General features: G+C 39.0%; 1 protein-coding gene across 1 annotated transcript; it reads right to left on the reverse strand.

The window, feature by feature from the left end:
• Positions 1-1869: 1869 nt before the first annotated feature.
• On the reverse strand, positions 1870-37723 carry LOC132828194 (leiomodin-1-like). Its single transcript, XM_060845135.1, has 3 exons — positions 37282-37723; positions 9181-10587; positions 1870-3198 (listed from the first exon to the last, which is right to left on the reverse strand). The coding sequence occupies exons 1-3, from the start codon at positions 37546-37548 to the stop codon at positions 3172-3174; spliced, it is 1701 nt and encodes a 566-aa protein (XP_060701118.1). The 5' UTR covers positions 37549-37723; the 3' UTR covers positions 1870-3171.
• Between the last annotated feature and the right edge of the window lie 34366 nt (positions 37724-72089).

Consider the following 72089-nt stretch of genomic DNA (forward strand, 5'->3'; position numbering starts at 1 on the left):
ATTCATCCTTGATCTAATGACAAAGGAAATATGTCGATGATTCAGCTAATGATAGTTGGACCTAAGTCTGTCAAGAAGAATACCTGCAGCAATATCCTTGGGCTGAGCTGATTAGCCACCAATGTGTACAGCCACCTTCCATTGTACAGATATGATTCTAGTATGATTCTAGTTTTCCCTCTTATTGCTACTGACTGGAGTTTTACTAGTGTCCTTTGGTGTTCAGTCAAATGCTGTCTTGAAGTCAAGGGCAGTCAATCTCACCAAACATTGCTTTGCTTGGACTAAGCCTGTATTGAAATTTGGAGCTGATGGGACATGGGAGAGTCAAAATAAGTAATTGTTCATAATACTTAATGTATGCCTTTTAGATAAGTAAGTGGTAAGTTGCAGGATCTTGTTGACTTGGATGTTGAATTCAAAAAGGGATGCTTTCACTGTTAGAACTGAAGGATGAAGTAGTTTTAAAGCAAAAATGCAATCTGTTGAAAACTACCATAATTTCATCATGTTTAATCAGCAAAACAAAACAGGATTTTGTTACCTATTGTGGGTTTGTTGTGCTGTACAGACTGTACCACTCAAACAATTTGACTGTCACATTAGCCCATTAACTGATTCTATACGTACCAGTCTTATTTTCTGTTCCTGCATTCTGGGGCTTTGGTAACATAGAGACATATTTTTGGATAGCATTGTCTTTATGATTGTATTTCAAGTGATGAAGAAAAACTGTTCAAGCTTCTAGAAAAATAAGATCCTAGGTGAGACATATTACCAGGAATAGCTATATAAAAAATAACCTTATCCAAAAGATTACACGAAAGTGCTTTGCAATGAAGTACTCTGTATTGTGTGCCACTGGGAACTGTGAACTATCAAATCTACTCACCACTGAGTCATATCCCTTTTAGGGAAGGTAAATATTTTTCTGCTCTCTGGGGAGAAGGATTGCAATGATACAAGGCTAAAACATTTTCAGTGAGCAAAGTAAATTGAGAAGTGTGGATCACCATACGCAGTTTATTAAAGTAGGCTTTCTGACCTATTAAATGTCATTGCTAAAAGACGCTGGGCCTGCCTGCAACAACCTAATGAAATACAGCAGTAAATCACTGTCAGATCGCACTTCATCTTTGCAAAAATAATTCAAATGCTCTCAGGACCTCCCAAGTGGCTCACAGCTAACTGATTATTTTTGAAGTGCAATGACTGCTGTTGTACAGGAAATTGGATAAAAATTGGTATTTATATAGAGCTCTACGTATCCTCAGACCATTCCAAAGGACTTCACAACCTAACTGTTCCATGGATGAATAGGCAAAATGTGATAGTAGTAATGAATACTCACTGCATTGAGCACCTCTCTCTGCATGTTCTGTAAATCCCAGAGTCAAATAGATTTACTGCTTCTAAATCTACACTCTGTGCTGCCTGTTTGCAACAAGGCAGTTAATGATGGAGCTTTACTAACAAAATAATTTTCTAACAAAATAATTTAAAATGTAAGCAATGGCATGCGAATTGTTATTGTATATCAAGAAATGGAGATTTCTGTTTAAAACATTGAAAATCTCTGCACATGCATATAAACAACAACTTCATGGAACACTGGAATCTGATAGAGAACTTGCATGTCTGCTATGACAACAATATGTTATTGTTGAAAATGTTTAAAGCAACTACTTAGGAGATCTTTAATTCTATACAGTTTGCATTCTGTAATGTTAATATGTGTAATATTACAAATGACAGACCTGATATGTAGGCAATAGTTATTCTGTGTGTATTTTGTAAAATGCAGAACTTACTAACCACAGATTATGCTTTTTTTTTCTCATAAATGATTTTTATTTAAATTTGGCATCATTCACAATGAGAAACATAATTATTACCTGAAAACTTGCTTTCGTATCACTATGATTGTTTATACATTTTTACTGTGTGTCAAAAGGAAATGTTCATGTCAAGACAATTCTGCAATTGAGTTAAGCTCATTTTTTGAATTAACATATTTGTTTCCTATATTGATATGCATTTTACACATGAAATGAAATATGGTTTTATATTTACAAAAATAATCAAAAGATAAAAGAATATTACATGTTCCACATTAGCACAGATATAGCTTTTACTGACAGACAAGAGACAGTAAACCAAATGTACTTGACATACAAGGAAAAAAATGCTTTTAGTCAGAAGAATCAACAGCTTTTTTATTGTGCTGTTTACTGTATTTTGTATTATTTCTATAAATGGTACATTAGGCATAGAATGGAAGTTACATGATTCCTGCTTGTGTATCTCTTGTGTGCAGAAAGCATACATTTACAAATGTTCTCATATTACATATTAAAATATTACATAGAAAACCAAACCAGCCAAATATTTACAATTCCTTTAGGGTTAAGACATTGCTCGTTTTTTCCACTGAAAATAGTCATTGCAAATAGAACTAGATAAGATATAAGGGAAACAGGTAATAAGAATTTTAAGTTGTAATACCTATTTCTAAGAAGACTGTTAAAGCTTTTTAACCATCATTATATGTCCTTACCTCTGATCATGGAAGGTCAGCTTGAGGATTACACTGTGTATCTAGAATTACAAGGCATCAGCCAAGCTACTGTCCCAGAGGGGAAGGAAGGTTAATAAATGCATGTAAAAATTAGGAGAGATGACCAAGTGGCATATCAGTCTGATGGTGTCATTGTTTCATGAAAGGAGCAAGGTTAAAAAGGTCATATGATCGTTATTTTAGCAAAGAAGAGAATGTGTATCAAAAATGCAATGTTCAGGTAAGATAGACGTTTCACAAATATGTCAATTAAAGTAACGATAAAATTGAGGTAAAGAATTGAGGTGGGAACATCAGGAAATTACAACCAATGGAAAGCTGTTGTAGCAGAAAACCAAACTATAGGCAAGTTACAAGATTTATTAAAAGTGTAAAAGCCACAGTGGAAAAATAGTAAGATCAAGCAATACAATTTGAGGAAGTTCTTCAAAATGTTTTCATCTTTTCACATGGCCTCAAACAAGGCTGTAACAATAAGTCGTTCAAATGATCAGAATGAGAACATTGTATCAATGAAGCTTTAGCTAAATGGTGAATTTGACTTATATAAGGATTAATGGAGCATCTCCAACAGCAGATAATGGCACATCTTCTTACTGTAGCAACTTTGGAACTTCAACCTAAAACCAGTAAAAAAAATTATTAGAAAAGTATTTCAAACAATTGTAACAAATCGAATTGAACATTATAGGTAATCAAATAGTTTGTTTTTAAAAAACATGAAATATTTATCAGTCAGGTTGCAATATAAGGCAATGGACAGTAGTAGAAACTGGGCTGATGTATATTTCCGCAGCCTGATTAGAAAGCTCAAGATAATGGTAGATTTCACAGGAGATGGGGGTGGATGGGATCCTTGAGATCTATGTTGGAAGAGTTCCCCAGTGGAGTCCTGCCCCTGGGCTGCTTAACTGACAACAGCAATTTCAGGGACATACAAAATAGATGCAGAAGTAAGGCTTTCAGCCCCTCAAGCCTGTTCCGTCATTCAATAAGATCAGTTAGTTGGCAATTTTAATTTAGGCAACGAGGTCCGAGAACTTTCCATTGGTGGACGCCATCACATTAGGAAGCGCCATGGTTCCATGTTCAGATAACCAGAAGCAAAAACTACCCCTGCATTGATGCCCAAATGCTCACATGTCCATTTTGAAAAAAACCTTCAATCAGAAAGACTAAGTGAATGATCTATCTTGGCATCCTCCAGAAATTTGGCATCACAGATGTCAGTTTTCATTTTGTTAATTCATTCTATGTGGATACACTGGATATTCAAAAGGCTATGGGCCCAGCCAACTTTCAAACAACACTTCAGAAGACTTGAGCTTCAAAACATGTCAAGTGCCTAGCTAAGCTGTTCCAGTACAGCTACAACACTGGCATCTATCTGATGGTCTGCAATTGCCCAGATATGTATTGTACACAAAAAAAAAGAGGTACAAATCCAACCCAGCTAATTACTGTTCCCTGACTAGTATTCCCTCTAAAATGTGCAGGTACTGGGATGTCCAAAACTATTGGTCAGCACGATGACATATTAACATTTACTTTCAGAAACCATTGCCACCCACTGACCTTAGAGGTCTCTGCTGCAAGGAAAAGAAATTAGAGGGACTGTTGCCCATTGACATCAAGGTCACATTTGACTTATTGTGGCATCAAAAAGCCCTAACCAAAATGAAGTTGCTAGAAATCTGAGGAAACATTGTCCATCACCAACTCTCAGAATCAACAAAGCGTCGCATCTATTAGATGCACTGCAGAAATTAACCAAAGGTCCTTAGAGAGCACCTTCCAAATCCATCTGGAAGGACAGGGTCAGAAGGTACAGGGGAAAACCACCTATAAGTTCCCATCTAAACCATTCATCATTCAGACTTGGAAACATATCCTTCAGTAATGCTGGTCAATATGCTGGAACTCTCCCCTACAGTATTGTGGGTTTACTTATACTAAATGGACTGCAGCTGTTCAAGAAGGCAACCTTCTCAAGGGCAACAAGGGATGGGCAATAAATGCTGGCCAAACCAGCAATGCCCATATCATATGAATAAAGAATTCTGTTAACAAATGTGTTTATTTGTGAGTATTTGAGTTCAACCTAGCATTTATAATAAAGTCATCTAGCAAAATGATCTCTGGTCATTTGTTCATCCTGCTTCTGTTGATACAGTTCATTTCCAAATCCTTTGTGTGGAAAAATAGCCATGTGACAGTTGCCAATCAATAGTAATGCAACATATTTTACAACTACTAGGACACCTGAGATTACAAATGCATAAGATTAGGCTGTCCCCAAACTTCTTCCTGTAGAAAAATACATCCTGAGCTTTCTATTGTAAGTAAGCATTTCTCGATACTAGAATATTGCAATCTGAACTTTGATCTATGTAACGAGGTGTGACTTCGAGCTAAGGGTGTCCACACAATTTACTGTTTTTCTGGTGTCTTCACATAATACATGATATATCAGGAATATCAGAATAGCACAGTTGGGGCAGACCCAAGCTGTTCTATCTAAAAGGTTTTCTGAGAAACAGGACATGAAGTTTTGAGTTACTATTTTCCTATGATAATCAATTGAACATTCAGTTGCTATACAACGTTAGCACAAAGAGGCATCTTTTCCAAATGCAGGAAACTTTGAGTAGAAAGGGGTAAGTAAGGACCCAGGAGAATGAAATCAGGATTCAAATCCTAGTCTTCATAGCCACCTCACATTTTCAGTTCAACATTCCAAGCCAAGGAATTCTACTGTATCCATTAAACAGGAAAGAATGATATTAAAATGTGCAATATTGGACCTGATTGTATAAAACATGATAATCATTGAATCCCTACAGTGTGGAAACAGGCCATTTTGGCGGAACAAGTCCACACCAATCTTCTGAAGAGTAACCCACCCAGACCTATTCCCTTACACTTACCCCTGACAAATGCACCTAACCTACACATCCCTGAACACTACAGGCAATTTAGTATAGCCAATTCACCTAACCTGCACATTTTTGGATTGTAAGACGAAACCAGAGTATCCAGAGGGAACCCATGCAGACACGGGCAGAACGTGCAAGCTCCACACAGGCAGTCACCCGAGGTGGGAATCAAATCTGGGACCCCACTGAACCACTGTGCCACCAAAATCATACAACAGCAAATCACAACTGAGCAATCAAACATGTAACAACAACAATTAGCCTTATATTGATTTATAAGCAGTTGTGAATTTACAGACAAACTCTCCTCTGCAGTTAAAATTAGAGCTCATAATGGCCCAGTTTCGAGCACATCCCCGAAATGAATATATTTTCTGGCTTAAAGCACAAAAGCCATCTTTCAGAAAGCAGTTTCCTTTAGAAAATTTCTTTCACTCAATAGGAAAAGGATACCAAGACACATGAATTCCATTATATTTCAACAATTTCTTGCATGTATATTGTAACTCTTATCATAAAGTAGCACATTTTCCAATTTCACTCTTTGTGATCTGACATTTATTGGAATGACCTGAACATTCCTTAACATTTTTAGAAGTAAAATTTTGAAATTTGAACTCAAAATTACTCAATTCTTCAAGTAAATGGTTGGTTTATAACTAAAATAATAACTCTTTTCTGTTGCTCAGTTCAATAGTAATGCTCTTACTTGGTTCCCTGCTGACTAAGCAATATTTGCTAGAGCATCTGGTTGCTCCTCCTGCACTCATGGTGTCAGCTCAGTTGTTGCATAGACCTAACTTTCCTTGTTGCCTGCTTCTTTGTTATTTGCATCCTGCTGTTTAGCAATAATGGGGAATTAGCATTGTTGGACTAGGATGGACAAAGTTGAAAATCACACAAAACCAGTTATAGATTAGAATGCTGCTGGAAAAGCGTAGCAGGTCAGGCAGCATCTGAGGAGCAGGAAAATTGACATTTTGGGCAGGAGCCCATCGTCAGAAATGTGCTCATTCCTGATGTAGGTTCCTGCCCAGAACATCGATTTCCTGCTCATTCGATGCTGCCTGACCTGCTGTGGTTTTCCAGCACCACTCTAATCTTGACTCTGATCTCCAGAGTCCTCACGTTCACCAAAACGAGTCATAGTCCAACATGTTTATTTGGAAGTACATGCTTTCAGTAGCTCGCTACTTGACGAAGGAGCAGCACTCCAAAAGCTTGTATTTCCAAATAAACCTGTTGTTGTTTTAACTCTGTTTAGCAATGTTATTCAAAGACAAGCGATCAGTTGCATTGTGTACACTGTTAATACCCAGCTCAACTTCTCCACCATTTCTGACTTCAGTCTTACACCCTTTCAGTTGTAAAACTATTTATCCAACTTCAAATCTTAAAAAAAAATCTCTACTTAATCTTTGAGAAAGTCAAAGCTATCAATTTTAGCCGCAGTCATAAATTCCATTCTTTATCACTATCTTAGGTTGAGCCAGATTCCTCACATTCTCAGCATTCTATTTGAGTCTGAGATGAACTTCGGATCCATCACAAAGATAATCTACTTATTCCTCCATATCATTACTCTCTTTTACCTCTGCTTCTACAGTTCTTTTACTGTAATTCTGTTCCATGTTTTTGCCAACTCTGATTTAACTAATGTAATGCTTCCCTGGCTAAGCTACATTGGCTTACCATTCCCCCAACACCACCCATCGTACTTTTTTTAGGTTATAACCACTATTGGTTAACTCTGTATTTCTCTGATTCTCATGCCTTGTGATTCCCAGACCTTTCATTCCCACCATTAGAGACCATGCCTTCAATCATCTGGTCCCTCTTCTCAGCAACTTGTCTACAAATCTTTCTATCTCCTCATCTCCCTCTGATTCTTTAGCACTGACCTTAAACTATATTTTAATCAAAGCTTTTGATCATCCCCCTTAATATCTTATTCATTGACTTGTGGCCATTGTTTTATGATTACACTTTTGTGAAGTATCATCAGAAGACTTCCGACATTAAAGCTACATAACAGGACATTTTAAAATTATTTTTATTTTATAAAATAATTGACAAAGCTATTATTGCAAAAGTTTGAAGTACTCTAATGATTCTTTATTTATGATTGTGTTCATTATCATTTGGAGTAAAATCTCTTTTAAAACACTTCAAAGTATATTGATAGTCATTGCCTATATAGTTAATGACAAATGTGAAGTTTCTTGCTTAAAAAAGAACAAAATGTATTGGAAATTTTTAAACTTGAAGAAATATTCAAAGAAACTCAGATCAAATCATAAGCCAACATGAAAGGTTATTTATATGTAGAAACTTAAAGAATAACTATGTTTTTGTAATACTCTTATATAGATACCAAACAATCATCAATAGATTCACTTCTTTGTTAATTAGAACTGTGTGAATGTAGGTTCTTGCCCCTAATTTCTTACCTGCTATCAAGGTTTGGATGACTCATACTGATTTCCATCAAAATGCCAGTTAAACTAGACTATCCTGTTTTGTTCCTGTCAACATCTCCAAGTCTCTGTCCTTAATTTTCTTGCTGCTATTTCAAGCTCATTTAATGTAAATTATTAACATCCTATTTCATCTCAAGTTCAACCGCCTGTTCCATTTCTGATCATTTAACAAAGCCTTTACGTAAGTAATTCATTTGTGCATAAACAGTGGTGCAATGCTGTTTCTGTGCTGTGCTGTATAACTAATTCTACAGAAAACCACTTTTCCCCCAATTTTTGTTGTCTGTTTCTGCCCCCAGCTGTTCGTTTTTCTCACCAAAACTGTGTCTAATCATTGTTTTCATCACTCCAATGTTTGACTTCTTCTGTGTCTTTCCAGCTCTCTTCCCTTGTAACCATCATTCACTAACCTTAATGCTGCAGACCATAACTCCATAAAGATCCAGACTCCAAACTCTACTCGCCCTCTGTCCACCCCAGTTTGCCAACTTTAAAACTTTCACTTTCCTTTACAAACCTTTTCATGGCTTTATTGCAAACTATATTTTTTAGGTCTTTACAGGAATATTCCATTTCCTAACTTTACTTTGCCTCATTTCCACTTATTGCACATATAATGGATGCTCAATCAATTATTATACTCTTATCCTCTGCAATTCACTATCCAGTTCCTCGTTGTTGAAACATCCTTGTCTGGTTTAAAACCATTTTCCTCACTAATCCTTCTCTTTCTAGTCCCCTTATTTATATACTCAGTGCCTGAGGGTCCAATGTTTTGTATTATGGAGTGTTATAAATATGCCATTATTGTTTTCTTCACAAAATCATACATGATATAAATGTCTTGAATTAGGTTTTAGAGACTTTATGAGCTCCACCAAAATTTGGCTTTAAATTTGTATTGCAATCTTGTTCTTCAACGTGGTTTACAAATACTTCACTTCTACAAAATAACATTTCACATTACATTTGCTTTCTGAGAAGCTGTTTTATAGGGTAAAACATTGCATTTACCTCTTAGTTCATAGAATTTCAACTTACTGCACTTTGATGGATGAAAAATTGACCTTTCAGCTTCCATGTTTGTATGCATTCTCCAGAGAATGTATTTATCATTTCTCACTGCTTTCAAGAAATGCCAATGCAAGATCTCCCAATAGAAAATATAGAAAAATTAGTCATGTACCTTCCTTAAGTTTTTCTTATTGCTCCCTCGAATGGCAGCCAGAAGCTGATCTCTTGAATTCTGTTCTTGAGCTGGTGGCCTGTCTTCCAACTTTCTTTCAGATACAGGCGTCAAGGAATTTCTTAGCTTCTTGGTCTCCTCATGTTCCTCTCCAGTCCTCTTGCTTTGTAATTTGTGGTTCTGAGTCACAGAGTTGGCTTTTTCTGGCAGGACTGGGGGAGGAGGAGGAGGAGGAGGAGCTGGTGGTGGTGCATGTCTAGCAGCCTTCTTTGGGGTTGGTTTAGGGGATGACCAAGGTGAACTTCTGGGGGAAGATTGTGGAGAAGGTTTAGGTGATTTTTGCATGCCAGGTGTCTTTGGGACTTCAAGTGCTTGTTTTTTGTCCCCTGCTTGCCCCTGTCTTTGCTCCTGTAAACGTTTTTGCCTTTGTTTATCCATGTTCCTACTTAATAAGTTTGTCACAGTCATACGTGGCCCTGCCAACTCAAAATGGTAGCCCAGCTTAAGAAGGGTGGTATTTTCTTTTAAAAGTTTGGCAATATCCATCTCGACCTGCCCTCCAAATATGTGACGCTGATTGTGGAATCTGAACTCTGTCAGTACATTATTCTGCTGCAAAGCTCTCATGATAGCAATGACGCCTTTGCCAGAAATGTAGTTGGATTCCAGGTTGAGGTTTGTTATGCTTTTGTTTGTCCTTAACACACCAGCAACAGCAAAAGCAACATGGTCATCCGCATGAGTATTGGCAAAGCTAAAGGTTTTCACAATAGTGTTTTCTTTCAATGCATCAGCAAAACGTATTAAAATGTCATTGTTTATTCTCTCTGCATTATTTAAATTCACTTCAATTATGTTTGGATCATTGTTCCTTACTTTTTCTATTGACTCATCATAAATGGTCGGAGTTGTTTGTGTTTCTGAAGCTTTTGGCTGTTTTTTCTCCTCAATGTTTTGTGCACTGGATGAATCTTTACATTGTGTTGAACAGCACTTACTAGAGTTTGTCACAGAAGGGCTGGAGCAGTTTTCATCGTGCTTAAAGTCTTTTGAGTCACTCCTTGTCTTAGAGTATCTTTCCTCTTTGATGATTTCCTTTGATGTTTTTTCTTTGGATTTAGTCAATTTTTCTTCTTTTCCCCTTGCTTGCAACTCACTGCTCTTCTCTTTCTCCTCTTTGTTTTTCCCCTTTATCTCTTTGCTCTTCAGTCTTTCTTCTTTTTCTTTACCCTTGATGTCTTTTGTCTTAGCACTATCCTCATCTTTTTCATTTCTTTCATGCCTTCCTTTTGTTTTAGTAGCTTCCTCACTTTTTTTTGTATTTTCATTGTCTATCTCTTTAACTGCTTTATTTTCCATTTCATGTGATGTGGATTGATTACATAATTCATCTGGGGTTTGCCCATCCTAAAAGAAAGGAAATGGATATATGAAAGATTATGGAATTAATGAATATTGTTCTTAAATTTCTACTGTTTTCTAAAGCTTTATACACTTTAAAAATACAAGACAAGTAATTCATAAAATTTAGAAATATTTTGTTATAGTAATTATGATCAAATAGGCTATCAATATTTAATTTTCATCATTTGACATTTATACCTATGACTTTCATGGACAAGTTGCTGACCTAATATTGGAGGTGGAAGTTTACTTATGGAGTGTTCAGTTTAGAAAAGACAATGGAGCTAGACTTGAAATATACAAAAAAAGCATATTTCAGTATTCTTCTTTGAGCAACAAAGGGGGAAGAAACAACATTAACTGATTACAGCAAAGAGTATGGCAAACTACTCTCTCCTTTTGTCTCCCCGAATCTCAACAAAACACTGGTGATGAATAAACTTGGGAAAACAGTTGACTGGAAATCAAAGGTATCTGCAAGCTTCATCTCTCTCTCTCTCTCTCTCTCTCTCTCGAGAAAACAGGACAACAGTTGGGATCCATGTTTCACTGTCATCACTTGAAGGTTGTAAAAAACTAACCTGTTATCATCCTATTGCACTAAGTACCCCTTAGTCCCCACATTCTATGTAAGCTAATTTCCTTTATTTTGTATGTGTGGTTGTAGTGCATTTTATTATTATATCACTTGGAAATGGCTCTTGTTTACTTTCTAACTGGGGGTTAAGTAAGTTAATTGCAACTCTGTACTAAATAGGAAAATAAAAATAAAACTTGGTGAGACTATCCCAGAAGTAGGTTATGGAAAAGGTGAGCTTGTATATTTATCAGGTTAAAATCATGATTGACTGAAATTTCCCTGATTTAGTCAGCCTGATTTTAATTAGTAAGGCAAAAGTGAGGACTGCTGATTTTATTTAGTGCTCATTCAAATGTCAGCTTGCCTCTTTTGCTTTCATCTTTTCTTGAAATTTATCAACGAAATACTTGGGCAATTGACAAGACCATGTAAAGGTGGGGAATCTGAACGTTGAATGAGCAAGCTTGGCAAAGCTTTTTAACTGAGCCATGACATTGGTGCCTCAGGCAATGTGGGTAAGGTTGCATGATGGATCTGTCAAACGAAAGAGTTCTAATTAAAGGAACTGGTACTCACTTGCATATGGATGTTTGAGTTTGCAGCAACCAGAAGAATGGAGAGAAACCCCAGGAATCTGCTTCATAGGTCTCTCACTTTTAACTGGAGGTGCTGCAATGGGATGTTATGGATTACAATGAGGTGAGCATTCCAGCTCAGACAATATTGAGAGAGAGTTGGCCTCTGTTGTGCCTGCCTCTGAAATAGAAGGCACTAATATCTTCCAGGTTAATCATATGCAAAACTACCCCGGGAGGTTTGGTAACTTATTGGATAACTGCTGTCACTGGTGATACAACAATAAATTATTTAGATAATTCCACACCACGGCAAATGAACTATTCAAAACACTGCAGTGTAAAGCCAAACTCTGCAAACTGTTCAGCAACTAGACTTGCATATTCATCAGTTATAAACATTGCAGAATGCAACTCAGCTCATCTTCAGTGTACCAAATTTGACACCCAGATCTTGACATCCAAATTAACTTGTAAACTACTTGACAATACCACCGGTATAAAGCAGCCCGACTTACATTAGCTGTTTCCTCAACACCACTGTCATCATTTTTATACATTCCTTTGGAACAGAAAAAATGGAAGATAAAGTAGTTTAATGTTAAAATAATTATAATTGTTTTTTAGTGTTTGATCGCTGTTTTATATTTCAAATATAATGTTTATACCTATGGTTTTCCCACTTCACATACATTTGCTTTCACATTCTAACATCGTCCTAAAATGATGACATTACTAAAAGTAGAAATGACTTGGTTTGACATATTTCAGACTTGAATGATTACACTGTATCCAATGAATCTCATCTTTTTCTTCCTCTTTTCACTGCTCAAGTCCAGTGGCGTAAGAGGTAGACAAGGATGTGGTTAGTTTTCCATGGGACAGATCGCTAGTCTTTAATATCTTAAATTCAATATCTTCACTATTGTATAGAAAGCTTTGAGTTTGTTTTCAACAGAAGGATTGATCCATCCATTCCCAATTCCTTTCTTTACCCATTCCAGTCTCCTCTGTCATAAACGAATAACTTAATGCTACTCTTGTCACATAAATGCCTAAGGATGTAATATTTGTCTATTTGTTAACTGTAATAAATTTCTGTTGGATTCTTTAATATTGTGATATCCGTGACCAGTTTCTTATGTTACAGGAAATAACATAATTGTTGTAGCAGTAGGTAAAATACGTTTGGATGCAATCTCTGAACAATCCAGAAAGTAACATTGATAAATTAGCATTGGTACTCAAATGTATGTCAGATGTATGTGACATGGGGAGTCCCTCTGACAGATGAAGAAACATCTCTATACTCCCCTTGACAATTATATGTGTGTTTTAATCTACCTGGTGAGAAAAAAAGCAAGCAATTATGTTTATGAACAATTTCACATTTCATGTTATCACACTATCAACTAGGCCATCAGATCACTGTTTCACAATCAATAATGAGTTTCTGTTTCTGAATTATTATGCACTTCTTCACTTGGGATAAGGTTCCAGGGGTAGGCTTACCAGCGGTCTTGCCACAGCCTGATTGATTAGTGGTGCAGTGTGTCTTCTCTGGAAGAGATTGTGCCGATCTTGCATTGGCTTAGCAGCCAATTGTTGAGACCTCTGACCTCTCAAACAGATTCCTCCATTATCATATTACACTCTCATACGGTCTCCAGTATTACTCTCCCTTGTGGAAATAGCCTCACTAATGGGGTCCTACTTAACAAACTTTATGTAATTTAAGTAATGTACTGCTGTATTGCAGCATTAATAAATAATCATAAAACTAGGAGCAAGAGTAGGCATTTGGCTCTTTCAGCATGCTCTGCCATTTAATATAATCATAGCTGGTCCTTTACCTCAATGTCATATTCCTACTTTCTCTTCTTATACCTTAATACATTTAATATCTAAAAATTAATCCAAACACACTCAGTGACCTAGTCTCTGCAGCCTTCTCTGGTAGTAAATTCCACAGACTAGCCACCCTCTAAGTGAAAAATTATTTTCTCACCTCATTCATAAATGGTGTACCCCATATTCTGAGGCTATAAAGCCTGGCTCTGGACTTTAAACCAGGGAAACATACTCCTATCACCTAACCCTTTCAGCTTTTTATAAATGTCCAATTAAGAAAGAAATAGAAGGACATTTAATAATGCTAGACACAATCAAACATAGTCAACATGGTTTTGTGAATGGAAAATTAGGTTTGACAAATTTTCTTGAGTTCATTGAGGGACAAAAAGCAAAATTGATAAAGACGAGTCAGTAGATGTAGTGCATTTGGATTTTCAGAAGGGATAAAATAAAGTGTCACATGATGTCTATTTCACAAGATAGGAGCTCAAGGTTGTGGGATAATGTGTCATCCTGGATTGAGGATTAGTTAACAAATAGAAGACAGATAGTCAGGATGAATGGATCTTTTTCAGGTTGAAAAGATATAATTAATGGAATACCATAAGGATCTATCCTACAGCCTAAATTTTTAACTACCTATATTAATGAGTTCAAGTTCTGCCCCTTCCTTTAAACAGTTAAAAACAGTATAATATACCCAAATTTTATGATGATGCAAAAATAGGTGGGAGGGCATGCTGTGATGAGGATATAAGGAATCTGATTGGACATATAGGAAATAAAATAAGCTTTTTGGCATTAGATAAAATGCCGTATTATGGCTAAACTCTGAACAATACATTAAAGTAATAAATTAACATTTGTACTCACAGATGGCCAATGAATGTAATAAGGGGATTCCCTCTGCCAAATGAAAAAATAAATCGTGTATACCCTGTTGAAAACTGATTAGTATGCAAGGCTGATTGCTGGAAATGGACAAAAACCTGGCAGGTAAAGTTTAATGTAGGAAAGTGTAAGACCATGCATTTGGTCAGAAGAATCAAAAAGTAAAGTATTATTTAAGTAGAGTGGGACTCCAAAAATGTGCAGCACAAAGGGATCTGGGTGTACTTGTTCCTGAAACACACAAAGTTAACATGGAAGTGCAGTAAGTAATTCAGAAGGTAAATTAGTCATTAATCACCATACATTAGTGATCTGGACAAAGGAACTGAAGGAACCGTTGTTAAGTTTGCAGATGAAACAAAGATAGTTGGAGGAACAGCTAGTGTGGAGGAAATGAAAAGATTGCAGAAGAACCTGGACAAATTAGGAGAGTGGGCAAAGAACTGGCAGATAGAATATAATGTGGGACAAAATGTGATCATGCACTTTGGTAGGAAGAATAAAGGCTTAGATTATTTTCTAAAGTGGAAAAGGCTTCAGAAAGCTCAGGTAAAAAGGGACTTAGGACTCCTACTTCAAGATTCTCTACGGGTTAATTTGCAGGTTCAATGACGATTAGGAAAGCAAATGCAATGTTAGCATTCATTTCAAGAGGAGAAAGTGAGGACTGCAGATGCTGGAGATCAGAGCTTAAAAATGTGTTGCTGGAAAAGCGCAACAGGTCAGGCAGTATCAAAGGAACAGGAGAATCCTCATTCCTGGAGAAGGGTTTATGCCCGAAACGTCGATTCTCCTGTTCCTTTGATGATGCCTAACCTGCTGTGGATTTCCAGCAACACATTTTTAAGCTTCATTTCAAGAGGGCTAGAATAGAAGAAGTGAGAATGTGCTGCTGAGGCCATATAAGGATATTGTGAGACAGCATTTGGAATATTGTGAGCAGTTTTGGGCCCCATACCTAAGGAAGGATGTGCTGGCATTGAAGGGTGCCCAGAGAAAGTTTACAAGAATGACCCTGGGGAAGAAGACTTGTCATATGAAGAGAAGTTGAGGACTCTGGATCTGTCCTCAATGGCGTTTAGAAGAATATGGGGAGATCTAATTGAAATTTACAGAATACTGAGACAGCTAGATAGAGTAGATGTGGAGAAGATGTTTCCACCAGTAGAAGAGAGTAGGACCTAGGGTGCAGTCCCAGAGTAAGGGATGACCCTATAGAACTGAGATGACAAAGAATTTCTTCAGTCAGATTGGTTAATCAGTAGAACTCATTGCCACAGACGGCTGTGGAGGTCAAGTCATTGAGTGTATTTAAGATATAGATGGGTTCTTGATTGGTAAGGGGACCAAGAATTATGGGGAGAAGGCAGAAGAATAGGGATCACATGGTGGGGCAGACTCGATGGGCTGAATGGCCTAATTATGCTCCTATATTTATGGTCTAGAATGACTGCATTAAAATAAGCAGAGACCTTTCCAGCCAAAGTTGTCCCAAGTATTTAGAATATCAATATAGTATATTTTCTAGCCTTCATTAGTTACACCTTATGCATCTTATATTACAAAACATGCCCTGGTGTAAACCCACTAAAAAGTGAATGCAACAACTGAGACTTAGCAAAATCCACATGTATGATTGAAAGTTTTCGAATGATGCAATCCAATATCAAATTAATGTCAAAATGGGACTCAAGAAGGAACTTCTCATGTCTTCAAATTTACAAACACAAAACATCCAAGGCAGCTATTCAAAGCATGAGTCCCCGGATTTGAAATAGTATGGTTATAAGAATAAGAGAAAGGTAAGGGCATATGAAGAAAGGTCTTTTAGCTCATTACTGAGTTCCCTGACCCGCCATCCAATTGTATCTTGAGCAAACTGAAATTTACCAAAAATCAAGCAAGTGTCAATTTTGTGGAGTTTCACAGGTTTATCTTACTAAGTGCTAGCAAGGCATCTCACGTAATTCTTCACTGCACACCTCATTAAATATGCACCAACTTCTGTGGTTCTCACATTATCTTGCAGTCATCATCAGCAGCAGTACTCACCACTGCCAGGATTTCTGCTGCTAGTGCCTTTATTAAAGTTACTATTATTATTGTTCACTCGCTGCTAGCTATGAATGGCCCTTGACAGTATATGTAATGGGAGGGAAATGAGAAACAGCTTCTGAGGGCATGCAGGTGACACTAGTAACATTTCATTGGAAATAGAAGCTCACATTCATAAATATTTTGCTACTTTAAATCATCACAGCAGGTTAGGCAGCATACAAGGAACAGGAAATTCGACGTTTCGGGCCATTCCTGATGAAGGGCTCTGGTCCAAAACGTCGAAAAATGGCATTCCTGATGAAGGGCTCTGGCCCGAAACGTCGAAAAAACTCATTCCTGATGAAGGGCTCTGGCCCGAAACGTCGAAATCATTCCTGATGAAGGGCTCTGGCCCGAAACGTCGAATTTCCTGTTCCTTGGATGCTGCCTAATCTGCTGTGCTTTAACCAGCAACACATTTTCAGCTCTGATCTCCAGCATCTGCAGATCTCACTTTTTACGTTAAATCATCACCTGACTGATCAACTGTCATAGAAAATGCAACCACAAGAACCAAGCTGTATAGTCTTCTCGTCCTTTACACTATCACATGTTGGAACCCTATCCAAGGGATTTCTACTCTTTCCTAACATCCAGCATTGCATCTTATCATTGTTCTTGTCTAAAATGGCCCAGTTTCTGCCTGACTTGGTAGGACAGCACAAACTGATAATGCAATGAGAAAAGCAGGTTACAGTAAACAGTAATGCTTGGAAATGGACATGCTGGAGTTCTAATTTGAAGTTTGTAAGTCAAATCAGACCAAAATGTATAATTTGCAAATTTTACTTGTATTCTTCTGGGGTCTGACCAGACACCAGCCTGATCTCTGTGCATCTCCTGATTGCTTTAGTATTAATCTCCTAACTGGTTATGTTGGCTTTGCGGTACTGGCTGTGCCCCACTCTCTGGAGCATAATGGGCACTGATCCCGACTGTCCTACCAATTGACTGACTGACAAAGTCTGCCTGACTTTGTGTCTGCACTAAGAGGCAAAGCAAACAGAATACAGTGTGCCTCTAAGTTCTGAATGACATGGTAATTCACAAAAAAGCAAGGCAAGAAAGAAGTGCTGCTGGCATTCAAATGGGTACAGAGTTTTGACAGAGTTTGTACTAGGACAGCTAACTAAAAGCCATGAGATTCACATATTTCATGCATGAGATAAATACCTGTCCCTATGTACCAAGAGGCCTGGCAGCAGCATTGCAATGTAAGGTACTGATGCTCTCTAAAACACAGCATTTAAGTGATAAACTGTATTTTAAGGTCATCCAAAATGTGCCAGTGATGATGGTGAATGTCTGATGCCAACACCCGTGGATGGAGGGTGGAGATAGTTGCTGCCCTGGACCATACTGAAATGTGAGGGCTGTTGGATAAGATGTAGATCATAGGCTTAAGCAGCAAGTGGAGCTTCCAGGTACCCATTCTTATTTTCACACTGAGAATTGTTGCCATTTAGTCTTTCTCTGCTGCAAAGGAAAACAGGCAATTGCCTGTAAATGTGATGAATTTAGGTACTAATGAAACATGAATGCATGCAAGTAGGGTGCTGACTGCTCACTAGCAAGATACTTATCTCACCAATCAAACTTCAAGTGAAAAATTGGATGTTTTTGATATCAAGAATCTCATTTTTCTGATCTTGACGAATTTCTCAGATTGATTTGCCATTAGTCACAACATTCATGTACTCGGAAAAATCAAATGAAAATTCTATGACTTCCCAGCCTGGGAGACAATCATAATTATTTATCACTCTAAGAGTAAAGGAATTCTTGATGATATCCATTTTAAATTTATGTTTATCTCACTTCCATTTATTTTCTCTAGCCTTAACTTTTATGGCTTATGCTGCCTTTATCTTCATTATCTTCTGTGTACAATTTAATATTTATGTATGTTGATTAATTTTCCCTAAACATTTTTTTCTTTCTATACTCTACAGGTTGAACTTCTCTAAATTCTCCCTGCGGTTTGGCCCCTTTTCATTTGATTCTTATTCATATTAATTGTACCTTTTCCAATGCAAATATACCTTTCAAATCTTAACATTAAATATAACAGTGTTTGACAATAGATTGGCAATATTTTATATTGAAAAACCAAATAGTGTGGTAATATAAGTAACACTCAAAAATGATTGCATCATTTTAGAGTAACATTAAAACATAAAGCAAATTGTCTACTTTGACCTTTCTCACTCCTTACTGTATTAAGTTTTCTAAATAGCATTACATGTGTGTTGGCCCTTATTAACTGATGCTAATCAATAATAACGTGAATAATCACTGAAGTAACATACCCAAAATGCAATTAAATTTACCAGTGAGATTGATATTTATAGCTGTATATATTTAACATTCAACTTGCTTTTGCATCATTCTTACTGAACATTTTGTGAAAGGCTTCATATAATCCCTTCTGTTTTAGATGCACTAAAGTTCACACAGAGTGAATACAGCCAAGGATAGGACGGACGTAAAAATAGGTTATTGACATCTTCAAACCTAAAGATAGATTGGCAGATGTCCATGAAGAAAGTAACTGTCAATAGTAAGTTGCTTAGCAACAACAACTCTTGCTGCAAATCCACCGATCATATATTTTGCACTGACAGGCAAGCTCACTTATGTATTTTAAGCAAGATGGAGACAACAAGATGCAGATATTCCAAAATATAGTGCAATTTTGTTTCTGATTGGAGCTCCTGATTACCTAAAGGTCTGTCATGTTGAATAACCCAGAACTAGGATGGTCTAGCATGCCAACAGACTATCTGATAGAGAGACAAGACAAAACTTTACATCCCTCATTCTACATTTTTGCCTGAAACAGAAATGAAAATCTTAAAGCAAGTCAACTCAAGATGTTCAATATTATAATGCTGATATATGGTTAATCTATCATCAGTTCCTAGTCTAAGCATGAACAGTCTAGACCTGAGGATCAAAGCTATATACTGTATCTAAGAATCTTCAAATGGAGAGTGGTGCACATACAGTCACAAGTTCATTTTTAAAGATAAAAGCAAGAAATACTGGAATGCTAACTTAGAGACAAGTAGAGGTCTGGAAACATACAGAACATATAATTCACATATTTCCCTGGATTTTACTTGGTACTTACAGACCAACTTAAACAGTCATTAATACTGAGTAATAATTCAGCTAGGATGTTTTGGAGGGTGAGTAACAATTTGGATTGAATCCTTAAAGTGAAAGTAGTAAACATTTGCTTTCTGTTCTGACAGCCAATTTCCCCAACTCATTTTAAGGAGATGTGAGCAAACATATTTTACAAGTTCCAGTAAAGTAGTATCTAAAGTCTGCTGAATTGGATTGGCATTGGTTATCACAAAAGACCACTTGCAGTTTAAGTACTCTTATACAGTAGTACTAATATTAGAGTTCTCAATGTCTGATAGACCACTATGTACAATCTCTTCAATATAATTCAATAACATTGAATATAGGTTTCAGTTACTGTAACACAGTTAACTATGAGTAGAAATTCTTTATAATGATTATTTAGGGAAGATAAAAGATGAAAGAAATGTAAAGCCAAAATCTGCTCATCCAGGTACTGGTAAGCTTATTGTGTTTGATCCTGGTATGTTTACTAGCTTCTGACAATCATTTTTTGCCATTGTCTTCTGCCACCTAAGAAGTGCCCGATCAAAAAATATTTGATTACACAATGCACAGCAACCATTTTGACAAACTGGTATCATAGATCCTTTATTGACGTTAACTGAAAGCTTCATTGTCACTAGAAACATTATTGAATTGACTCTGTATCTATAAAATAGTTATCTTGAAGTGTAATGTCTCCCAGTTGCTTAACCAGGATTACAATGAAACTGCTGGTTCCCCTTTCTATGAAAGCACAAATGGAATGGCAAATCTTCAATTTCCTTGCATTAATTACTTAGTGATGAGGTGAAATTAACAATATCTTTTATAGATTAATAGTAATTATGCTTTGTTTCTGTAATTAAATCCTTCTTATTGTGCTCATTTTGTACTGTTAATATAAGTATTCAGTGAATTAGGGAACAAATGTCTTCCAAAATGCATTAATTACATTCAATTCTGTTTTAAAAACAGAAATGGGGCTTGGTGCAATGACTTCAATAGGTCACTCAAAACATTTCAGGAGCCAATGCAGAGTAGCTCAAAGATCACACTTACTTTGTGTTAGAAGACACAGAATAATAGAGGCAGACTTTATGCAGAAAAGACCAGTTTAGCTGGATGCCAAGAAGGCTACTGAACTACACTGATTCCTTGCAATCTAGGGCTCAGTTAGAATTCAAGAGCAGTTGGCTAACTTCATACAGTCAAACCTCAGGATGAGTTGTGGAAGTCAGAGTTGGGGCTCAGAATGAGCCGTATGTCACTATTTGTTCAGTGCGGCAGGAAATGAGTGTTGACCTTGCAAAATAAATTGATGCAGCTGAGCAAGCTTAGAACTCAGGAATAAATCCAGGACAGTACTAGCTTTGGGAAGATCACTGACTGCAAAAAAGTTGAAGCTGTGACTGAGTGTAGCTGCTGGAATGTATTTTCAAGAATCCAGGGGCAAATAGTCCCAGGAAAGGAGGGTGAACAGAAGCAGTTGTTAAGATTGACATGGCAAATGGCTTTTGAGAGTAATCGAAAGCTAGGTCTTTGAAAGAGAAGAAACTAGAATTCCTTGTAAAGTCTTAAGGTTTCTCAACTCACATTGTGATTGGCTCTATCCTCACTGCATTTGCTATTTAATGTGCATTTGGCCACAGATTGCCTCTTATCCACATGATTTCAGGTTAATTCTAGATGTTATAATATAAGGTGTATATACATTACACTGTAAAGACTACCCTGTTTGTCGAAACTATGGAATCCTTTTTAATAAGTTCCTGGATCTCACACTGTGCCTACTTTAAATATAAAAGTTACCAGTTCCTAGCCAGGCTATAACATACATTTGGATATCTAATTTGGGGTCATAGCTCATTCAGATGTTGTATGTCAGATATCCTGTGATTTCAATGTGGGAAATATGGAGATCTACTTTTCCATGTCATGTGTATGATTACTAAACTTTTCTCTTTTTAGAAGTTTCACTAACATATACAGCTGATACTTCATCTTCGACATTATCTTTCTCATTGTGTGATTTAACATTAACGGTGACACTAGTCATAGAGCCATAGAGATGTACAGCACGGAAACAGACCCTTCGGTCCAACTCGTCCATGCCGACCAGATATCCTAACCTAACCTAATCCTATTTGCTAGCACTTGGCCCCATATCCCTCTAAACACTGCATATTCATATACTCATCCAGATGCCTTTTAAATGTTGTAATTGTACCAGCCTCCACCACTTCCTCTGGCAGCTCATTCCATACGCGCACTATCCTCTGCATGAAAAAGTTGCCCCTTAGGTCCCTTCTAAATTTTTCTGCTCTCACCCTAAACCTAGGCCCTCTAGTTCTGGATTCCCCCAACCACAGAGAAAAGACCTTGTCTATTTACCTCATCCATGCCCCTCATGATTTTATAAACCTCTATAAGGTCATACCTCAGTTTCTGATGTTCCAGGAAAAACAGCCCCAGCCTATTCAGCCTCTCCCTGTAGCTCAATCCAAGATGAAGGAAAGGGAAAAATTGTGACTGTAAGAGCTGCTCCTTTTTTGAGGTATTTTATTTTTAGTCATCAAATCCTTTGCTGTTCCTGATGATAGGAAATTAAAGTAACATGCTCGTGGTAGTTTGCAAGCTGAATGTGTGTTACAACACTGACATGACAATGATAGATTGCGCTATGCTATTCTTTGATGCTTTAAATTGATGCTTTTCCTTAAATGAAACAATATCCTTGAAAAGAGCAGACAGACTTTTATCTATCATTGACTAATGTCTAAAGATTTGTTTCAGCTGTTGCACTGAATTTTCCAGCTGCTGTACTTGATCAGAAATCTTTTCAATGCACTCAACTGATTTTTTACAGATTGCTCATTTGATATCGACATGGGGAGCTTTTATAAATGTATGGAACTAAATACTATCGTTTTTTTACAGTAAGGAACATGAAATAATTTTTCAGGATCTTTACTCCAATTCAAGCTCAAATTGATTTTCTTGTCTTTAATGATTCAGATTGAAGTAATAATGCTTGTTTTATTTTCAATAAATTCAAATTTGTCTACCAATTCCCTTAATTTGTTGCAATGATTTCTACTCACATTTCCATCTCTTTGTGCTATGCTTTACTTAAATATTACCATGATTAAATCCTCCAAACGATTTAGGTAGGAAGCCCAGGATACAATTTAGTGTCTGCATTGGTTTCATGAGGAGTCCTACACATGGGCTCAATGCTTTGGGTCAGAAAGAAGAGAATTGACCAACTTGCTGATGACAGCCCAGCAGTACCTGCTGTAAGTTTAATTGTGTGACCATCAGGTGGAAATAGAGTTATTCTCAGTCATGCACTGAAACAGCCTGCATTTGGATACTTAATGTCTAGTTGAACAAAGTTACCAGAGATACTCCATCATTTCATAAACGCATAGCTAAAAATTGACATTTTAAGGAGAGATGGGGAAAATCACTCAAATGAGTTCCTGGGTCATGTAGCAATTAATAAACAACAATATGAAGTAACAATATAATTGCATAAATCTCATGTAATTGAACCACATGTGAACTTTCGTCAAAAAGCTAAACATTTAATTTATCACAAGATTAACAATGTACTGTATAATAGTGCAATATATATTCTTGAGGGTAATTTTATCTGAACTGTTTCCATGGTTTCAGTGTGAATCTTAAGCTCTATGACTTCCTTCCTCAAATGTGAGAAGCGTACAAATTATAATGTATATTCATCAAAATCCTCCTGACACACTTTATAACTAAACAAATCCAAGTCTAGCCCTTATCAGATCTCAATCTATTTCTACAAGCTATAATCCTATACTTGACATACCCTGGGTCACCAATGATCATTGTCTCAGAAAACTTACTATTTAACTATTGAACTCACTTTTGTCTTCAATTTTACCATTCAAAGTCGAGTCTTGCTTCTTTGGATTTTTTTTTATTCAGACCCCTTTGTCCTGAATCCAGTACCAGTTAATTGGTGTTATCAGTCTGAATTAAAATAACTCAAAACTTCAATGGCAAAATGCCCTGGAAGAATTTACAATCTGCATTTTTAACCACACAGCAGTTTCACATGAATGATTGTCTTCAACATATATGGCAATATCACATTTTATAATGTACCTCGACCGCTGACAATCATGGGAATGATGGAATGAGGAGGCAGAGAATGAAAATAGAACAGATATTTGCTTGAGAATTGGAGTGAGGATGAACTACAAAATGGGAATAAGATTTGTTTTTGTGAAATCTTCAGTTAAAAGTGTGATCATTGTTGTTTGGAGTGAAGGCAGTCAATCTGTAAACAGCACATTGTAACTAACAATGATTGAAAGAATAGCTAGAAGCTCTGACGCTGATTTAGCTTGTTTTACTGAATGTTCTACAGAAGTCAAGTCTTTGCTTAATAGTGCCATGGGATCGTTTATGTCCACTTGAGCTGGAAAAACCAATCTTATTCAATATCTCATTCAAAAGATAACATCTTCACTCACACATCATATCCTCAGCGCTGCTCTGAAATATAGCCTGAATTATGTGCTTTCAGCAGATTTACTGCTGTTTTTATTCTCACTAACATCCAATGTAGATTTTTGAAATGGAGTAAGTCACGGGCTATTTGACAGACTGTAAGAAGGATTTTGGTTTGCAGTTGAGGCATCTACACTGGCTATTATAAACAATATCCCATCCAACAAAATTTGGCTGCATTCCATCAGAGGATTTGTTTAAATCAGTGGCCTGAAGCTTTTCCTAATTAGGATGGCAGGTTCATGACAGAGTGAGTTTCATGAACTCTACAATGTACTTCATCCAGCTGTACTTCAGCTTGAGACTGTCGATCTTTATGGAGTATGCAAACTCCATATGATTTGTTTGAATGGATCTTGGGATTGTCGAGATTACTTCTGTAAACCAAAAGCAAGTGTTTTCTTTATTCAATTATGTTTTTTTCTGTTAGTCATTACAGACAGTTAGCTCTTCTAACCTTGACCAATGAATATGTTTTCCCAAGTGTTCATAAGAAGCTCTGTACTAATTCAATTACAGTTGAGAGTGTTGTACTGGAATAGCACAGCAGGTCAGGCAGCATCTGAGGAGCAGGAAAATCGATGTTTCAGGCATAAGCCCTTCATCAGGAATGAGGCTGGTGAGCCAATGAAGGGCGTATGCCCATAACGTTGATTCTCCTGCTCCTCAGATGTTGCCTGACCTGCTGTGCTTTTCCAGCACCACACTCTTGACTCTGATACTCCAGCATCTACAGTCCTCACTTTCTCCTAATCCAATTATTGACATAACTTAAAGAAAAAATGCATGATGATTCGAGCTCAATCCCTGACACCTCCGAGCATTTTGAGTTGAAATGAGCTGCCACAATGTTTTGACCCACGCCAACCTGCCAGAGATGAGGAATAAATGTTTCAGAACAATGGTTAGATATTTAACAAAATGGCAACCATTATTGGATTGCTATTCCTAAGTTTCTGAATCACAACTGAGCTCCACATTGATGGTCTGGTCTTCTGTAGCCAGATCCTTCAGAAATATGGAGCAGACATTCAATAAAATTGTTTTCTTGTAGCACTGGATTATTTGAGGAAAAGGGGGAGTGTGGGAAATATGCTTTACTTGTGCTGTGGTTCCAGCTCCTGTATTCTGGAGAGTCATAGAGTTATACAGTATAGAAGCAGACCCATTTGTCCAACTCATCCATGCTGACCAGATATCCTAAGTTGATCTAGTTCCATTTACCAGCATTTGGCCTATTTCTCTCTAGTCTCTTCCTGTTCATGTATCCATCCAGATACCTTTTAAATGTTGTAATTTTACCAAAAAGTTGCTTCAAAAAGTTGCGCCTCAGGTGCCTTTTAAAACCTTCTCCTCTCACCTTAAAACTATGCCCTCTAGTTTTGGATTCCCTTATCCTGGAGAAATAGACCTTGGCTATTCACCCTAAGCATGCTCCTTGTGATTTTATAAACATCTATAAGGTCTCCCCTCAGCATCTGACACTCCAGGGAAAAAAAGACCCTTTCAGCCTCTTAGAGTCATCGAGCGATAGAGTCATGGAAACAGAGACTTCAGTCCAACTTGTCCATGCCGACCAGATATCCCAACCCAATCTAGTCCCACCTGCCAGCACCTGGCCCATATCCCTCCAAACCCTTCCTATTCACATATCCATCCAGATGTCTTTTAAATGTTGCAATTGTACCAGCCTCCACCACTTCCTCTGGTGGCTCATTCCATACACGTACCACCCTCTGCATGAACAGATTGCCCCGTGCGTCTTTTTTATATATTTCCCCTCTCACCCGAAACCTATGCCCTTTAGTTCTGGACTCCCACACCCCAGGGAAAAGACTTTGCCTATTTATCCTATCCACACACCTCATGATTTTATAAACCTCTATAAGGTCACCCCTTAGCCTCAGATGCACTAGGGAAAACAACCCCACCCTATTCAATCTCTACCTATAGTACAAATCCTCCAACCCTGTCAACATCCTTGTAAGTCTTTTCTGAACCCTTTCAAATTTCACAACATCTTTCCGATAGGAAGGAGACCAGAATTGCACGCAACATTCCAACAGTGGCCTAACCAATGTCCTGTACAGCAGCAACATGACCTCTCAACTCCTGTACTCAATACTCTGACCAATAAAGGAAAGCATACCAAATGCCATCTTCACTATCCTATCTATCTATGAATCCACTTTCAAGGAGCTATGAACCTGCAGTCTAAAGTCTTTCTGTTCAGCAACATTCCCTAGGACCTTACCATTAAGTGTATAAGTCCTGCTAAGATTTGTTTTCCCAAAATGCAGCACCTCACATTTATCTAAATTAAACTCCATCTGCCACTTCTCAGTTCATTGGCCCATCTGATCAAGATCCCGTTGTAATCTGAGGTAACCTTCTTTGCTGTCCACTAACCTCCAATTTTGGTGTCATCTGCTAATTTACTAACTATACCTCTTATGCTCACATCCAAATCATTTATACAGATGATGAAAAGTAGTGCACGCAGCACGGATCCCTGTGACACTCCACTGGTTTAGGGTGTAGGTTTGCTCGCTGAGTTGTAGGTTTGATATCCAGATGCTGACCTACAGCTCAGCGAGCAAACCTACACCCTAAACTTCAACCTGAGCTACAAACCTTCACAAACCTTCAAACTCCACTGGTCACAGGCCTCTAATCCGAAAGGCAACCCTCCACCACCACCCTCTGTCTTCTACCTTTGAGTCAGTTCTGAATCCAAATGGCAAGTTCTCTCCATATTCTGTGAGATCTAATCTTGCTAACCAGTCTCCCATGGGCAACCTTGTTGGACAACTTACTGAAGTCCATATAGATCACATCTACCGCTCTGCCCTCATCAATTCTCTTTGTTACTTCTTCAAAAAACTCAATCAATTTTGTGTGACATGATTTCATACGCACAAAGCCATGTTGACTATCCTTAATCAGTCCTTGCCTTTCCAAATACACATATATCCTGTCCCTCAGGATTCCCTCCAACAACTTGTCCACCACCGATGTCGGGCTCATTGGTCTATAGTTCCCTGGCTGGTCCTTACCACCTTTCTTAAACAGTGGCATCATGTTAGCCAACCTCCATCTTCCAACACCTTACCTGTGACTATCAATGATACAAATAACTCAGTAACGGGCCCAGCAATCACTTCCCTAGCTTTCCACAGAGATCTAGAGTACACCTGATCAACTTCTTGGATTTATCCTCTTTTATGTATTTCAAGACATCCAGCACTTGCTCCTCTGTATAGCTCATGTCCTCCAATCCGAGCAACATCCTTGTAAATCTTTTCTGAACTCTTTCAAGTTTAACAATGCCTTTCCTATGGCAGGCAGTCCAGAATTGCATGCAGTATTTCAAAAGTGGATTTACCAGTGTCCTGTACAGCTTATCATGACATCCCAATTCTTATCCTCAATGCATTGACTAATGAAAGCAAGCGTTCCAAATGCCTTCTTGACCACCCTGTCTACCTGTGACTCCACTTTGAAGGAGCTATGCAGCTGCACCCCTAGGTCTCTTTGTTTAGTAACACTCCCCAGGACCTTGCCATAAAGTGTATAAGTCCTGCCTGGTTTAACTTACCAAAATGCAACACCTCACATTTGTCTAAATTAAACTTCATCTACTGGATAAACTCCTCAGTTCATTGGCCCAGTGGATAAAGTGAGTAAGGTAAATGGATAGCTTGGCAAGTGGATAGGCTGGAAGCTGGGTAGAGTGACAGTGGGATCAAGTGATAGACAGATGAGGTAGGTAAGTGAGCAGGTTTGTGGAAGTTAATGGGTCAAGGGATTGTTGTGGTGGGGAGTAGCCAGATTGAGTCAGTGAAGGGAGTCATTGAGTCAGCATGGGATTGTGGTGGTGCAGAGACAGCCATGTTGGTTCAGTGTGGTTGAGGTGCCAGGTGGTGTTGGAAACTTGGTGGTTTGTCATAACATGTTGGAGAGGAGTTGGGTTGAGAAGTTGGGGTGTCATGGATTTGACTGGGGAGAGGGGGAGATTCTGGGAGCATCTGAGGAGAGAAAAACTGAGATTATATTTTGCATCCAATGACTCTTCTTTGAAACTGAATGTGACTAGAAAATAAAGGTTTTACGCGGTTGTTACATTTGCTGAAGGAGTGAGTGGAACAGATGGAGAAGGGTGCCAGAGCCAGAGACAAAAGGAGTTATAATGGTAGCAAAGCAGAGGCGTATATGCAAAAAAAAGCCGTTAATGATAGTTGTGAATAGTGTGACGATACTGTAGCTTTAAGAGGAATATTTTGTTCTCTTTAATGACAAAAGTTTGAGACAGAGGTGCCAAGCAATCTGCTCCAAAGCCAATAGACAGCTTGTGAGGCCTTGGGTTTTATCCTGTTAATATTTCTAATAGAGTTAAATTATCTCAATTATTGCTTTTGTTGTATTTTAATTATCATGTATGAATACAGAGTATTTTGCTTCAAAACTGGTAGTTTATCCAATCAAATTATGTGTGGAATACAACACCGTGGCTTTAAAATAAGGAAAAGTTAGGGTGTTTGTTATCTTCTTAATATATTTTGAGGGGGTTGGTCTGGTCCAGAACAATGATAAAATGTAGACCAGCTCTGCTGAGAGCAAATCCATATATTTGCATATCTATAAAAGTAATTACTATGATAATACATAATACACAACCAAATCACAAGAATAAATTTAAGTTAGGCTGTCTTGAATCACTGTTTTAGATTAAAAGTTGTGTTTTTTGGATGAAGAAATCCTTCTATGTGTTCTCCATACTTTAGCATCTACATTGGCAAGATATTGTCAGGCAGTTCAGGCATCTGAGAAGGATCATTCACAACAGAAAATTGCTGTACTGACTAAGGGATATAGATGTGTTCAAACTGCTTGTTTTGTTGAGCTTCAGACAGCTGGGATCTCTAAAAGCCAATTAGATATAATATATTTGCTCTTGACAAATTCAGAAATCATGGTATTTAATCAAGAAGATATCTTATGCCTTTCATATACGAATATATATTTTTTCACCTTACAGTTGATTTGGCAAATAGAATAATGGCTTATTGTAATTTATAAAATTCTTTGATCCAAATAGCTTTTCATTTGATTTAAAGGTAAGTTTAACTTTCAAGTTCAATTTTATTGCTGATTTTTTTGATAAAATACGTTTTCAATATTCTGCTGCCATTCTATAAGCATACTTTTAATAGCTAATTGTTCTCCAGTGCCCACTTGGTTTTCCAGTCTGGATATCTGGTGCACACCCTTTGCCTCTGCCATATGAGACAACCACTTGAGTTCTTGTCAGCTTGTGCAATTTTTCAGCGGATGATGGAGAACGTTTTAGAAGGTCTATCCTTGGTTATCATTTATCTAGTTGACATGCTAATAACAGGGAGGACCAAAAAAGAGCACTTAGAGAACGTGAACATAATCCTTAGATGTTTCTCCAAGGTGGGTGTACACCTTAGAAGGGATAAATGTGTGTTCCAGGTACTCCAACTGACCTCCATGGGCTATAGAATTGATAAGACTGGGTTACACCTAATGGTAAATAAAGCGAAGGTAATCAAAGGTACTCTGGTTCTCACACCTGCACTGGAGCTTAGATCTCTCCTTGGGCTGGTGAATTATTACAGAAAGTTCAGGCATAACGTGGCCTCCATCCCGACACTTTTGCATCAACTCTTGAAAAAGGACCAACCTTGGAAATGCTTGCATAAGCAAGCCATAGCTTTCAGGGAAGTGAAGAAAGAGCTATTATTCTCTAAGGTGTTGGCACTCTATGACCCCAAGCCAAATCTGGTATTGACATGTGATGCCTCCCCATATGGCATTGGTATAGTATTAGCTCATAGGTGACCCAATGGAGAGGAACACCCAATAGCGTATTCATCCAGGGCTTTGGCTAATGCAGAGTATAAATATGACCAGATAGAAAGGAAGATTTGACAGTCATATTTGGGATCAGGAAGTTCTACCTTTATAGGTGTAAATTTGCAATAAAAGTCGACCACAAACTCCCGCTAGGTCTACTTAAAGAGGACAAGGCAGTACCACCCATAACTTCAGGCCGTATTCAGCAGTGGACTCTAATTCTAAGTGTGTTTAATTACAAGTTGGAATATCATCCGGGAGGCCAAGGAGGAAACGTGGATGTTGACCCATCTCCTTCTGGCATATTCACTACTGGTGTTGTGCCACTGGAAGAGTCCATAATGGTTTTAAATTTTCTGAACATATTTCTAGTCGCAGCCGACCATATCAGAATTTAGACACAGAAAGATCCAATCCTGGCTAAACTTAAACAACTGGTAATGATGGGAGAAACCAAAGGGCTGTCACAACCAGAATTGAAACCTGTTTGGACCTATAAAGACCAGTATTTATCATATAAGGACCATCCAATGATCTGGCAGAAAGAGCAGTCCAAACTTTGAAGGCAGGCTTAAAGAAATAGCCTACAACTTCACTGGATACCAAGCTGCCCCAGTTCCAATTCGATTATAGGACCACCCCTCATGCAATTACAGGGATAGCTCCAGCAGAATTGCTAATGAGGAGAAGACTCTGTACCAGGTTAAATTTGATCTTCCCAGAACTGGGTGGGGCTGTCAATGTGGGGTGGTGAAACGCCAGACACAATACGCTGCTAAGCAAGAAAGACACTGTACTTTGGGGGACAAAGTTTGATGTACGAGCCACAGGAATAGCCCTGCATTGGGAGGAAGCACAGTCGACATGACGTCAGGTCCAGTGATGCATAAAATTTGGGTAAGTGCAACGGTCTTGAACAAACATGAGGACCATATGAAACTACAAACTTGCAAACAGTGCAGAAGCAAAACATGCCCTGCCTTTCTGAAAGTTCCAGAACCTGTAGACTCTCCTTCCCCGGTGAGCATTGAAAATGCCTCAGAATCTGAAATGGACACAGTGAATGTCTTTGCCTCGAAGCCTTTGCTGCATGAAGAGGAGAATGAATTTCTTCTGAGATGCTCTAGGCACAAAAGGTGAGTTACTGTGCATTACATGCTGCCTTCATTAGGGACAGATTGGGAGGAACCTGACCAGGAGGAGCTACAAATAAAGAACTAGCCTCAGACTCAGAGGAGGAGGGATGTAGTTATTGTAAAGAGCTCAGCCAGGTGGGCCTCATGGAATTTGAGTTCCCTGATTGGGGCTGTTTACCCGGTCCAATCAAGGAGCCCAAGCTGACAATTACATACAGGAGTGTCAGATGTTCTGTTCACTCTCAGATCTGACTCTGAGGGAACTGGATAAGTGTCAAAAATTTTCCACATGTAAATAAAGTGTACTTGGTGACAGGATACCAGCCTCTGTAGAGTTTCTTTATCCATGATCTTCTTTCCAGTCTTGCCTATCAAATTCTGGGCCTATAACTGTGGCTAAGCCCTTTAGGGAATGATGACCCTCTTAGGTTTACAAACTGGCTTTTGTATTGGAGATGCGGTGTAATTAATTATTTAATCCGTGTACCTCAAAATACTTATTTCTCATATCTTGCTGTCCTTCAACCTTCCTGTCAATTTTAATGATTCTCAGTCGTGCATATGTCTATCCATGGCTAACAGTTCATATTCACCAGCAGAGCATCACTTTTTGTTACAGGTCCAAAGCTGGATGTATCCTGTGCTGCAGTCACAGGGAGCAAAAGAAATCAAGTTACATTTTCATTCAGGAACAGTGAGACTGTATCAGTATTAGAAACCTCTAGCTACTGCTTTGGGTCAGCAATCCATAAACCCTAAATCTACCAGTCATTACTACTGCTCCATGCTATTAGATCAGTAGAAGCTACTGTAGTTCAGAGCCTTTTCGTTAGCCAGTTATTGGGCTGGCCATGCATAGGTTAGTCGCAAATAGTGCAAATGCTGTGTGCTTCAGGTAGAAAGAGTGATACACATGCTCAGGTGTGGAAGAAGGGGGCAAAAAAGTTAACTGTGATTATAGATCTTCTATGGATTAATATATGCTTCATTGGGTGATGACGTTCAAATTTTACACAGAGGGAACAAGAATTTCTGGTGCAACTCAACAAGCAGAAGTGGTGCATAAGCTTTTAATAATTAATTCTGAACAAGCACAGTAGCAATTTTTGAATTCTTAACATCAGTGATAGAGGTATAAAGGCAAAGTCACCATCATCCTGCAGTCTCACTGCAGAGAGAGATGACCAGTGGTAATTTTATCCAAGGGTAACTATGCCTCAAGTGAGAGGAAGGTTTAAGAAGCAGCAACATTCATGGTAACTTCAACTGGGGTGAGAATTGAAGCTGTGCTGTTGGCATCACTCTGCATTGTAAATCAGCCATCCAGCCAACTGATCACCAAAAGTCACCATAATCTTAGAGGACTGCTCTCTTATTATTTGAGAGAAAGGACTGGTGGTGGCTTCATCCAAGGGTTGCCATGCCTGAGGTGAAGGGTGAGATTGAGATGATGGGATGTTCATAGTGATCTCAGCCAATGCTGGAATTGAATCCAAACTGTTGGTGTCATTCTGCATTACAAACCAGCCATCCAGTCAACTGAGCTATAAAAATTAGAAAACCTCTGACTGCTCCAGTCAGAATCTTTTTGAGGGCTGACAAGTGTGATTTCTGATTTTGTAGATGGTTGTCTTCAATGAGTTTTAGAACCTACTGTGTTAATTGTAACAATTCCATATGTTTTTCTCTGTGGTGCAGTGGAATTATTATAAGCTCTTAACTTGCTTTTATAAATGTTGATCTTTTCACTCTGTCCTTTATTTCCAAAAAAGGTAATCCAAGTTAGATAAGTTCCAAAGGGGGGTAATTTCCATTTTCACTGCCAGGGATAAACTGGATCATACAGTAAGTAGTAATCCTGGAACAGAATTCAGTTGTGTCATCAATATCTTTGAATAAAAATCAAGCTCTACTCTCAATTTCACCATCAGAAATTCAGGTTGCCGCTAAGCATTCTCTGGTACCAAATTCTTTAAATATATAAAGCTCCAAACACAAAGCTGATTTGCATTAAAAAACTGCATTCTACAATATTCAATAATTACTAAAAGAAAATCAATCTAATCAAATCTCAACCCCACAATGGACATGCTCAATTACTAATTTCTACTGACTGTGCAACACAGCTGCTGCATTCTATAAACAAGAATTATCATCCATGTACTTTTGTGTCAATTTTGAACTAAATTACCATTTACTCACCTCACTCAGCAGTGACTTGTGTAACTCGGTCACAACTTCATCAGTTTTTAATTTTTCAATACCTGTTGGTATGATTCAATGTTGTGGGATTGGAGAGGCAAAATATTTATTGCCATATGAAGAAATTAGCAACACCGAGACCTTAGTCACTAATTACCTTATTTTGCTCTGTTTTGAATTTAGCATATGTCACATTTGTGTTTTGACAAAATAAGTATTTAATGGTACAATATTTAAGGTAATGTTTATGTGTGTAAGTTAGAAATATAGTGAAATAATAATTATTTTTTACTGAACAACATACGACATAGGGTAAAAAATGAGGTCTCAGATGCTGGAGATCACAGTTGAAAATGTGTTGCTGGTTAAAGCACAGCAGGTCAGGCAGCATCCAAGGAATAGGAAATTTGACGTTTCGGGCATAAGCCCTTCATCAGGAATGAGGAGAGTGTGCCAAGCAGGTTAAGATAAAAGGTAGGGAGGAGGGACTTGGGGGAGGGGTGATGGAGATGTGATAGGTGGAAGGAGGTCAAGGTGAGGGTGATAGGCCGGAGTGGGGTGGGGGCGGAGAGGTTAGGAAGAAGATTGCAGGTTAGGAGGGCGGTGCTGAGTTGAGGGAACCGACTGAGACAAGGTTGGGGGGAGGGGAAATGAGGAAACTGGAGAAATCTGAGTTCATCCCTTGTGGTTGGAGGGCTCCCAGGCGGAAGATGAGGCGCTCCTCCTCCAGCCGTCGTGTTGTTATGTTCTGCCGGTGGAGGAGTCCAAGGACCTGCATGTCCTCGGTGGAGTGGCAGGGAGAGTTAAAGTGTTGAGCCACGGGGTGGTTGGGTTGGTTGATCCGGGCGTCCCTGAGGTGTTCTCTGAAGCGTTCCGCAAGTAAGCGGCCCGTCTCCCCAATGTAGAGGAGGCCACATCGGGTGCAGTGGATGCAATAGATGATGTCTGTGGAGGTACAGGTGAACTTGTGGCGGATATGGAAGGATCCCTTGGGGCTTTGGAGGGAAGTGAGGGAGGAGGTGTGGGCGCAAGTTTTACATTTCCTGCAGTTGCAGGGGAAGGTGCCGGGAGGAGCTTGGGTTGGTGGGGGGTGTGGACCTGACGAGGGAGTCACGAAGGGAGTGGTCTTTGCGGAACGCTGATAGGTGAGGGGAGGGAAATATATCACTGGTGGTGGGGTCCGTTTGGAGGTGGCGGAAATGACGGCGGATGATACGTTGTATACGGAGGTTGGTGGGGTGGTAGGTGAGAACCAGTGGGGTTCTGTCTTGGTGGCGGTTGGAGGAGCGGGGCTCAAGGGCAGAGGAGCGGGAAGTGGAGCCCCCACCCCACTCCAGCCTATCACCCTCACCTTGACCTCCTTCCACCTATCACATCTCCATCGCCCCTCCCCCAAGTCCCTCCTCCCTACCTTTTATCTTAGCCTGCTTGGCACACTCTCCTCATTCCTGATGAAGGGCTTATGCCCGAAACGTCAAATTTCCTATTCCTTGGATGCTGCCTGACCTGCTGTGCTTTAACCAGCAACACATTTTCAACATACGACATAGGAACACCTGATAAACAAGCTACAAAGAGTAGGCCATTTGGCCGTTTGAGCCTGTTCTGCCATTCGATAAGATAGTGGCTGATCTTATTTTATTCCTCAATTCTACAGGCTAGCACATTCCTGAGAATTCTTCAAGTCCTTGCTATTCAAGAATCCATGTATCTCTACCTTAAAAATATTTAAAGATTGTGTATTCATTGCCTTTTGAGGAAGGGAATTCCTCAAACGTTTCCTCATCCCAGATTTAAATGGCTTTCTCCACCTTATTTTTAATTGTGATCCATAATTCTAGATTCTCCCAACAAGGAAATATTCTTTCATCTTTCTTCCAGTCAAGACCCTCAGAATCTTATATGCTTCAGTTGCGATACCTCTGAATCTTCTCAACTGTAGAGGATACAGGCTAAGTCTGTCTAACTCTTCCGCATAAGGCATTAATCTAGTAAACCTTCCCTAAACTGCTTCCAATGCATTTACATCCTTCTGTAAATATAGTGACCACTACTCCACACAGTGCTCCAGATGTAGTCTCACCAATGCCTTGTATGACTGAAGCATAGCCTCCCTACTGCTACATTCAGTTCCCCTTTTAGTAAAACATAGTATTACTTTTCTTTTCATTTTCTTGTGAATATTGTACTCATCAGATGTCAAAAGTTGTGGTTTGGAAATGGTTCCAGTTGTATTGCCATGATCAGACAGTGAACTAGGTTTGAGCCCAGAATAAACACCAGCATGGACGGCTGGACTAAATGACCTGTTTCGATAATGTACATCCTATATATTCCTCTGAGTCAGATGTAGCACAATCAGTGTTATTTATGATCATTGGAATCTGTTTCATAGCTTGTACAGGTGACAAATTCCTTTAGTTTTAGAGCAAACGAGATATAAAAGTGAAGCCTAAGTTTCGGAGATGGCTATGCTCTTTTTTTTCCATTTGTACTATTTGTTCTGAGATTCATTTGATTCTGAATTGCTTGCTACGCTTATGAGTTTTAGGCATGCACATCAGTTACAGCCTTGCCATCTTTGACTGCTTAAACTGAGAAAGATCTGCGGGCTCTTAGAATTTACATCTGCATTCCAGAAAAAAATTTCCAGTGCAAAAGTAAAGAAATTAGCTGTTGAGCAAATAGGTATAAAGCAAACCTGCAAAGCAGCTGTAAAAGAACTGAGAAAATCTATATTAATGTCTTATTGAGCCAATAATATGGTTTCCTATTGATTCTGTTGAGTGTGTCAAACTTCAGCTGCTACAGGAGATCATTATAAGCTAATTCCATGGTTCAGTTTTGATTGTTTCTGATATCAAAAATCATAAATCAAAATCACCAGCTTTTCACTGCAAGTCCTGTTGCAAACATTCTTACAACTTTTCATCTATGTGGTGTTAAAATATTCATGAAAGAAATATAAAATACCCTTTGCACCATCAGGACATTACACATAAAAGGTATATGTTCTAGAAGTATAAACGCTGATGTAATGTGGGAAATACTGCCTCAGTTTGATCTCAACAACAGCTCTTCATCAAAATAGTGCCAATAGATAACCTACATATCCACCTGATAGGGCAGAGGGGCCTAGGTTTAAAGTTTCATCTGAAGACAGAACTTCAGACAACTCAGTCAGTACTGTGCTGAAGTATTTATTTGCTTTGATCAAATCTCTGGGATGGGACTTTAACCCATACCTTCTGATTCAGATAGGAGAGCAATACCACTGGGTTATGATTGACACATTTTATTCTATTTTCCTAAATCAACTAGAATCTAGTTGTGACATAACACATGCAATAACACAACATTGTGAGATGCTTCTTTGCTGATGCTGTGCTTGGAATCTGCTCAAGAATGATTTTTTTTTAATTTCAGGAAATTATTGAAATGGAAATTACATATAATTGCCAAATATTGAGGGGAAAGTGAAAACATTACAGACATATTCAATTGATTACTGCAAATTTTAGATCAATTTTCATTAAGATTTATAGCTGCTTTACTCAAACATATACATGCATGCACGTACAGTAAAGTGCATTATGATCTTGTATCATTTTCAGATCTGAATGTCGTAAAGGAATGAAAATAAAGACCATAAAGAATAGCTTCTTGAAAATAATAATGTTTAACAAATTGAAAAAAAAGCTTATAGATTAATGAAAATGTGGAAATCAACAATTGTACTCAAACTGTTAACAAATTCTGGGTGGTAAATAACGTACACAGATGAACTTACGTCAATTGATAGTTCTTTCTCTATCAGTTTCCTAGTTGTTTTCTCACAGTAGGTGAGCATTGCTTCTCGATCATATGTTCCTGTGGGCTGCTTCTCTGTCTGATTTCTCTGTCTCAACCCGACAGCAACATTGGAATTTGGGTCCATGACATCCAACTCAATTTGAAGTTCTTGCATTTCCTCCGGAGACAGATTTGCCAATAAATTATCAATATCTGGATCCTCGCTCACCTGCCTTTTGTATTCTTGTTTTCTAAATCGTGACATTTTTGTATCTTGTTAATCAAAAATAAATAAATAAAACGTATGCACACTAGTTTAGGATCTTCACCTGAAATAGCACTTTGCAGTTATAATGAAATTCAGATACATCCAAGAAAGATCAATTTGGTAATTCTGCTAGCTTATCTAATAAAATTACGATCTTTAAAGTCTCCCTAACAGGAGGTGTTGAAGTACCAAACCAGACTGTAGAGAATCCTTATATGATTTAGCAACCAAACATGAAATGGGAACTGTAATTGATGTAAGATTGCACCACTCAGAAGCTGCTCCAAGTACATTGGGAATATTAATTATATGGACAGCCAGTCAGCAGTGAGAGGGGGCACTTAGTCAGCCTAACAATTTAGGTTGCATGGTGAGGACATTCCATGGAATCCTAAGCAGTTGCATTACCAAATTTAGAACAGCAGATTTAGCCTTGAAAGGCAATAGGAAGAAGTAGAGCAAAACTGAAACACACAAAAAATGCAGGACTTGGCAGCACAAAATGCATAATTAATACTGCAAACTTTTTTTTAAAGGCAGAAGAACAAGAGGAAATATCATCGTGGGATCAAAAATACTAAATTTGGTCACTGAACTCAGATTTAGTCTAACTCTTAGTTGTCTAAATAAGCAAACTTTTTCTACATTTTGGATAAAAATATTAACAGAAAAAATATAATGCACTGGTATTAATGCTCCCCAGGAAGCTAGACTGGATTGACTTATAATCAGTAGCCTTTCAAATATCTTGCTGATGGCATAATCTAATAAGTGCTTTACTGAATAGGCAATAATTTTATTTGTGATACTTTTAAGCACTGCTTACTGCAATGTGCAGAACACAAGCTATAATTAGATCAAGAAAAGGCCAGACAAATAAGTTCTTTTTTGTATTATATTTCTTCATCTATTGAATAATATATTATACACAACTGATCCTCACAAATGAGGTGGACTCAGAATAAAGAAGCAAAGGAATGATTGACCAAGATTGCATTTCCCATCCTCATCACCCTTTTCTGTCAAGAAGCCTAACTTGCACTATAAAGCTGACTATCATTAGTAATTAAACAATTTCTTCCTCCTTCCATTTCAGGTATTCTAACGCCTGGTTCCCTACTCGTAAACAAGTGCAACATTGTCTTTTGGATCTATGTCACTAAAGTGTTAAGCCATGTAACTCATTAGCCCTGAATCAGACGTCAAATAGGCTTGCTGCTGCATTAAAGCTGATGGATAAGTGCTGTTTTAAATATCGACTCCATGTGGCATGGCTTTTAATGAATCAGAGGTCTTGAAAGAACAGGGTGTTATGCCAAGTAGTTATACCAGAGACAGAAAGCTGACAGTGTTGGGGACATGTCTGGGACCTATATACTGCAGTTCTGTACTCACTCCTTTCACTTAATGTAATTTCACCAGCTTCCAATGGTAACTTTAAGGAGTGTTAGCTAGAATACTGTACATCAAACATAAATAAGACACTTGTTCAACCTCAGCTGGAATATTTAGTAATGTTGTGGGTATCACATCATAGGAAACATGGGTAAATGCATTGGAAAAAGTACAGAAGCCATGAACAAGAATGGTTCCAGGAGTTCAATTATGAGGATAAATTGAAGAGGTTGGGATTGTTCTCCTTGGAGAGAATAAGGCTGAAGGAGACTTGATACAAGAACATGACAGCTGGATAGAGTAGATTGGGAAAAACTGTTTCTACTTGTAAAGGGAACAAGAACAAGAGGGCAAAGATTTAAAGTCAAGTGCGATGATATGAGAAAAAATCTTATCACACAGCAAATAGGTCAGATACAGAATACACTGCCTGGAAATGTTGTAGGGCAGGTTCTATTGAAGCATTCAAGAGGGCATTGGATGATTGTTTAGGTGGTAATATAGTGCAAGGATGTGGGGAAAGTAGGAGATTTGCACAAGGTAATGATACACATTTCAAGACTGTAATGCAGGAACAATATGTTGAATGGCCTCCTTCTTTGCTGTAACAATTCTCTGACTCTGAATAGGTGGAGCATAAGTGGCATACAATCTACTCACTGTTAATTAAAATCCCTGTCTGAACCCTAGGCACATGAATTACACAGAATTTACAGAATCATGGTAATTTAGCCATGTGTCTTCATTAGTACTTATGACCCAGAGGCCTTCTTCTACTCGTCTTCATTTAACTGGATCAGCATAACTTTCTATTCCTTTCTTTCTCGTATACTTAGCAACACATTCCTCCAACGAGAGCATGTCCCTAGTCCGGTTCTTACCACTCTTTGAGTAACGAAGTTTCTCCTGAACTCCCAATGGAATTTTTTGATGACAGTTTTACATTTGTGATCCAGAGCTTTTGTTGTTGCCATGAATGAAAAATACTGCCTTAGATTTGTCTTACCAACCTCTACTAGATAATTTCTGTCTCCCTTTTTCTAGAAATACGAACTTCAGCTTGTTCAGCCTTTTCTGATAAGTAGTATATCTCAGTTTTGTTATCATGCCTGTGAATCTACTTTGCACCTTCCCCGCTGTATCTATACCCCTTTTATAATATGAAGATTTGAACTGAGTACGGTTTTACATATGTTCTAACCAAATGTGATACAAGTTTAACATAATTTCAATGCTTCTCTATTCTGTCCCTATAGTAATGAACCCCAGGGTTTTGCTAGCTTTTTTAAAATGACTGTATTAACATCAGGATGGGACCATTCACCGCCGCCCATTTGCCGCTGCCAATTAGCCACTGCCCTTTCATGCCAAGGACGCTTAGCCATTGCCCATTGGCCACTGAGGACGATTCGCCACCACAAATGTTTGTAACTCTTTTTTTATGTATACACCAGTAAAATGATATTTATTTCACCTCTTTTTTTTAATCAATTTGTACTATGTTGTTGTATAAATAAAGGGGACTGAGAAGTATGAAATAACAGGCAGGAGGGAAAACAATCAGTACATTTATATATTTCCAGTGGCGAATAGTTCCAGAGGTCAAACGGCCCCAATGGAGAAACGCTGGTGGCGAACTGGCAGTGGTTAATCGGCGATGGCAAATGTGCCGTGGCAAATTATCACCAACCCATTAACCTATGTCGCTATTTTTAGTGATTTGCAAATATTCTCCCTTCTCCTCTATCGCAATGAGACACATAGTACTCAAGCAATTTGTAGCCTTTTTATTCCTCTTGAACCTCAGATGCGGTTTCAAATTGCATGTCTTTTATACAAGTTTATTAATATTTGTGCTTCTTTTCTCTTATTCAATAATAACTAAAACTAACAGTTTTCTGTGATCCACAAATATTGAAATTGTATTTCTGATGCCTGAAACTATATCAGTTATGTAAGTTGCCCTTCTGAATTCCAAGCAAGTGCTGAAGACATGACTTTCCAGTACCTCCCAAAGTCCACCAAGCGAACCTTGTTCCCAGACCTGGGTTATTTTCTATAACTCTCAAAGAATAGTTCCCAAGAGCCTTGCAAAGTACTTTGATTGAATTTGTCAATCAAAACATTGACCTAATCAAAACATGTTGAGCAATACCTCAACTGCAACTTACGGCATGTCCCTTTAATTAAAGCTTGGGAACCATCTTTCAAGGGCACTGTGTCTCTAGCTGAGGGATTTAACATTGGGAGGGGAGTAGCCGCTGTAAGTCATCTGCCTCCTCTCCTTTGAACACTTTTCCACCCATGCTCACCTGAGTCTAAGGATGTCATGACAATCTCTGGTAAAGACCCTCAAGCGTTTTATGATTTTCTTGAGTGAAATAAAACAGTAACTATTGGTTTGAAGAACAAGATACTCTAACTATTTTTTGTTTTTCTAATTTACACCGGAGATTTTGTACTTACGTATTCTTGTACCTAAGATGGCGACTTTGTACTTTTTTGCTCTAATATGAAGCCCTGTACTTAAGTCCATGTGACGATACACCTAATTCTAATTCCAATTCTTGTCCAAGAGAGATAGGATCAAATGTAACTTTCCAATTGTTCCTTCTATTGAGATCTCATAGCTTAGCAGTGATTACAAATTCTTATGGAATATGATCCTTCATTTCTAAATTATAATTTAAATTTATAGAGCATGAAAAAAGAAGGGAACCAGGTCACTTGATCTAACATCACAATTGAAAAATACAACTTTAAGTATGAACTAGAGGAAGAATCATCTGCTGCTATTTAAATGCACATCTAATATTCTAATTTAAAACTACAATTGAAAGGTAAAAAAGAAACATATTTTATAAGTGGCCATTCAGATACAACTGATGATTCACGCATGAAAGTAAGAATGAAAGTTAAGAGCATTGCCCTAAAGTAGGCCAGGTTGCAGTTCTGACTGCACAAGTCAGTGGTGTGGTGTTTAGTCCCAAGAACAGGCCTTCCACTACAGAATCTGCTACATTGAGTCTGTCCACCTGCAGTTGTTAATAAGTGGATCAGTTCACTTTGTACCGCTGGGCTATGCTTGAAATCGGGTGTGTGATGTTAAAGGGCATCATCTACACCTTGTTGCCAACTCACAATGCCAAGATTTCTGCAAAACCACAACTCTGGCAGTGATTAAAAGAGAAAATAGAATTGCTTATGAATGTTAGCTTCGAAATAAGTGTTACTAAGTGGCATTTGAACAAAAGAAAATTAATATTCACAAAAGGTTAACATGCTTGTTTATGTTAGAAATGCCAGAGTTATGATGTTCCCTTGGATGTGTTAGACAAATTCCTTCTTGCTTGATCAAGGAAAATTTTAGTAAAGGAGTTAAAATTTGATTAGATTGTGTTCTATTTTTATAATTTATAATTTCATGAAGATTGAATCTTGATGTATTTATAGAGTACGTTGAAAGGTACAGATTGTGGAACACAAATTCTGAAATGTTTTAGGGCCATTTTACATGTTTAACATTGCTTTCCAAGAAAAGGCTGGCAAGGATGTATCATCCACTGCTTAACTGTACCATATTTGGAAAATGTAAACAGTAAGTGAACTTAAAATTGCTCATTCTCTGAGAATCCTAGGGGAGAAAATCCATAAATTACCCTATCTATCTCTGTATGCCTTTCTTATAAAGCTATAATGGTGAACAGTGGCATGCTGTTAAATTTATGATATTTAAATTCTGATTTTAAGGTTTAAGTATGGGATGGCCAAGGTGTCCATTGATGTCCACTGACATCAAATAGAAGGTAAGTGCAATTTGACAAGACTCTCAATAACTGGATAATGAAGCAATTGGATCTGGATGGATATCAAATACTCTGTGACAGCCCAGTGACTCTGGTAATATAAGGTACAAAGTGCTTCTTTTGAGAATGATTGGGTAGGTTTAATCTTACAAATGCAGGGCAAGCTGGGGCAACAACATCTCAAGCTGGTTTTTCTGCAGCCTGGATAAGCATTTCTGAACCCAGAAAACTAAACACAGACCTGTCTGTGGAGTCCTATTTCATTGGATGCAAGCTCATACTGGATGGACAGTGAGTTGCATCTATTATTCTCCTGAAATTTTAAACTGGGTCCACTTGAGTTGATTGGACATTGATTTATATTTTATAGTGGCCTACTGTCTGACTCAGAGGGATGAGTGGGCTATTGGCTAAGGGAGAACAAACCACTACACAACATTTTTGAGGCTTCTTTGCCTGTTTCTGACCAGCGGGTAGTCTCATAGCCTACCTCAAATAGTAGTAAAGTACCATAGATGCTGCATATCTGAAAAAAAAATAGAAAGCACTGCAGAAGCTCATGAGGTCAGGCAGTATCTGTTGAGAGAGAAACAACATAAACATTTCAAGTCCAAAATGACTCTTCTTTGGAATTTAAGGGAGCTAGAAAATGTTGAGTTTTATGCTATTGACAAAGACAGAATAGGAGAGTAGAACTTCTGGTGAGGTTGTTCAGAGTAAAGGACAAATGGAGCACTAATGGTAGTAGAGAAATGTACAGGTGCAGAATGTTTGAAAACAAAACTTAAGCCATCCCTTGAATGGCGGCCAATGTAAGTCAGAGAACACATGGCTGATGAGATGAATGCATCTTGTTGCAACACAGCAGAGATTTGGATGACCTCATGTTTACTGAGGGTAGAACATGGAAGGTCAGCGAGGAGAGCATTGGAATAGGCAAGTATAAGGTTAAAGAAAATGGATAGAGGTTTCAACAGAGGCTGTACTGAGGCAGGGATAGATCTGATAATGTTATGGAGCTTGAGAATAGTTGTCTTCAGAATGTGTGATCACCATCTCATCTCCGAGTCAAATAAGACACCAAGTTGACAAACAGGTTGGACCTTCAGTATTTTTGATGTTTTGTTGGAGTAAATATCTAATCATGCAGTACTGGGTATTGAAAAACAATCTGGTCGTGTAGCAACAGTGGAGGAGTCAATAAAGATGATCATGAGGTATAATTGGATATTGGAACAATACAGCCAGAACAGGCCCTTCAGCCCTCAATGAGGGCCATAGGGTCTGTTGATAAAAAGTTACACTCTATTTTGGATGTTGTCTCCTGTGCAGTATATAGGGGAAAGAAAGAAAATAAATATATTAAATAGTTATGTATATTTTTAGAAATAATAGTAGCATGCCAGAAGTGGCAAATAAATTGGTTAAAGAGATGTTCTTATCTCCCATCCATTGATTATGGAATTTACTTCTGTCCATATTAAAGCATTAGGGTTAAGATTATTTAAAGAATGAGGTTGGCCTTGCAATTATGATTCCTTCTACATTTTGCTTATCACTGTCAACATTTGGAAATATCTTTGCCGTGTGACGTAACTGTTGGCTTTTCCTGCAGGATTTCTGGAGCCCAATAACAAGAAGGAGATGGATTATGAGCAGCAAAGATGCAATCAGCCTCAACCAGTTCCCAAATGATATCATCATCATTTATTGTTCAAACAATCCTTTAGTGAAAGGCTCCGTAGAGAAAATAAACAAGAAGACATTTTGGTTAAATACGATTTTTTAAAATGCTTTGTAAAGAGGCCCAGATGGCAAATCTCCTGTATGGTTCACTCACCCAGAACATCTCAGAGTTTATACAGTTGCTTTGCCAATCAAAATAACAAAGAAAAATTGCCACAGAGCTTTCTTACAAGGTTGACTGAGCACCTCAGAGAAAATACGCGGCATACTTAGCAGCATAGTTCCATCAATAAAGTTTAAAAATTGAAACGCAAGCCTGAAGTGAAATAAAAACTGACAAAATATTTTACGAGTAAGTGAAAGATATCTGTGGCATATCAAAACATGTGTCATGCTTGCTCCTGCCTGGTATATAAACAGTGATGAAGAGAAGATATAGATTGCAGATCTGAGACTCATAAACGGCACAACAACATACACTTGATATTTGCTGAAGCAACTGTAGGTTTCGGTTGCAATGATTTTGCTGCATAGGAATATTAATGCATCCAGGTATCATGCCATGCCTGTGTGGGTCAGAGAAATGAAGTACAGTCAATTTTGATATAACATGATTTTTCCATTCTTGTGCAATCTTGTAAGAAAATCGCACAGCAGCCATGCTATTTTAGCTAATGGGGCCAGAATCACATTCTAGCCAACACAAGGAAGGAAAGTTTGCATTCTACAAATAACGGTCTAAATTCTTCAATCACGTTATTGTCAATTTGCATTGAAGAAATGCGTGTTATAGCAGAACCAACAATAGTGTGTTTGACCTCAGGTTCTGTGGATTGATAAGGTCGTAAGCGTAGGAAAGGGAGTGTTGTTGGTTGAAGGACTTAACAGTTAATACTTGTGTTCCCTCAATACCCTGGATAATTTGGTATTTTGCCTGTTCCAGCTGAAAACAGATTACTCACTTTGATTGCTCATCAGCTACACTTGTTCTGATAAGAAAATACATTTGTCAAAGTAGGGAGATGCACCTTCTTATAACTAGAATGTTTTATTTTTCCTGTTAATTTGCTCTCCACTGGGCAAATCTTGGAAGATCTGCACCATATTATCTGAGTTACAGGACCAGTTATTTCCTAGATAATTATTCAAAGCAGTTGATGGCTGAAAGAAGGCCACAATATTATTGGGCTGAAACCATCCAACAGTCACAGGATATCGATTGGGATAAAACTTCTGGAGGTGCCGTACACATGGTATGATCCTGGGTTGATCTGCATGCAAATGGTAGGGTTGAAGATCCATCTCTATGCCTCTCAACACATGTCCATTTTGAAACACATTTGGGCACTGTGCTCAGGTTGTCTATCTTATCTATGATCCTTGCAGTGAATAAGGGACACCATATAAAGATGTGTTCATGATAAACTATTGGGAGAAATGGGAAAACTACTATGTTAATAAAATAGAAGAACATTTTGCACTTAACCCTCCTGCGTATACTATGTGGATATATCCTGATGCAAATTACTAGAAACGTTAAGCAGGGCAAAGGGAAGGAGGAGAGATAGGACAAGCTATCTGCCCCTCCATGAAGTGGAATCCCATTGGTACAAAATCTGCCTTACGATTATGAGTACAGAATTTTAATCTACCTCTGCAATGTTTCACTTCAAAATAATAATGTTCTTGATTATTGCAAAGAGGATTTTCCATCTGATCCAGCAGAAGGATCAGTGGGCGGCACGGTGGCACAGTGGTTAGCACTGCAGCCTCACAGCGCCTGAGATCCGGGTTCAATTCCCGACTCAGGCGACTGACTGCGTGGAGTTTGCACATTCTCCCCGTGTCTGCGTGGGTTTCCTCCGGGTGCTCCGGTTTCCTCCCACAGTCCAAAGATGTGCGGGTCAGGTGAATTGGCCATGCTAAATTGCCCGTAGTGTTAGGTAAGGGTAAATGTAGGGGTATGGGTGGGTTGCGCTTCGGCGGGTCGGTGTGGACTTGTTGGGCTGAAGGGCCTGTTTCCACACTGTAAGTCTAATCTAATCTATAAAGGATCTTTTCTGCATTTATGGATGAGTATAGGTTAGTATGTTATATTATGAAAGCAACAATTTGCATGTGTTCAGTATCCTTGCTGCCAGGAGACTTTGCAGGAGTCATACAGTCAAAGAATCATAGAGACGTATAGCACAGAAACAGATCCTTCAGTCCACCTTGTCCATGTCAACCAGATATCCTAGATAAATCTTGTCCCATTTGCCAGCATTTGGCTCATATCTGTCTAAACCCTTCCTATTCATATGTCCAGCCAGATGACTTTTAAATGTTGTAATTGCACTAGCCTCTGCCACTTCCTCTGGCGGCTGATTCCATATGAACATCACTGTTTGCATGGAAAAAGTTGCCCCTTAGGTCCTTTTAAAATCTTGTCCCTCTCATCTTAAAACCTATGCCATCTAGTTTTTGACTCCCTCAACCCAGAAAAAAACCTTACCCTATCTCTGTCCCTCATGATTTTATAGACTTCTATGAGGTCACTCCTCAGCCTCTGACACTCCAGAGAATATAGATCCAGACTATTCAGCCTCACCATATAGGTCAAACCCTCCAGCCCTTGCAAAATCCTTACATATCTTTTCTAAATCCTTTCAAGTTTCACAATATCCCTCCTGTAGCAGAGAGACCAGAATTGTATGTTGTATTGCAGAAGTGACCTAACCAATTTACTCTACAGCTGCAGCATGACCTCCCAACACTTATACTCAATGCACTGACCAATAAAGGAAAGCATACCAAACACCTTCTTCACTATTCTATTTATCTGTGGATTCACTTTCAAAGAAATATGAATCTGCACTCTAAGGTCTCTTTGTTCAGCATCACTCCCCAGTACCCTACCATTAAGTGTTTAAGTCATGCCCTGATTTGTCTTTTCAAAATGCAACAACTCATATTTATCTAAATTAAACACTTTCAGCCATCTCTCGGTCCATTGTCTCATCTGATCAAGAACCTATTGTACTCTGAGGTAACCTCCACTACACTTCCAATTTTGGTATCATATACAAATTTACTAATCATACTTTCCATGTTCACAACCAAATTATTTATGTAAATGATGCAAAGTAGTGGACCCAACATCGACCCTTGTGGCACATCACTGGTCACAGATCTCCACCCCCTCTGTCTTCTACCTTTGAGCCAGTTCTGTATCCAAAAAGCTAATTCTCCCTGTATTTCATGTGATCTACCCCTGTCAACCAGTCTACCATGAGAAACCTTGTCGAATGCCTTACTGATCACGTCCACTGCTCTGCCCTCATCAATCCTCTTTGTAACTCCTTCAAAAAACTCAATCAAGTTAATGAGACATGATTTCTCACACAGAAAGCCATGCTGACTATCTCTAATCAGTCCTTGCCTTTCCAAATACATGCAAATCCTGTCCCTCATGATTCCTTCCAATACCGGTCTATAGTTCCACAACCTTTCCTTACCATCTTTCTTAAACAGTGGTACTATGTTAGCCAGCCTCCAGTCTTCCAGCATCTCACCTGTGACTATCAATGATACAAATATCTCAGCAAGGGGCTCAGTAATCTTTTCCCTAGCTTCCCAGAGAGTTCTAGAATACACCTGATAAGGTCACATGGATTTATCCATCTTTATGAGTTTTAAGCCATCCAGCACCTCCTGCTATGTAATATGGACATTTTTCAAGATGTAATTTCCCCCCCCCCCCCACCCCGAATTCTATATCTGCTATATCTTTCTCCACAGCAAACACTGATGCAAAATACTCGTTCAGTATCACCCCCACCTCCTGCAGTTCCACACATTGGTGGCCTTGCTGATCAATAGGGGCCCTATTCTCTCCCTAGTTACCCCTTTGCTCTTAATGTATTTATAAAATCCCTTTGGATTCTCCTTAACCCCATTTGCCAAAGCTATCTCATGCCCTCTTTTTGCCCTCTTGATTTCCCTCTTAAATTTACTCCTACTGTCTTTATACTCTTCTGGGGATTCACTCAATCTCCGCTGTCTCTACCTAACATACACCTCCTCCTTTATCGTGACCAAAATCTCAATTTTTGTCATCATCCAGTATTCCCTACAACTACTAGCCTTGCCTTTCACCCTAACAGCAGCATACTATCACTGGACCCACATTCTCTTATTTTTGAAGGCTTCCCATTTTCCAGCCATCCCTTTACCTGTGACATCCTTCCCCAAACAACTTTTCAAAGTTCTTCCCTACTAACATCAAAATTAACCTACCTCTAATTTAGAACTTTAACTTTTAGATCCAGTCTAACCCTTTCCATCACTATTTTAAAACTAATAGAATTACGATTGCTGGATCTGAGGTGCTCCCCCACTGGCACCTCAGTCACCTGCCCTGTCTTATTTCCCAAGGGTGGGTCAAATTTTCTCCTTCTCCAGTAGTTACATCCGCATACTGAATCAGAAAGTTTTCTTGTACACACTTACAAAATTCCTGTCTATCCTTGACACTATGCAGTCCCAGTCTATGTTTGGAAAGTTAAAATCCCTTACCATGACCAACCTATTATTCTTACAGATAGCACAAATTTCTTATTCAATTTCCTGCTGACTATTGGGGGTGCTATAGTACAATCCCAATTAAGTACTCATTCCTTTCTTATTTCTCAGTTCCACCCAAATAACTTCCCTGGACCTATTCCCAGGAATATCCTTCCTATATTATGTTATCCATAATCAAAATGACTACTTCCAATCCTCTCTTGCCCCACTTTCTATCCTTCCTGAAGCATCTAGGAGGGAACATTAAGCTGCGAGTCCTGTCCATCCCTGAGCCATGTCTCTGTAATTGCTATGATATGCCAGTCCTATGTTCCCAACCGTGCCCTGAATTCATCTATCTTACTTGCTAGGCCTTTTGCATTGAAATAAATGTAATTTAATTTGTCTGTCCTACCTTGTTCTCTGCTTTGTTCCTGCCTGCTCTGACTGGTTGACTAAGTCCCCTTCCCAACGGTACCAGTCTTAAACTGATCTCTTTCCTCACCTGAGGTCCTCCTTTTTAAATTCCTACCTAACTTCTTATATTCTCTCCTCAGAATCTCATCCTTTTCTCTTCCTTTAGTTTCAATGTGTACAATGACCTCCTGTTAATCCATCTCCCCTTTGAGAATATTCTGCATCATCTCCGAGATATCCTTGATCCTGCCGCTAGCGAGGCAACGCAGTATTCTGATTTTTCACTGTCAGTCGCAGAAACATCTGTCTGTGCCTTTGACTAGAGAGTACGCTATCACAATTGATTACTTGGAACCTGACATGCCCCTCATTACATTAGAACAGATGACCAAAAGCTTGGTCAGACAAATAGATTTTAAATAATGTATTACTGGAACCAAAAAATAGGGAAATGTAGGGGTTTAAGGAAGGAGTTCCTGAGTGATAGGATTAGGTTTAGGTTTAGGATTAGGGTCAGGGTTATAGTAGATGATCAAAAGCCACCAAGACCAGCATTGGTATGAACAAGTCTAGAAATAACAAAAATATGGATGAGGGTTTCAGCAATACATGAGCTGGTATCAGGCAATAAAATGGAAATGCTAGATATTGTTGATGATAGCATCTAGTTGATTGAAAACAGATTTGGACTTAAATATAACACCAATTGTAATCCATCCAATTCAATTTCTGGATATTGTCAGGGAGATGTGTATTTTGTGTCTAAGCAGCAGTGGTTAAGGTGGCTTTGAACTTCCTAATATTTAATTGGAGAAAATTTCTCCGGTCCAGTCAGGCAAGCATTATTGTCCTAGTGAAGAATGTTGTTGCATGGCAAACATCCAATCCAAAAGAACCTCAATTTTAAAATACTTATTTGCATATTCAAATCCATCCACAGTTTCATACCTTCCTACTTGTGCAACTTCCTTCAGCTGTATAACCCTCTATGAGTTCATTCTGGCATTACCCAACGCTGGCCTGTTGTTTATCCTCAATTTTAATTTACTGTTCATTAACAGTCATTTCTTCAGTTTTTATTTTATTAGGTCTAGATACTCACGCCCTCCCCATACATCACTTTCAGGCACATCTCAAACTCTTAGTTCTTCGATAAGCTTTTGATCACCCATCTTAATTTCTTGCTATGTGGCTCGGTATTAAAATTGTTTGACAATGTTACTGTGAATCACCTCCAGATGTTGCTTATATTAAAAGTGTTATATAACTCTGAATTGTTGTTGAATCGTGCATCTGATCGAGATGTGTGATAGACTGGTCAGACATGGAAAATGTTCTAATTTAAAGTCACTGTGTCTTGTATTATACATTGAATTGCCGTGACAATGTCTGTGAAATACTTAAATTCATGATAAAGCTTTCAAGCATAGCAACACATTGGGATAGCTGTTAAAAACACTATAAACTCCTGAAAGCCTTAACATTAATTTTAACAGAGATCTCTGTTCAGTAGGGATAAGCATGCAGCAACACTGGTACTCCATTCCAGGGACAGCAAGAACTCTATAGCTGCATTCTTATTAGTTGCTGCTATTCATTCTTAAGGTTGTTGAGTGAGGAACAGTCTGCAGATAGAAAACCAAGAGGAAAGATGGAAGATGTTTTGAATCTTCAGGGATCTAGCAGTTGCTCTTTCAGCCTGACACTGCAAATACTTTTATTAATATGCACCCTCTAGTAAAATATTAATGGAACTGATTTAATTTGTTTTGGCATTAACAGAACTACAGTATCTAGTACACTTATTCCCAATGGTTGGGATATCTATATTTGTAACTGCTTTAGTCTTCATTGCATAAAAAGCATGCTTGGCAAAACAGCACTCTTGAAAGATATGTAAACAGTAATCTATATATAATGAACAGGTGTTTGTCCAAAAATAAACTAAGTTTGATTTAAACTTTTGGACTAAGATAAAGGTGCATTTGCCAAATAACTAATTTCATATAAAGAAATGCATCTATCCATTCCATTTTTTGGTTAAGAATGAATGACAATTAGTAAGCTGGGAATGAGTTTGCAAATTTGGTTCCAGTCTATCTGCATGGATAATCAGGGAATAAATATATTTACCAATTGACACTAGCTTCAGTTGAATGTATTCATAAACAACATTACATAGTTCATAAGAAGTAAAGTAATCGACCATAACTTGTGATGACAGGCAATCCAAAAGTGTCTGCTTCTTGTTAGACTGCCTTTGCACGTTGAGGTTTTTATATTTTTTGCATGGCAGGAGCTGAAAAGATTAGCTGATAATATTGAATAAGGGAAAATTAATTAACTGAGATCTGAGTGAACACAGCAAGCAACTGTATATCTCATTAATCAGTATTAAAGTGAAAAATCATTAAATCAATTGGGCAACTACCAAGATGGCTTGCAAAACTTTTAAAATTTCGAACAATTACAACCTGAAGGAAAATGACTGCTCACTTGAATTAGTAAATTTTCAATGCTAGAGACTTTGAGTGAAAATAATGATTGCTTATTACTTTATTAAAAGAAAATCTAGACATGAAATAAATCACTTATATTTCTGTGAAGAGTTTGTTTTATATCAACCATGCAAATAAATTACCTTCATGCCATGCAATATATGTCAATAGCAAGGCAATATATTAGATTAGGTTACTTACAGTGTGGAAACAGGCCCTTTGGCCCAACAAGTCCACACTGACGCGCAACCCACCCATACCCCTACATTTACTCCTTATCTAACACTACGGGCAATTTAGCATGGCCAATTCACCTGACCTGCACATCTTTGGACTGTGGGAGGAAACTGGAGTACCCGGAGGAAACCCACGCAAACATGGGGAGAATGTCCAAACTCCACACAGTCTGTTGCCTGAGTCAGGAATTGAACCTGGGTCTCTGGCACTGTGAGGCAGCAGTGCTAACCACTGTGCCACCATGCCGCCCATCATATGTCAATAGCAAGGCAGTGAGGCATTTTTTTTATAAATCTAATAGCAAATGAGACAGCAACTTTTCTGCATTTAATCTCACATTTGCCACAGCATTAAGCTCTTGTAATGTTTTCACATACGTAGTGCCATTAGCTTTGAGTTCTTCTTTTTACGTTTTTTTTAGAAAAGGAAAATATTACAACAAATAGAAAACCAAACAATTCAAAATCAATTTTAAAAAACAAACCCAATAATGATATAAATAAATAATAGCAAATAACTAAGCTAAAAAAGGATAATCTTAACAATAATAGTAATGATGGTAACCATTACACAGCTTGGCAAAACAAAGCAATAGCCTTCAATCATCAAGCGCGCAAGTTTATATGTATTCATATGTTTGTAGTTCCTCCCCTCTGGATACCAGATTCATTACATTGAATTGCCCTGACGATATAAAGGCTATTATTAGTATGGTGGACAAATCTGTACCCAGGTAATCCAAAAAGGGCCACCACGTCTTATAGAAATTCTCATAAGATAGGCCAATGGGATGTGCTGTGTGACCAGCTTATGCCAGCCCGCCAGCCCACTGGGCCCAGGGGATGTTCCGACACCCACCATAACAGAATGTTCTTTCTTGCACAAAAAGTGAGGATAGTGAAAAGCCTTTTTGTGTGTGCATCTAATAAAAGTGAATTAACAAAGCCAAGAAGAATAGATACTGGGTCCATCTCCACCTCCATCACCAAAGCCTTCTCTGTTTCACCTACCACAGTGTCCAGTATGCTTGCAATCTGTGGCAGGACCACATCGAAGATGCTCCCGCTTTGAATTTAGCGAGGCGGTCTGGGGCCAAATGATCCCTGTGGAGAATCTTCAATTGCAAGGCATGGGTCCTATTGCAAATCAAGATCCTTGCATTTTCCCAGATATTCTCCCATATTTCAGAAGAGATGTCAATGTCTAACTCCCTCTCCCATACTTTACAGAGCCATTCGATCTCATCCAAGGGATCCCCTCCCAATAGATGATAAGCGTTGCTAACAGATAATTTACATTCAGCACTCAACAACCCGTTTCTCCATGGCGGACCTATAAGGGTCAGTTAGAAGTGTGGTCTCTTTCTGTATGAAATTTTTAATTTGAAAGAAACGAAAGAGGTCCTTACTAGGCAATTCATATCTCTGAGCCAACTGGTCAAAGGACATCATCATGTCCCCTTTGAATAAATCAGCCAGGCAAGACACATAGTTTAAACCCAGAGTCTGACACCAACCATGCGTCAAAAATGATGTTTTGGCAATATTGCTTTCAAACTGATACTTTACCCTCCACACCTTGACGGAATTGATGACTATTGGGCTACGGCAATATTCCTTAACTGTTCTCATTTTGTCTAAGAACAGCAGCTTATCTGAGATAAGGGGGCAGCTTATCTGAGATGCTTCAAAGTCCAACCAAAGTGAGTGAGGGTCCCTCCAGTCCAATCATTCACTAAAGATAACAACAGACTTAACTAATAGTTTTTCATATGTGGGAGGCCACTCCTCTCAATCTGTAAAGTAACTGCAATTTAGTCAATTTAATTAGGGGCCGCTTGTGATACCAAATAAAAGAACTGAACCAGCCGTTCAGTCTTCTAAATATTCGCTTAGTAAAAAACAGAGGAAGCATTCACATAGGATACAGCTGACGGGGCAGAATGTTCATTTTAATAAGGGCTATCTGACCTAACTAAGACATTGGAAGCGCCTCCCATCTACGAAGGTCCTGCTTGATTCTGTCGAATAAATGGGCAAAATTTGCTTTAAATAACTGATCACAAATGGGAGTAATAAATATACCCGAGTAGAGAAAGCCCTCCTGCGACCATCTAAAAGGGAACTGAGATCCACTCTCAGGATCAGGCACACTCGGGAGATCACTCTTGGGCATGACCTCTGACTTCGCAAAATTGATCTTATAACCCGAGAAGCCACCAAATAGCTTGATGCATTGTATCCGGTGTGGCACTGAGACTGTTGGGTTTGATAAGAAGACAAGAACGTCATCTGCATACAGCGCGATCTTATGTGACTTTGTCCCCACTTCTGGAGCGGTTATATTGGGATCCCTGCGTCTCACCTCCATCAGTGGTTCCTTCACTAAAGTGAAAAGCAATGGTGACAAGGGACAGCCCTGTCAACTGCCCCTACAAATACTAAAATTGCTTGACCGTACACCGTTGGTGAGGACCGCGGCAGGAGGATCACTATACAAAACCTCCACTGACCTGATGAAGATCTCTCCCAGGCCAAACCACTTCAAGGTATGAAAAAGGTATGGCCACTCAACCCTGTCAAATGCCTTTTCCGCATCTAAGGAGAACACCGATCCCTGTACCGTTTGCTGCTGACAAACTTGGATCACGTTAAGTAATCTCCTGACATTATCCATCAATCTGCAATCTTTTATGAACCCCGTCTGGTCTTCCTTAATGATGGAGGGCAGTACAGTTTCTAGCCTTAATGCCAGAGTCTTAGATAGGATTTTGAAGTCGACATTCAAGAGTGAAATGGGCCTATAGGAAGCATAGTGCTCTGGAACCTTCCCTTTTTTAAGAATCAGAGAAATGTTCACCCCTTTTAGAGATGGAGGGAGAAGCCCACGATTATGTGAGTCATTAAACAGATTAAGCATCGGCCTTGACAATACACTTATAACTTCCTTATAGAACTCACTGGAACTCACCCATCAGGACCTGGTGCCGTCCCATTCTGGAGCTGCCTCACAGCCTCCTGCACCTCTTGCTCTGACAATGGGGCACTGAGAAAAGACTCTTGTTCAGGGGTCACTCCAGGAAGGTCCATATTCTTAAAAAAAAAGACTCCACCCCAACTCACCCATTCTCTCAGCTTTCAGATTGGTATAATTCAGAGCAAAATTTCCAGAATGCTGCATTAATCCTTTTAGAATCGTAGGTAAAATTTCCGGTGTCCCCTCTGATTGAGGTAATGGCTTGGGGGGCACTCCTTTTCCTAGCAAAGTACGCTAAGTACTTGCCTGGGTTATCCCCCTCAAACAACCTTTGACTTGCAAATGCAAGCTCCCTCTTGGCTGTCTATCTGAGCATGGAGTTCAGCACAATGATCCTCTGCAGTTTAACCAGTGAGGGCCTGTCAAAATATATTTTCAGATGTGTCTTGAGCAAGCGTTGCTGCTCACCTGTCTGCCACTTCTTACTGGCTGAATAAGAGATAACCAACCCCCAGCATAGGCTTTTTCTGTTTCCTATGGGCTAATGGCCCAGCCTTAATTAAATGTAAAAAAGTCCTGAACTCAGTAGAAAAGAATTCGATAAATGGGCTATCCTTGAGGATGTAGGGGTCCAGTTGCTAGCGCCTTGAGCCTACTACAGTATCCTTATTCTTAACCATTAAATACACTGGAGCGTAATTGGAAATAGCGATATTGCCAATTGTACATATGAGCTGCAGGGGTCAGAAAAAGATCAATCCTGGTATGGCATTTATATGGGTTCAAAAAGAACATGAAATCCCCGCCAGTATGGTGAAGGTGCCTCCAAACATCCACCAATCCCAATTCAGCACACAAATCCCTTAATAGTTTAGATCACAAAGAAGAAATTGGCGGGCCTTTGGGCAATCTGTCTATCATAGGGTCTATGAGACTATTGAAATCCCCTCCTACGTTAACATGCTGAGATGTAAGGTTAACTAGTCTAGAAAGTGCATCTGTCAAGAATTTTAGGGAGTGGGCCGGGGTCAGTAAACATTTAAGATCTCGTATCCTTCCCCATGTATCAAAGCTTTAAGGATTACAAATCTCCCGAATGTGTCTTTAATGCACTCTAATAACTTAACTGGGAGATTCTTTCTAGCTAAAATGACCACCTCTCTACCCCTCATATTGAAAGATGAAAAATAAACCCAGTTATACCCATTCTGTTGCAGCTTCAAATGCTCTGCATCATCCAAGTGTGTTTCTTCTAATAACGCAACATCCACCCTCTCCATTTTAAGGCTGGAATATACCTTCTTCCTCTTGATAGGTGAATGACTCCCTTAATATTCCAGGTGCACCACTTAAACACATCCTTAGTCATAAAATTCTCTAGCACTATTTAGGCTCCAGAGAGGAAGAACCCATACTACAGATCGCTGAGCTTTCATGCAAAAGTATCGACAAAACACAAAAGCTATACAAACTAAAATAATTGCAGGCAAAAAATCTACAAAGCTTACAAAAGCTATATACAGCAAAAACAGAAAAACAAAAAAATCACCAAAGGCACTGATTGGAGGAATTTTCACCACCACCCCCACCCCCCCAGCCATTTAAAGGGGACACCTACACATCCTACAACCCTACTAACAATCCCAACCACCCTCTCAACTCCTACCAGCTAAAGTCATGCCATGTACACCGACCACCCCCCGGTAGAGAAACAAAAAAGACCAATAGCAAGGTTAGTACTATAGACAGGTAACTAAAAATGAATATGTCACCCATCCCTTAACGTAACTTAGAGATTAAAGATAAATACTTTATCCATCATGGACATCACTTTGCACAACTTATTACCAGAAAGGAGACTCCACCACGTCCTTTTTAAAGAAAAATAAACTCGAATAGATCTGTCCTCTAGGACCTATTCAGCGGTTAAGTCAACATGTCCACAAAGTTCTTCACTTTCTCTGGCAAGTCACAAATGTATGGATCCATTTTGATCAATCTGAAGCACTGCTGGATATCTTAAAGAATACTGGATCCCCAAAAAGGGCTTCCTTTTCCAGACCACTGCCGCTGAGAAGTCTTGAAAAAGCATGACCCCGGAGCTGCCACATACCAACACCCTCGAATCCCTCCCCTGAGCTCTATAGGCTTTCACGACCCTCTGCTTGTCTTTATAAGGATGGAGCTAATCCAAACCTGGCTTTCATGCCACAATCTGGTGGGCTCTTTCAATTGTTATCCTTCCCTTCTCAACCTCCAAACCAAGGAATTGTGGGAACCACTTCTTGAAGAACTCCATCGGCCGTTCACCTTTCATCCACTCCAGTGTGACAACAATGCGCACTTCTTTCTTATGTCCCTGTTTGCAAGATCATCTACCAGATCCAACAGACCACGGGTCTGTGTTTCCAGGGTTTCAGTCCAGCTTTTGGAGGACTCAGTCTCTGCCTCTACTTCTGCCGCCCGGCTCTTGAGCTCATCGGTCCTTTTTCCCAAGTCTTGCAGCATAGCAGATACAGGAGCCAGTTTCTCTTCGACTTTTTTCTGGATCTGCTTCCCCAGGACATCACAAGATTTGGTCAGCTCCTCAACCAGGGTCTGGTGAGTAAGCAAGCCCGCTGCTTCAGAGGGCTGGACCGTAGCTCCCACCCTGGGCAAGCTTCCTCCTTTTTTCAGCATTCTCCAGCTGCGTGGACAAAAGTAAGTCGATTTTTTTCCAGGTTTCAAGCTCATTTAGAAAGTGTTTGGGATGAGTTCTGGCTCTGTCGGGTCAGTGTTGCAGTGCGGAGCCCAGGAAACGCGATACTAACAGGACACGCCATCTTGGATCCCCTGACTTTGCCATCTTTTTAACAGAAAATTGTGTGGCACCATGTCTTTCCTATGAACACATAGGTTGCACAGTACCAATTCATTCAAAAGAGTTGCAGATAAATGTTTCCATTTCCTTAGTCAATTCTCTTTATTCAAACTTTTACTAGAGTGCACTGGCTGGATTAGATACAGTTACACTTTGTCATATTCATTGAGAATGGACACTGCACAGGCAGCTCAGTAAGCCATAGAGCGGAGTTTATTGCCACTAGTTTGTGAAGATACTGAAAAAATAAAACAGGTAATGCTTCCAGAAGATTAAACATTTCCAACAATTTCATTAAAAACTATCAACTTTATTTTAAATGCCAGTTTATTCACGGAAATCCTTACAATCCAAAATAAATGAGCAACTTTTAAAACGTCTATATTTAGCAATCTTGTAACAAATTGACTTCAAGAAAAACGTAAATAGAATTTGCTGGAAAAACTCAGCAGTTCTGGCAGCATTCATGCAGAGAAAGCAGAGTGAATGTTTCAGATCCAGTGACCCTTCTTCAGAACTTGTCCAAGCACTGATCCCTGTGGAACCCCACTGCTTATTAATAGCAACCTTGTCTCTACTTACCATTTCCTGCCCATTAGCCAATTCTCTATCTGCAACAATATACACCCCAACACCATGGACTCTTAACCTTTTGTGAGGGACCTTGTCAAATACCTTCTGGATATCCAAACACAGCATATCTACTGGTTCCCCTCTATCCACTCTTGTTGAGACCTCCTCAAAAAATTTCTAATAAATTAGTCAAATATGATTTCCCCTTCACAAAGCCATGATGAGTCCATTTGGTTAGATTATGTTTATCCAAATGTTCCACAACGACATCCTTAATCATAAAAATATTTTTCATCAATAGATGTTACACTCATCAACCTGTAGTTGTTTTTGCTTCCCTCCCTTTTTGAGTAGTGGTATCACATTCACAGTTTTCCTTTGGCACTTCACCAGAATCCAAGGATTGTTGGGAAATTACAACCAATGCATGCATTATCTCTGGAGCCACTTCTTTTAGGATCCTTGGATGCAACCCATCATAGTCAGGGGACTTAGCTGCCTTTAGCCCCATTAGTTTGCCCAATACTACTTTCCTCATGATAGCACTTAATTCCTCACCTGCACTCTTTACTAGCAATGGGATGTTCAAAGTATTTTCTGTCATAAAAGCTATATAGTTAAAAAAAACACTTATTGTTAGTTTTTAGATTCCTCACTAGTCCGCCCTTGTAGTTTATTTTCTATCATCCCTTTAGTCATCCTTTGGTGGATTCTGAATTTAACCCAGTCTTTGAGGCCATCACTTTTCCTCCTTTTACACTTTTCCTTTTATCTTTATATTTTCTTTAACTTCCTTGGCTTATCCCTCTCTTAGAATCTTTCCTCCTTACTGGGATGTCAAAGTCATGAATTGCCTCCTTGAATATCTGTCACGGTTTACTTACTGTCATTCCTATTAACCTATCTGCCCAGTTCATTTTAGATACCTCTATCCTCATTTCATTGTAATTCCTTTTATTTAAGTTAAATATAGTTATTTCCAACGCATATTTCTCACAAACTGAATATTAAATTCTATCATGTTATAATCACTACTTCATAGGTAATCTTTTAATCAGAGGTAATTTATTAAACCTGCGTTATTACCTATTACCAGATGCTGGATAGCCTGCTCCCTGTCATGGTTAGTTCCATGACATATTGCTCGAGGAAGCCATCACTAATGCACTCTGTGAATTTGTTGTTATAGCTACCCTTTTCAACTGGATTGATCCAATAAACATGAAGATTAAAGTCACCGATAATTATTGCTCTTTTTTCTCATGCTCCTATTATTTGTTAATTTATACCCTTTCCTGCAGAGTGGCTACTGTTTGCAAGTCTACATGCTGCTGCTTCTTTCCCCTGCTTTTATTTACCTACACCCAAATGAGCTCTATATCATCTGATCCTAGATCATGTCTCATAACTGTCTTCGTATTATTCACAGTACTACTTTATCACCTTTTCCTTCTCTCCTGTCTTTCCAAAAGGTCAAATATCCCTGAATATTAAGTTCCCTATTCAGTTCTCCTTGTAACAATGCCTCTGAAATGGCTATAAGGCCATAATCAGTTACCCTGATTTGCATCATTAGTTTGTCTGCCTAATCCCAAATGTTTTGTGCATCAGGATAAAGAGCTTTTAGGCTTGCATTTTTGTCATTTACAATCATTCAATTTTTTTTGTTCTGTGGCTCTAATTGCCTCTCATCTTTGATTATCCTGTCTACCACTTTTGGATTTTATTGTTCTTTCTATTATTGTTGTCCATGTTTCTCTTTCTCTTGTCAGCCTGATTAGGTTCCAACCCACCTACCATTCTGGTTTAAACACACCCCAACCACATGAGCCAATTCCAGTCCCGCCCATCCAGTTTGTGCTGGTTTCCCAGACTGGTCCCAATCTCCGAGTAAACTGAACCCCCTACCCCTTGCATCATTCTTCCAGTCATGTATTCATCTGACATATGCTGCTATTTTTGTTCTGATTGCTACTAGTGCCATGTGCTATCACGAGATCACTTCCTTTGATGTCCTATTTTACAACTTTCTTCCTAACTACCCATATTTTGCCTTTAGAACCTCATCCTCTTTTTTTTAAACATGCATCATTGGCACCAATGTGCACCACAATCATTGGCTGTTCACCCTCCCCCTTCAGGATATCATGTAGCTGCTCCGAGAGACCTGACTCCAGAACCAAGGAGGCAGCCTACTTTCCAGGAGTCTTTATCTTTGGAACATATTGGCCCTGCACTCTACTTCTTGAATGTGTCCTACTGCTCTTACACAGATTTACTTAAAAGTATCTGCTCCCAGCCCCCTCTGGCCCAATTATACCTGATCATATTAAAATGGGCCTTACGCCAGTTTATAATTTTGATTTCAGGCCCATCCTGGTCTTTTCCCATAACAATCTTGAAGTTAATATGTTGCCCCACACCAACTAGAAGCAGCCACTTACCCAGGAAATGTGGGAGATGTGCTGGCCTGCTGGTGAGATTGCAGTAACGTGGTTTCAAGAATTCCCCTTCCCCAGCACACTCCTGGCAAACTTACAAGCTATTAAAAACAAGCTGGGTGAACTTAAAGCTAGAGTGAGGTGTTTTTTGTTTTATGAAGACGTGACTCACTCCTGCTTCACCTGACTAGGCCTTATACCTGAGGGCTTCTCAATCCACCAATAGACCACACTGCATCCTCAGGGTGGAGGGGTCTGCATCCTGATCAAGCTAGTGCTTGGATGTGAGGACCCTGGCTAGTTACTGCTCCCCACGCCTAGGATATCTAATGGTGAAGTGCCATCCTTACTACCTGCTGTGGGAGTTCATATCTGCTAACCTGACAGCAGTTTACATCACACCCCATGGGGAAGTCAAGAGTGCACTTGATGAAATATGCACTGCTACAAATAGTCTTGAGATGGAATACCCCAAGACCTTGTTCATCATGGCCGGTGACTTCAATCAAGCCAACCTCAAACATATGCAGCCAAAATATAACAACAATCTCCTGTTCCATCACAGTCCCAAACACCCTGGACCATTGCGACACAACCATCAAAGACACCTACCACTCCAATCCCCGCCTGCATTTTGGTAATTCAGAGTACAAGGCTGTGTTCCTTCTCCCGGTTTAGAAGCAGAAACTGAAGCATGACGATCCGGTACAGAAAGCTGTACAGTGCTGGTCCACGTGACTGCTTGGATTCAGTGGGCTGGCCCATATTCAAGGACTTGGTGATCAACCTAAATGAGTATCGCCAGTACCGTCACAGACCTCATTAGGAAGTGCAGAGAGAAATGCATGCCAAATAATTTGATCCGTGTTCCCTAACCAGAAACTAGGGATGAACCAGGAGATCCAGTCCCTACTGAAGTCTAGGTCTGAGGCGTTCAAGTCGGGTAACCCTGACCTGTACAGGAAATCTAGGTATGATCTTTGCAAAGAAATCAGGGATGCCAAGGGCCAATACTAGATTAAACAAGATCCTAGACTAACTACATAACCACATGTCAACTGTGGCAAAGCTTATCTGATATAACAGGCGAGTAGAAGTGGAGTTGAGTAGAATTGATGACAACAATGCATCCCTCTCGATGAGCTCAATGCATTCTATGCTCATTATGAACAGAAGGTTGGTGAAATGATGTCATCAGCCCCGACCTTTACCTTTGGTCACCATCCTGTACCTTCAGATCAGCCTTCTTTCGGGTGAACCCACTCAATAGAGTCCACAGCCTTCCACTCAGTTCCTGAGGAGACCAGCTGGTGGGAATATTCACAGATATCTTTGACTTCTCCTTGCTACAATCTGAAATCCCCACCTGCTTCAAGAAGACCACTATCATCTCAGTGCCAAAGAAAAATTAGGCAAAGTGTTTTAATGACTACCACCAGGTGGCTTTGACATACATCATTCTGAAGTATTTTGAGAGGATAGTAATGGCACACATCAACTTCAGCCTCTCAGACCACCTTGGTCCACTATAATTCACCTACCATCGCAACAGATCCACAGATGACACCATCTCCCTGGTCCTACATTCATCTCTGGAACATCTGAATAACATGGATTACATCAGACTCCTATTTATTGACTTGAACCTAAAACTAAGGATATTATGTTTCAATTACAGGTCATTACTGAGATCACATTTTGAATACTATGTGCAGTTTTGATGCAAATGCATTGAACGAAATTCATTGCTGAATGATCCTGACAAAGTGAATGTGGAAAGGAGGTTTCCTTTTGTGGGTGAGTTCAAAATTAGGCTACCCTGTTTTAAAATAAGGGGGTGAACCTTCAGTACAGAGATGAAGAGATTTTTTTTCTCAATGAGGACTATGTGGATTTGGAGCTGTCTACTCAGAATGTAGGGAAGTTAATGTGGAATTTGAAACACAAACAGATCAGTCATGAGCGAATTGAATGACTGGGCAAGCTCGAGGGACTGAATAGTTACTTCCATGTATTTCGTATGTTTGTGTGTTTGGAACTTTGACATATTGGACTGAAAATCCACTGTGTAAAGATTGAGCAAAATTGCTAATACCCCATAAAAAGTGATGGAGTAGATTACTGTTTTGTTTATTTCAGGAGCAAAGTGAAACTTTTAGCATCGGAGGCAATTGCAGAAATCTTGCTTGCACTGACTCAGTAATGATACACATCAGGCTTCAAGGTGCACTTCATCAGCAGGCCACTGATGGTCTAGAATGCACATTCTAAGTCTTGGCTTCAGCAATCGGGAGCATCACATCCTACATGCTAATTTCTTCCTTGCTTTGTCAGCATAGCTGTAAACAGACAAAAGCACTTCAAAATTAAACCTGAAATTTCCATTCTCCAAACATATTCTATATATATCACAGGAAGACAATGTTTCACTGCTGCTGCATTCTCACTGAAATGTAAGTATGCAACTACATGGTGTGGATTGTAGAAGAATGTTTCTTTTGGCGGGGATGCAAGTAAGGTGGCTTACTGATGGAATTCTATGCCCAGAATAGCACTAAAACTTTGGTTGCACAAAAGCTTAATTGTGTAGTGTTGCATACTTCAGGACTTCGTGACAATGACCTCCTTGGGATGTGTCAATTCCTCTCTGCGTAAAGACATAACACAAGGCTTTATTGTGATTGGTGTGAGGGCTGAAGAATTCCTTCAATAAACTTGTGTTATCTGTTTAATGTTCCCCAGGATTGTGTGCTGATAGACCTCACATGGAGATCGACATGGCTTTAGTCCTAGTTTTGACAGTTTAGAGATGGCTCATATTTGATGCTATCTGCCATCAGTCAGTCATTTGTGAGAGTTGAGCAATGCTTAGCCAATATAATATCTTTCAATCTTGGGATGTCTGAACACACTGCTCATCTCTCACCTGGGTGCAATCTACTCAAGTCCTACAGCGAAAATAACACATTAGATATTTAAAGAAGGCAAGTGAAGATATATTTGTGGAAAACCACTGCTATTTTTATATGCCACTGACATGCCTTCAGTGAGTTTTTCTTCTTCTCTCACCCATCTAACACAGCTGGGGCAGTGAGACCTTGCTGTGTAGTTCATATTGTTGACCTGGGAGATTTGGACAATTGTCCCCATAGGTAACTGGGCCTAGAGAGTCCCCCTCAGATTCAGGATCACATTCTTCGCTTTGGCTTCTGCAGGTTTTGTCATCAAAGGCTGGGGGATAGGAGGAGCCAAGAACCTGTATATGAAGCAGCCTGAGAAGAAGCTTTAGGGGCTTCAATGCAAAGATTTTTCTCCATGTAGGCATCTGCAGTGAAGTTGGGATCCCTTGGCCCCTCTCATGTTATCATTGATGCAGAGCACCTAGGGTTAAAGCAGCAGAGTGCATATCCATGTGCATATCTGAAAGACATAATACTAAGTTTGTTGGACCTTGCTTTCCCTGGATATCACCAACTACTTTTTAGACATACCCAAAAGCGCACATACCAGAACAGACATGGTATTGACAACGTTGGTGTACTCTTCCATTGGACTGTATGGACTGTCTCTAAAAAGCCTGCTTACTGTTCTTGTAGCTGTCTGTGTGGTTGGATGAAGTTATTAAGAACATGGTTTGTCTTCTGCCTGTGGCTTAGTGGGGATTGGATCTCAGAACTTTTGATGATTTAATGTTTACTGAATAAAATTAATAGCAACTTCTGGCATCATACCATACAGTTAAACAAGACAATCCAGAAATTAATGTCAGAGATACTCTGCTCCTTTCCATTGTGCACAATTTCAGTTATTGCAGATGGAATCAACATTGAAATTATCGATTAGAAACAAAATTAATCAAAGTCTTCATTATTTTACCACAACGACAGATTGAATAGATAAGCCCAATTTACTGAAAAATACTTCATTGTAATTTTAAAAAAAATTAAATTACCTTTCACAAAGTTTATAATTTGCTATTTAGATGCCTAAAAGGAGAGACAATGGCCCAGTGGTATTATAGCCAGATTGCTAACACAGGCAATGTTCTGGGGACCTGCGTTCGAATTCTGTTGAATTCATGGCAGATGGTGGAATTTGAATTCAATAAATATTTGGAATTAAGAGTCTAATGATGTATTGTCAATTGCTGGAAAAAACCCATCTGGTTCACCAATGCCCTTTAGGGAAGAAAACTGCCTTCCTTACCTGGTCTGGCCTGTATGGGACTTCATACCCACGGCAATGTGATTGACTCTTAACTGCCCTCTGAGCAATTAGGGGTGGGCAATAAAGGCTGCCATAACCAGTGAGACCCTCATCCCATCAATGAATTTTTTAAAAATACCCTTAATATCTTGTGTATGTTCTAATCTTTATTTCATTTTTAAATTATTTAAATGGGATTATATTCCTTACATCTTACTTTCTACTTTGCTGTCTGTGAGAATTTCCTAATCTGATTAGTTGATTAACTTGCCTGATCAGTTCCTGGATACCATTGCTGAGAATAGTGGAAGTCTGTATTCTGATTTAGACATTACATAATATCGTCATTGAGTCATAAGTCAATCAGCATGAAAGCAGACCCTTGGTCTAACTAGTCCATGCTGAACATAATCCCAAACCAATTTAGCTCCACTTGCCTGCTACTGGCCCATATCTCTCCAAACCTTTCCTATTAATGTACCTATCCAAATGTCTTTTAAACGTTGCAATTGTACCCACATCCACCATTTCTTCTGGAAGTTCATTCCACACACGCACCATCCGCTGTAAAAACAAATTGCCCCCATGTCTTTTTTAAATCTCTCTCCTCTCCCCTTAGAAAATGCCCCCGGTCTTGAAATGCCTCATCCTAGGTTAAAAAAAACATTATATCAATCTATAGCCCTCATTATTTTATAAACTTATATATGGTCACCTCTCAACCTCCTACACTCCAATGAAAAAAGTTCTAGCTTATCCAACCTTTCTTTATAACTCAAACTTTCCATACCCAATAACATTCTGGTAAATCTCTTCTGAACTCTCTCCAGTTTAACAGTATCCTTCCTATAACTGGACAACCAGAACTGGACATTATATTCAAGATGACTTCCCAACTCCGATATTCAAAGGAGCGAGCAAGGAAGGTAAGCATCCCAAACGTTTTTTTAACCACCCTGTCTATATGTGACACAAATCTCAAAGAATTATGTACCTGAACACCTATATCCCTCTTCTGCAACACTACCCAAGGCCCTACCATTAATTGTATAAGCTCTACCCTTGTGTGTTGTACCAAAATGCAATACCTCGCATTTGTCCAGATTGCGCTCCATCTGCTACCTTTTCAGCCCATTGACCCATTTCTTCAAGATCCCTTTGTAATCTTAGAAAACCTTCTTCACTATCTTCTATTTTGGTGTCATCCACAAATTCACTACTCATGCTTTTTATACTCTCATCCAAATCATTTATATAAATGACAAACAAAAGAGGACCCAGAACCGATTCCTGTGGAACACTGCTCGTGACAGACCTCCAGTCTGAAAAGCAATCCCCCACTTTGTCTCCTGCCACTAAGTCATTTATGTATCCAATTGGCAAGCTCATCCTGAATCCCACGTGACCCAACTTTACTCATTAGTCTACCGTGCGGAACCCTGTCGAAAGCTTTACTAAAGTTCAAGTAAACAATGTCTACTGCTCTGCTCTCATCAATCTTTTTGGTAACTTCCTCAAAAGTTCAATCAAGTTTGTGAGACATGATTTTCATCACACAAAACCATGTTCACTATCCCTAATCAATTCTTGCCTCTCTAAATGTCCATAAATCTTGTCTGTTAAAATGACCTCCAATAATTTACACACAACCAAAGTCAGACTCACAGGTCTTTAGTTCCTCAGTTTCTCCTTGCAATCTTTCTGGAACAAAGGTACAACACTAGCCACCCTCCAGTCATCAGGCACCTCACCTGGGGTTAATGACCCTTCGGTCCAATTCATGCATGCCAACCAGATATCCAAAACTGATCTCATCCCAGTTGCCAGCATTTGGCCCAGATCCCTCTAAACCCTTCCTATTCATATACCCATTCATATGCCTGTTAAATGTTGTAATTGTATCTGCCTCCACCACTTCCTCTGGCAGCTCATTCAATACACACACCACCCTCTGCATGAAAAAGTTGCCCCTCAGGTCCCTTTTAAATCTTTCTCCTCTCACGTTAAACCTTTGGCCTCTAGTTTTGGACTCCCCAACCCTGGGGAAAGGACCTTGACTATTCACCCTATCCATGCTCCTCATGATTTTATAAACTTCTATAAGGTCACCCCTTAGCTCCAGGGGAAATAGCCCCAGCTTATTCAGCCTCGCCCTATAACTCAAACCCTTCAACTCTGACATTTAGAACCCTTTCAAGTTTCACATCTTGCCTATAGCTGGAAGAGCAAAATTGAATGCAGTAATCCAAAAGCAGCCTGCAACTAATGCACTGTACTGCTGCTAAAAGTCATCCCAATTCAAATATTAAATAATTTGCACAGAAAATGACAATGAAATATTTGGAAGAACTTAAGCTATGATTTAAATTTTGACTGGCTATGGTAAAGGGTGAACTCTGAAGCATTATATATTTTTCCACTTTATCAGTCAGTTCACAGAACAACAGAAAACACTGACCCTTGCAAGTTAGTGATCCATTCCCCTATTCTATCTAAAGAATTACGTGTCTGATTTAATTTTTTGAACATTTTTAATCATACAACCTGCTACTTTTTTGTGTCTGGCAAAAGAAATAACTCAAATAAAGTAAGTCAGAATTAAGACAGTCTAATGATATGTCATTGGAGAGAGATGTAATATTTTGAGCAGCTCAATGCCTGCCTCCACTGGTAATAACTGGTACTACAATACCTTGCAGAGAAGAATCAGGTCCAAAACATGTTATGCTGTACCTGTTATTATGTAGCTATATTGTGTATGCTAGTTACATTGGATCAGTTATAACCTACATTATTAATTTTAAGTGGTTAATAAAATTTACTGAAACTATTGATATGAATATAAAACCGGTAGTGAAGCAAATTGAATGTAATTTATTTCTTGGATCCAGAATGTTACAAGTGCTTCCTAATGAACTGCAGTATGTGGTAGCAGCGTATCTTTCAAATAATATTCTCATCACCAACCCCATCCTTCTACCTGACTGCTATCGCAGGTTGAAAGACAATGTTTGTAACTATGTGACACAGAGCTGAGTTACCAAACTCCATGTTCTATACATCACAAAGACTACCTACTCAGATCTCCATGCTGTTACACACTTCAGTCTGTCTTCAGCTGAAATAATTTATATTGTTGCCCTCTGTAGACCTGATCATTTCAATTTTCTCTGATCAGGTCCACAATCCTTCACGCTTTCCTTCATAAACCTAAGTTTATCCAAAATGATGCTGCCTATATCCTCTCCTCATCAAGTCCTGATCACCAGTCACTCCCAATGACGTTGAGCTAAATTAGCTTCCAGTCCCCCAGTGCATTAAATTTAAATCTTACCTATCCCCACCCACCTCTGCAATTTGCACTCGAGGCTGTGGATTTTATACATTGCCCCCTACCTTTACCTGATTACAAGACCAGGAAACACCAAGACTACTTCAACGAGAATGACCACATCACCCATATCCTCATTGACATGAGGAAAGCTCGCTGCGGCTAGCAAAAATAATATCACCACTGAGGCAATCAGGAAAACTCATCGAACGGCAAAGGCGGAATTACAAAAATGAACTAGGGACATCTAGAACCAATGGTGTACTGAGAAAGCTAGAGACTTGCAAAACCCTGTCGATAAGCACGACATCCAGGGTTTCGTCAGTGCTATCAAGGCAATATATAGACTCAACATACTGGGTCACAAACTAGTGCAAAGTAAGGGCAGAACTCTTTTGAGAAACAAAGAAAACATCAGCCTCCTTTGGAGGGAACACTTCAAAGAACTTCTGAATTGTGTATTTCAAGGAAATCACCCAACTCCCACCAAGTGTCATGGAAGTCAAAACCATCATTAAACGCATTAAGAATAGAAAAGCTGCAGAAGTGGAGAGGATTCAGGCAAATATTTTCAAACATGGAGGCCGAGAGCTCACCTGTCAACTCCACCAACTGTTCATGAATATTTAGAGCAAAGAAGAATTCCCTGCTGATCTCAGGGATTTGCCATTGCCAACCTATTCAAGAAAGGAGACAAAGTGAATTATGGGAACTACTGAGGAATGTCCCTACTCTCCATTACTGGGAAGATCATTGCCCAAATCCTGTCCGTGTACTTCCTTTCCATTTCTGAGGAAATCCTTCCTGAATGCCAGTGTCGCTTCTAACCAAATCATGGAACTACGGACATGATTTTTACTGCTCCATAAAAAATGCCAAGAACAATGCCAATCACTCTGTATAGCCTCTATCAATTTGACCAAGGTATCTGGTTCAATCAAGAAGTGATATGAAAGACTCTGTCAAAGGCCACTGTCTACACAAATTCATCAGCATCCTTTGTCTCCTCCATGACAAGGTGTCACCACCTTCCTCACCAAGGTAAAATGACAGAAACCTTCAAGAACAAGACTGAAGTCATGAAGAGATATGTCATCATGTCCTTGTTTTTCTTGATCTTCATTACCACCATCCTTTATCTTATCAAGAACAAGCTTCTCAGTGGTGTGGATGTTGTCAATAGAATGGATGAAACATGTTTCAACCTCATCTGTTTGAAATCCAATAAGAAAACAACATTGACATTGGCAATACAATTCATAATGCTGAGGACACTATCACCTCTGCTCTCTCAGAAGGGAGTCTTCAAGCCTAGTCCAACACCTTTGCAGAAGCATACCGAAGAATTTGTCTCAGCCCCAACAGCAAGAAGACTCAAGTTGTTACCAACCTGTCCCTGGAGAATTTCTAGTCATGTTTTCTGTGAAATGAATGGAGAAATTCTTCGAATCATGGAACATTGCCCCTACCTGGGAGCAACTCTCATCTAAGGCTAACATTAAGCAGAGATCCAAAGCCACATGCAATCTGCAAGCTTGACCTTTGGATGCCAAAGGAAGAGAGTGTTTGAAGACTGTGATATCCATATTGATACCAAGATCCTTGTGCCTAATGCAGTCATCTTTCCAATTCTAGGCTCTGAAACTTGCACTACTAACAGACATTACCTCAATATCTTGGACAAGTAAAATCAACACTGTTTGAGACAGATTCTTCACATCAACTATAAAGTCAGGCTTAATAATGTCAGCATCTTATGAAGGAACCAATAGCATCAGCAAAATGACCTTTGCTGGGCCGGTCACATACTTAGGATTCGTGAGTTCTGACTACCAAAGCAAATCATCTTCGCCCAGATAACAGAAGGCACTTGGACAAGCAAAGGAAACATTTGAAAGGCACCCTGCAGACTTACCTCAAGAAATGCAACATAGATGTCAATGCCTTGGATGCCCTCGGTCAGAACAAACCAACATGGACGAACCATCTGTCTGAAGAGACACAATTTATCGACAACACTCATCAGCAGGAGGAGCTATGGAAAAGGAGCCTGAGAAAGGGATGCCAATGAACTTGAGTCTAAGGACCAATTGCATATAATAGAAACATTCAGCATATGCAGTTGGGAGATTTAGCTTTATGATTCAGTTCATCAGCCAATGCAAGGATCCACAGAACCCATGACCAGTGACACAGAATCTCCTAGGTGCACAATCATACTTGTTAGCAAATCATACTGACCCATTAATTTGATCAGGTGTTTTTTGTCACTCCTCTTCATCCTTCCTTCTTCAACTCAGTGTCCATTCTTCCTTTCGCAGTATGTTGTTAAAGATATTGCAAATTATATGTATGTAATTTTGCAAACACTCAGTTTGGCTTTAGGTAAATTTTACTACCAAGATTTTGTTTTAAATATTACTTTCACAAGTAGTTAAATTGCCCAGAGTGCAGTTAAGAGTCAACCACATTGCTGTGGGTCTGGAGTCACATGTAGGCCAGACCAGGTACGGGTGGCAGTTTTCTTCCCTAAAGGGCATTAGTGAACCAGATGGGCTTTTTCCAACAATGGATTTGTGGTCAGCGTTCACTCTTTAGTTCCAAATATTTACTGAATTCAAACTCCATCATCTGCCACAGCAAGATTCAAACGCAAGCCCCAGAACATGACTTGTGTCTCTAGATTAACAGTCCAGTGATATTACCACTAGGCCATTACCTGCCCATGTCCAACAATGATCTTCCCAACAATCCATAAATCACATACAATCATACAAATTAATGTTTCACGGATCACTAGGATTGATGTTTTTTATTCTAGTTTTGTTATCTGATTCACTTAACAAATTCCATTCATATCAAAAGATGTTTTATGCTCTCTTTCAATAACAATAAAAGAAAGTTGGATAGAGCAACAATTCTTGTTTTCTATGACAAACATCAAAAAGCATAACAATACAATATTTTACAATAAATCCATAAAACAGCATAATTACCCAGTAATTGGATAACATCCTCATAGTAACAGTACTCTTAAAACTGGGTTACCTTCCTTCACATGCCTTCTTTCTCTATATTGCCTATCATACTGAACATAAATCCTGAGAAGTTAATGTTCCCTGTGTGTGTTACTTAACTTGGTTTGTCAGTACAATAGCAGTTAATTATATGATAATACCTTGAGCAATGGGACTGACTAAACATCATGCAACTATTGCAGTTCACATCCCAAACCACCAAAATAATTTGGACAATGATAGATTTCTTGACTTCCATTCACTGCTTATTCAACTGCCAACCATTAACAGGACTGACTCGGTGAATATGAAGAGAAGTTGTTTGGAATTTCTGGAACATTGTCTTCTACTGTTCTAACTATAAGTACTAGCATTATACTAATTGTTCACTATGTCATTTTCAATCGTAAAGTAATTATTAGATTAGATTAGATTAGATTAGATTAGATTACTTACAGTGTGGAAACAGACCCTTCCGTCCAACAAGTCCACACTGACCCACCAAAGCGCAACCCACCCATACCCCTACATTTACCCCTTAACTAACACT

Source organism: Hemiscyllium ocellatum, chromosome 26, assembly GCF_020745735.1.
Source record: "Hemiscyllium ocellatum isolate sHemOce1 chromosome 26, sHemOce1.pat.X.cur, whole genome shotgun sequence".
NCBI lineage: Eukaryota > Metazoa > Chordata > Chondrichthyes > Orectolobiformes > Hemiscylliidae > Hemiscyllium > Hemiscyllium ocellatum.

Bases quoted from the DNA above. Each gene is read 5' to 3' on its own strand.
- LOC132828194 (XM_060845135.1), bottom strand. From the start codon at position 37,548: ATGTCACGATTTAGAAAACAAGAATACAAAAGGCAGGTGAGCGAGGAT. The intron at 10,588-37,281 runs GTAAGTTCATCT...CCTTTCTTTTAG, and splicing joins AGAAAGAACTATCAATTGAC to GATGGGCAAACCCCAGATGA. The intron at 3,199-9,180 runs GTACATGACTAA...TACTGGTTTTAG, and splicing joins ATAAGAAAAACTTAAGGAAG to GTTGAAGTTCCAAAGTTGCT.